General features: G+C 42.1%; 1 long non-coding RNA gene across 1 annotated transcript; it reads right to left on the bottom strand.

Annotated features, from left to right (window-relative positions):
• Positions 1-50,988: 50,988 nt before the first annotated feature.
• On the bottom strand, positions 50,989-55,272 carry LOC118705770. Its single transcript, XR_004983806.2, has 2 exons — positions 55,029-55,272; positions 50,989-52,148 (listed from the first exon to the last, which is right to left on the bottom strand). It is a non-coding gene; the product is annotated as an uncharacterized LOC118705770 (long non-coding RNA).
• Between the last annotated feature and the right edge of the window lie 16,817 nt (positions 55,273-72,089).

The following is a 72,089-nucleotide window of genomic DNA, read 5'->3' as shown; positions in this document are numbered from 1 at the left end:
CCTGGGATAAAACTTATGCTTTAAAGCCACTTTTAGAGCATGATTGGAGTAGAAGAGGCCATATCCAGGTACTGATTGGTTTGGGGAGGAGGAGGCAGGCCAAAGAAGAAGAGTCCAGCATGTCCTAGGAGAAGGGGCAAAAGACAGAAACTATGCCATTCCAACTATGACCCTGAACCCTTGGAAGAAGAGGTCCTCCATAGGCTCCCAGCAGCACAGGCATCAGCCTCCTCAGCCTCTTGGTTGTCCCACCTCTGCTCCCTCTCCAGATTCTAGCACTACTATTGATACATTGCCGACAAGAGTTTCCAGAGGCCCTCACAACAAAACTATAATCATTTTACACCTAGGATATAGGGCCTGACTCCTAGGAGGCAAAAAAGAATGGATGAGAGGTACAAAATACAAGATGCCCAGTGGGGCTCATTCCTACATGGGCAATTCAAGTCCTCGGCCTGCATCCAAGAAGATTACTATAAAGATGGGAGGGATCCAGTTTGCAGCACTGACTGTCCCCATATGCCTCTGGGGTGAAAGATTAGCTTTGAAAGGGGCTAACATTGCCTAATGAAGAAGATAGTTACAGGTAACACACAATGGGGATGAAAATGTGGAACGGAAACTCAAAAAGGACTTTTGAATGTTATATTGAAAAGAAGTGAGAAAGCATAGGTCAAAAACCAGGAACAAGCAAGTTCTAGAACCTAAATAATTTCCTCATGTTTGCTTCCTCTTCTAGGTTCTTTTTATTATCTTTCTTAGAAGGACAATTTCTAGGAAACCCTTATAACAGCCAGGCCGGTCTGGCTCAACAGTTGAACATCGGTCCCCAGTTCCATTCCTGGTCAGTGTACATGCCTGTTGCAGGTTTGATCCCCAGTAGGAGGTGTGCAGGAGGCAGCCAATCAATGTATCTCTCTCATCACTAATATTTCTATCTCTCCCTTCCCCTCTCTCTAAAATCAATAAAAACACATTTTTAAAAAACTTAAAGCAAAAATGCCAAATGTTGTCCTGGCTGGTGTGGCTTACTTGGTTGAGAACCATCCCATGCATCAAAATATCATGGGTTCAATTCCCAGTCAGAGTACATACCAAATTTGCCAGTTTGATACCAGGTCAAGGTGTGTGCAGGAGGCAACCAATCAGTGTTTTTCTCTCTCCCTCTTCCTCTTCCCTCCTCTCTTTAAAAGTCAATTTTTAAAATGTCAACATGTTTGCTTTGAGGGCAATAGTTAATCACAAGGTGGTTCAGCCTGAGAGAGGAGGACAGCAGGAAGGAACTGGTGAGTAGGGCAATTTCAGAGAGGGCAGATGGTTATCACAAGGAGGAAGGAGCAGCCACTTACGGTGTTACATGTCCCAGAACCTTAGTCATTTAAAGCTTTTATTGTTATCTTGTTATGCATTTTTATTAGTTTACTAGAGGCCCGGGGCATGACATTTATGCACTGGAGGGGGGCTCCCTTGGGGGATGTCTGCCTGCTGGCTTAGGCCCAGGCAGACATCCCCTGAGGGGTCCTTAGTGCTGCCACAGAGGCTAAAGAGGCTCCTGCCATTGCTGCTGTGCTCGCCAGCTGTAAGCCCGGCTTCTGGCTGAATGGTGCTCCCCCTGAGGGAGCACACTGACCATCAGGAAGCAGGTCCTACATTGAGCGTCTGCCCCCTGGATGGTCAGTGTGCATCATAGTGACTGGTCATTCCACCATTCAGTTGATTTGCATATTAGGGTTTTATTATGTAGGATAACTTACTTTTTCCCATAAAACATTTAAGTAGTTTATGTATATATAAGAACATATGCAATAAAATCAAAAGTCTAGAGCTGGAAAATATACATTTTTAAAAGAGGCCATGACTAGGAGAAAATTAGAAGACATGTTCACAGAAGGTCCTATTCAGTTACTTAGGGACAGACTGAGATCTATCTCTGAGTTTCCAGGCACCTGAACAGGGAAAAATAAAATCAGATCATTCCATGAGAAGACAAACAATTCCTGAGATAAAGTTCTTGTGATTCTTATCTCCAAAAGGTCATTCTCTTCATAGAGTTGTGAAAGAGTGACATGTAAGCAATAGCTGCCAAGAAAAAAGTCCACAAAGCTTCTCTTATAGAGACTAAGAGGATGACTCCAAAGCAAGTCTCATTTTTATTAGTTTACTAGAGGCCCATTGCATGACATTTATGGGTGGTGTTTCTGTGGGACTCCTCTCTGCCTCACCTAAGCAGAGGGCAGCAGAACCAGATTTGGAACTCAGGTAATATCAACTCCTGTTTGCTTTTCACCCCCTTTCACCTACCTATTTCCTACTCCTCTACTTCAATATAAATTTAAACTTTACTTCCTGAAAAAGACCTTCTCTGAATTAAGCTGTGCGAGGCTCATGGATTTTTTCCTACTTTTAACTCATCAATTCTTTGTTTTCATTTATTTGATGTCTATCCTCACCAAAAGACTAAAAATCATGGGAGCAGGGACCATCTGGCCATCCCAGTAGATGCTGAAAAAGCATTTGACAAAATTCAGCAGCCATTCTTGATAAAAATCTCTCAGCGAACTAGGACTAGAAGTGAACTTCCTCAACCTGACAAAGGGCATCTAAGAAACATTTACAGCTAATGATGAAAGACTAAATGCTTCCCCAAAGATCAGGAACAGGGCAAGAATACCCATTCATATCATTCAGCATTGTAGCAGAGGTTCTAGCCAGGGGAATAATGCAAGACAAAAGAAATAAATTGTATATAGATTAGGAAAAAAATAACTACCTTTATTCTCAGATGATGTAATCATCTATATTGAAAGCCCTAACAGCCCTGGCTGTTGTGGTTTGGTTGGCTGAGTGTTGCAGCCGATCCATGGTTCTCTCTCATCCATTTTCCCTCTCTTCCCTCCCCCTTCCTCTCTCTCTGTAAAATCAATAAAAACACATTTTTTAAAAAACAAAGAAATTGATTGCTTTTCCTATATCTGTTAGTAAATATAGCAAAGAAGGAAGATTCAAGTTTAATATATAAAAGTTAAGTGTATTTCTATATAATAGTAATGAAAATGACCAACTGAAAATAAAATTCATAAACAATAAAGTAAGAACATAAAAAAAAGTATAAGATACTTATGGATACATTTAACAAAAATACACAAGATATGTGCACTGGATACTTAAAACCATTTCTGTGAAAAATATTAAAAGGGATCTAAATAAAGAGAGAGCCACTTCACGTTCATGGATTGTTAAGACATCAATTCTTCCCAAACTAATCTATCAATCAAAGCAATCCCAAGTAAAATTCCAGAAGACTTTTTTTTAGAAATTAACAAGCTAGTTTTAAAATTTATATAGAGAGCTTTAGAGGAGAATCCAAGATGGCTGCTCGGGTAGGCAACTAGCTGCAGCCGCACACAACAATTTCAACAAAATACAACTAAAATATAAAATGGACATTACCCAGAACTACAGGAAAGTCAACTGACTGGAAATTCTACAACAAGAAGCAAGGAGAAAACCAGAAGGAAGCGTGGAGGAGCTGTAAAAGCCCAAGGTACGGAGACACGCAGCGCGCGCAGAGAGGACAGAGCAGGAGAGGAGGGAGGCCGAGTGCCTGGCTGGCGGTCCCAAGTGGGAAGGAGAGAAAAGCTCCAACTGTGCTGGGCCCAGCTCCAACTGCTCTGAACCCCAATTCTAGGCCAGACCCTGGGGACCCAGGCTCATCCATAGGGAGTCGGGCTGTAAGGCGGGACTTCGGGGAAGCGGCGAAAGGAGGTCCCGGAGGCGCACACACTGCGCGCAGAGAAGGGCCGGCCGGCTGTGCCATGGGATTGCCCTGACGGGAAGGAGACAAGGGCTCCAGACTGCTCTGAACGCCACCTCCAATCCCACTACCAACTGAACTGAACCCCAATACCGGACTCATTGGGGGAGAGCATAGACAGTTTGGCAGCAGGCGAAAATTGAGGGCACCTTTCTCTCAGAGGCGCTTGCAACAAGTACTGAAGGACCCTGAGTCTCAGGAGTCGCATAGGGCAGGGCTGATGGAAGCCAAGGCTGTAGGCTCCACCCTGAAACCCTGCCCCATCAGGAAAGCTGCCTGCGAAAATGCCTAAACCAAATAGATCACAAACAAAAGAAATGGAGGACAAAAAGCGACTGGATATAGAGTTCAAAACCACACTTATAAGGTTGTTCAAGAATCTCCTAGAAAAGGCCGATAAAATAAACAAGACCTATGAGGATATGAAAAGGGATCAACTAGAAATAATAAGGGATCAACAAGAAATAAAGAATACATTGTCTGAATTAAAAAATATTAGACAGAGTCCTAAAAACAGAATGGAAGATCGCAAGAATCAAGTCAAAGATTTGGAACATAAAGAGCCAGAAGACACTCCTCCGCAGACGCAAGAAGGCCAGAGAATCCAGAAAGTTGAAGATAATGTAAGAAACCTCTGGGACAACTTCAAGCGAACCAACATCAGAATTATGGGGGTCCCAGAAGATGAGAGAGAGCAAGATATCGAAAACATACTGAAAGAAATAGTGACAGAAAACTTTCCCCACCTGGTGGAAGAATTAGACTTACAAGTCCAGGAAGCGCACAGAACTCCAAACAAAAGGAATCCAGAGGACCACACCAAGACAAATCATAATTAAGATTCCAAGAGCAAAAGACAAAGAGAGAATATTAAAAGAAGCAAGAGCAAAGAAGGTAGTTACCTATAAAGGAGCACCTATACAATTGTCAGCTGTTCTCTCAACAGAAACCATGCAGGCCAGACGGGAATGGCAAGAAATATTCAAGGTGATGAATAGCAAGAACCTACAACCAAAAATAATCTACCCAGCAAAGCTATCATTCAGAATCGAAGGCCAGATAAAGAGCTTCACTAATAAAAAAAAAAGCTAAAGGAATTCATCACCACCAAACCAGAATTATATCAATTGCTGAAAGGGGTTCTTTTAGAAGAGAAAGTAAATAAAGATAAAAACTATGAACAACAAATATGTAACTATCAACAAGTGAATCTAAAAACCAAGGAAACTAAAAAAAAAAATCTGAGGAACAATATTAACTGTTGAATATAATAGAATCAGAGGTATGGAAGGGGAGTGAACTGTTTATTCTTGGGGAAAAGGGGAGAGGGGGATGTGGGAAGAGACTGAACATAAACTGTGCACCTATGGATGAGGACAATGGGGGGTGGGGAAAGAGCAGAGGGTGGGGTGAGAAGGGGGGGAAAGGAACATTTGTAATAATATGAACAATAAAAATTTATTTTAAAAAAATAAAATAAAATAAAATAAAACAGCTTTAAAGCAACAGAAAAGTTGCCAGACTCGTACAAAGATCTCCTCCATGTCCTCCAGAGGAGACTCTATTCCAGTTTCCACATTGTCCCAGTGACATCATGTAGGGCAAAGGTTCCAGCTCAGGACCGAACCCCGTACCTTGTGGTCTTGCTCCTCTGGTCAATTTCCATCTGAGTCAGCCCCTCAGTCTCTCCTTGACTTTCAGGATTTCACATTTTGAAGAGCATAGGCCAGTCATTTTGTAGCCTGTCCCCTAATTTGGATTTGTCCAATGCTTCCTCATGATCAAACATGGGTAATGCACATCATACATGCTGTGCTAATATAATATTGTACATCAACAGTAATCGAACAATTAAAAAGACAAAATAAAAAAATTCCACAAAAAAAAAATTTATATAGAAATGCAAAGGACATAGCATTGCCAAACTACTTTGAAAAAGAACAAAATTGTACAAGTTATACCACCTGATTTCAAGACTTACTCTAAAGTTACTGTAATCAAGATGGTGTGATAGTGCAGAAGGATAAGCATATAGATCAGGAGTTGGCAAACTTTTTCTGTGAAGGGCCAAATAGTAAATTTTTTTGGCTTTGTTGTCTGTTTCAACTCTGCCTTTATGAAATAGCCATAGACAATAGTTACAGGGATGAATAGGCTTGACTGAGTTCCAATGAAACTTTATTTACAAAACAAAGGTTGTAAGCTGGATTTGACCCTCAGGTCATAGTTTGTGACTCCTGATATAGACCAATGGAATAGAAGAGAGAATCCATAAATAGAACCACATATATAGTGTGTATATATATATATATATATATATATATATATATTCATATGTAGTACAGTGGTGCCTCGCATAAAGAACGCCTCGCACAGCGAACGCTGCACACAACGAACTTCATTTCATGATTCATACAACGAACTTCGTTTCACACAACGAAGTCGCCCGAGCTTCCACGCTTTGCCTGAGCTTCCATGACTGCTTCGCCCGAGCTTCCACGATCGCTGCCGATGTATTGCATCCTTCCGCGCAGGCACTGCAGGCAGTCGTTAGTCACTGCGCTTAACTTAAGCACGTATCGCGGCAATCGTTCTTCATTACGAATTAAATCACGCACGTATCACGGCAGTCGTCCTTTTAAGTTAAACTCAATATTTTTTTTATATCATGATGTATCTAAATAAAAATAATAACAAAAAATTTATCTTTTTTATGTCATCTTAGCATATTTTATGCTACAGAACGAATTATTTTTTTTAACATGTATTATTATGGGAAAACGCGTTTCACATAACGAACTTTTCGCATAACAAACTTGCTCCTGGAACAAATTAAGTTCGTTGTGTGAGGCACCACTGTATATATATATATAGTCTGTTGACTTTCAACAAAAGTACCAATATAATTAAACGAAGAAAGGATATCCTGACAATAAATGGTATTAGAACAATCGGACAATCATATGAGAAAAAAGGAACCTGGACATTTTACTTTATACCATATTAAAAAAAACCTGAAAATCCTATCTAATAAAGAGGGAATATGCTAATTAACCATCACTCCATCACAAATATGGCTGCACCCATAGCTGAGGCCAAGTTCTCATAAGGAGCCTTAATGAGCAATCAGCAGAGACCTGAGGCTACACTCTCCCCCACCCCCAGGGGGCTTGACAGGGGACCTCAAGGTGTGCTTCCTGTCCTGGTGCTGAGCTAGACCTCAGGCTGCTCCCCCTGCCCCAGCGCCAGGCTGGGGGCCCTCAGGCCGCACCCCCCACCCGATGGGACTTGATAGAGGACTTCAGGCAATGCCCCCACCCAGCAGGGTTTGACAGGGGACCTCAAGCCATGTCCCCCACACAGTGGGCCTTGAAAGGGGACCTCAGGGTGCACCCCCAGTGCTGGGTCGGGGGAACTCAGGCTGCACTCCCCACCCAAAGGGGCTTGACAGGGGACCTGAGGCTGATACCTCCACCCCTGGTGCTGGGCTGGGGGACCTGAGGCTGCAACCCCCACCTGGCGGGGCTTGACAGGGTACCTCTGGCCATGTCCTCCACCTGGCAGGGCTTGATGGGGGACCTCAAGGCACACCCTCTGCCCCAGTCTGGGCTGGGGAGGGCCTCAGGCAATCCCTTTCCCGTGTTGGCACCAAGCCAGGGGACCTGAGGCTACGCCCCCTGCCCTCAGGGCTTGACAAAGGTGGGACTGGCCTGGTCTGGATCTAGCCCAATGGGCAGGGAGGAGGGGCAGCAGGGTCTGGGTGTCATGCAATTTTGAGGTTCAGATGAGTGGGCAGGGACTTGACTCTGGGTCCCATGGTGAGGCCTAAACTCTGACAGGAGGAAAGTTTTCATATACATTTCACTAATTTTCTTTCATCTCTGACACTTCTATTATAGAGAAAGGGCAAATAGCAATATTAAATTATTTCCCGTAATTAATCCCCTTTTAATATGCACAAATTTCAAACATCTAAAATAAAATATAAGATAAAATCTTTGGGTTAGGCAGATGACACCAAAACATTACACATTTTTAAAAATGAAGTTTACCAACTTGAAAAGAATGCCATGCTGAATATGCAATAATCTGTGACCGACAGGCTCAAACTTGCTCCTGGCAGACAAGGTGGCCGTAGAGGCTAATGCTTTTTCTGTATTTCAGTTTCTCAAAATGAAAGCTGAGGAACACGCCTGAGTGAAATCTTTACACAGGCCCTCACATAAGCGAAGTGAAATAGAAGAGAACCCGTCTGGGCAAAGTACAGAGATTTACCTGATTTGCATGGCCAGGAACCAGAGTTGGAAATCCCATAAAGCACAAAACTTCTATAGCGCCCCTTTCAATATCTCTGCTTCTCTCTGAAATTATCTAACCACTTCTCACACATCCTCACCTCATCTGATCATGCCAGGTCATAGTTCGCTGGTCAGCCTATGGATTTATTTCGTCTTGATCCAAAAGACCGTGTGAGGAAAAGGCTTACTATTTAGGCAGAACCCATAAAATGTTTCAATTACAGAAATACAGATAAATGTAAGATCTGATCAGTACAGAGCTGCCATTGTTTCTCCTAGTCAGGTAATTATGCTTCTTCTTTTTTTTTTTTTAATATATTTTATTGATTTTGTACAGAGAGGAAGGGAGAGAGATAGAGAGTTAGAAACATCGATGAGAGAGAGTCATCAATCAGCTGCCTCTTGCACACCCCCTACTGGGGATATGCCCGCAACCAAGGTACATGCCCTTGACCAGAATCGAACCCGGGACCCTTCAGTCCCCAAGCCGACACTCTTGAGCCAAACCGGTTTCGGCTAATTATGCTTCTTTCACAAAGGAGTATTTTAGGGGGGAATGGAAGGTCCTGTGGCATCAACAGAGCATGTTCTAAGCTCCTAAAATTATACTAAATTCAATACTTAGATAATATGACTGTGACGGTTAGTTTTACGCATCAGTTTGACTGGGCCATGGGTTGCCCAGTGAAGACATTCGGTTAAACATTATTCTGAGTGTGCCTGGGAAAGCAGTGTGAGGTTAACATTTGAATGGATGGACTGAGTAAAGCAGCTGGCCCTCCCGAGTGCGTGGGCCCCTTCCAACCCATTGAGACCTGAATAGGATAAAAGGCTGAGTGAGAAAGAATTCATTCTCTGCCCAACTGTCTTTGAGCTGGGACATGGTCTCCTCCTGCCTTCAGACTGAGGCTGGAACTTAGACCCTCAGGTCTCCTGCTTCTCAGACTCCCAGGGTCTCCAGGGTGCAAAGCGTGGGACTTCTCAGCCTCCTTATTTGTGTGAACCAGTTCCTTACAATCAACATATACACACACTTGAATCCTGTTGGTTTGATTCTGCTTCTTGGCAGAACCCTGACTAATACAATGTCTCAAAGGCACAAAAATCAATTCAACACAAACAAGTCCACGTGAAAATTTCATTCCAGACTTTGTGGTTCTCCATACAGAGAGCTATGAAACTCAGTTCTGCTGAGATGGCTTACGCCCTCCTCTTCCATAAGAAGGAGAGCGAGAAACTAATGCTAAGTGATTCCCACATTCTTCCCATTTCTCTCGCCGGTCACCAGTCCATGCCTCAACTCCCCACGTCAAAAAACCCTCGTAACAGTTCACCCTCCCCAGACCAAAGAGAAGCTCCTGAGCCGCATGTAAACTACAGTCTCATTTTCTTCCTCTTTCGTCTGTGCAATTACCTACTTCACTTCATTTTCTTTGTCTCTTTCTCATTGGGTAAAGACAACTTTGCATTTGGGTAAACTAGTCTTTTGGGTCTAATAATAAAGGAAGACGTTTCTCTTCGACATTTATGATCATAATGGAAATTCCCAAATGTGCCCTGAATCGCTGATATTTACGTCTTGTTACAAACAAGCTCAGATCTTTTCTCCCATTAAGCACCTACGATAATCCCCTCCCAGCCCAAAGGATTCCTGTGGATTTTCAATATAAAACGTTGCCGGGAGGAGTGCCTGCCAATGTTGAAAGCAAATAGTTGGCTTGCGAACTTGCTTGCTTAGAGTAAGTGGGTGGTGTGTGTTATTCCCAAGAAACTCCTCTGCGTTACACCCAGCTGCTACAAGTTGTGCATTTTCACACGTTTTTCCAAAATGTCCCTTCTCATCATTCTGGACTCACAGCAGGATTTCCGTCGATGGCACTGCTCTTCAAATCTGAACGTACCTCCTGGGGTTCTTCCTAGTGGATCACTTTTCCTAATGGGAACTATAGATGGTTTTTCTTTCCAGCTACGTTTTGATAACAAACGTAGCGTCAGTGAGACCGTGGAAATGCAAAGGCCTGATAAACAACTTCATTCGGACAATCAGACCTGGCTCTACCCATATTGGAGGGGCAGGAAAGACCCCATTCTCATCCTGTGAGAATGAAACAAAAGCTCTGAGGCCATGTGTAGTCTTTAAAGCAGTCAGATCATTTTCTTTCCATTCCCTACTTCCCCCGCCCCCACCTTTTTTTTTTAATGTCTGCTCATATCTACTTCAACTGTGGACTTGTTCTATTATGAAGGCTTCTTTTATATTTACATGTAAATATATATGCTTGTTATCCTGTATTTTGGAAATGGAAGTGCTTTTGTGTACATTGAGAATCAGCTAAGAGTAAGACGTGGCTCTCACCAGACTAATGTGGTCTAGTGGATTTTGTGCCCTCACAGAAGTGGGAAACCATAAATCCTGTCACTCTTAAGCTGATTTTCTGGCATGGTCTAGACAACTAATGACATTTGGTATGTTGTAGCCCACATGAGCACTTTAGGGATCACCTCCAGCTTTGAACCCATTATAAAATTAAGGTTTATCTAATGTGTCAGCTGCTTTCAATAGCTATTTATTACCCACTGTTTGCATTAGCTACTAGTTCCTAAATATGATCCAGACGTGGTTGGTGGTAATTAACAAAAGCTGCTAGCCATTCTGTATTTCTCACACAATTCTTAATTCCAAGGCAGTCTCTTTCCAGTCAGGGAAAGCACGGACAGTTCCTAGAGATCACCTAGCCCAGTGGTCCCATTTCACAGAGGTGCTATGGGGGCCGAAAGGAAGCTTGATTTTGAAAAATTAAGAAAAGATAGTATGTTAAACATTTATGCAGAGCCTTACCATTTTCTTTCATCTGATCCTCATAAAAATCCCATGAAGTAGGTAAGACAGGTGCTATGATTGTCCGGTGTTAGAGCAAAGGCCAAGCTACTATAGCAGAGACTAACAACACAGAGGCTTAAAGACCCAAGAAATGTATTTTCATTCACATAACAGCATTGAGGTTGGTGGTATGGTTCTGCTCCACATGGTCATTCAGGAATTCTGGGTCTTTCCACTGTGCAGCTCTGCCATTCCCTCAGGCTTTTCTATGATCAATGCTGGGTGGCCAAAGACCCATCCCTGACAGAAAGGGAAAGATGGCACAGATGCAGTACACCCACTACTTTAAGATGTAGGCCAAGAGTGGCATACATCCCTTTCCCTCATATTCCTTTGGAAACAACATGGTCACACAGCCGCCTTGACTGCTTGGATGCCAGGAAATGTGGGACAATGCACCACAAAGAAGGGAAGAATGGATTTTAGTGGATAACTACCCATTGCCACTATACCATTCTCATTGTACAGATAAGGCCTTTGAAACTCAGAGAGGTAGCTCACAACAGACAATTAAGTAAATAAGTAGTTTCCCCTACAAAATATTAAGTAATTTCAAGTGAGCTATAACAACAACAAAAAGCATGGTTAATATATTAGTCAGGATTCTCCAGAGAAACAGACAAATATTATCTGTGTGTGTGTGTGTGTGTGTGTGTGTGTGTGTGTGTTTGTAGATAGAAAGATGATAGGTAGGTGATAGATAAATAGATAGATAATAGAGATATGGAGATGTAGAAAGATAGAGATAGAGATAGAGATATATAGATATCTATAATAATAAAAGTATAATATGCAAATCAACTAAACAGCAGAATGACCAGCCAGACGACCATGCTATGATACACACTGGCACCAGGCCAGCCAAGACAGGTGCAATGCGATTGGTTGGGGGGCCTGCCTTAGCCCCATGATTGCCCCACAGAGGGAGGCCCATGCCATGTGGTGATTGATCACAGAGCCCAGACCAGGTGGGCAGGCCCTTCCTCTGTGGGACAATCAACCCGGAGGCCCCGCGGTCTATCGCCCCACAGAGGGAGGCCCAGGCCACCGGCCAGTGACACTGTGCTGGGTATGCAGGGCTGCAGGTGGGGGCCCAGGCCAGCCAAGTGATCGCGCCCCATGCCTGTCGCCCACAGAAGGGGGTGACCAGTGGAGGGGGAAGAGGGGGTAGCACCGCAGAGATGGCAAGTAGTGGCAGTGGTGGACAGGGTCAGCTGCTGGTAGTCAGGGGAAGGAAAGCCCCTATAGACACTGATTGCCAGCCAGGCCTAGGAACCCTATCCACCGGGTCCTGGATTGTGAGAGGATGCAGGCTGAACTGAGGGACACCCCCCTCCTATGCATGAATTTCGTGCACCGGACCTCTAGTAGAATAACATTAAAGAATTTACTCACATGATTATGGAGTCTGGCACAGTCCAAAATCTTCAGGGGAGGCTGTCAGGCTGGAGACCAGGGAAGAGCAGATGTTGCAGTTCAGCTCCAAAGGCTGGCAGCTGGCAGAATTCCCTCTTGGGATGGGGAGGGGGGAGGTGGTTGTCAGTGTTTGTTCTGTTAAGGCCTTCAACTGATTGGATGAGGCCCACTTACATTACAGAGGACAATCTGCTTTACTCAAATTTAAACCAATTTCAATAAAAATGTCATCCAGAAAACACCCTCAGAAAAACCTTATAAAGGTTCACCAGATATTCCCAGCACCATGGCCCAGCCTGACTGACATATAGTGTTAGTTGTCACATTCAACAACTCCATCACCCCTCAAAAATCTCTTTTAACTCCCGGATTACATGAGATGTACCTGGTAGCTAACGGCAACTCTGCCAGTAACTTTAACATCTCTGGTTATCAGCTTACCCCACAACATCAACAGAGGAAAGAGTACCATTGTTCCCTTCACAGTGAGAACATAGCCAGAAGTAACAATACATGTGAAGATTTAAAAAATTTTGAGTTTATTGCAAGCCACATGCAAGTGGCTCAGGGTTTTTGTTCAATAAAGGAAATCTACCAGTGAAGCCAAAGAATTTGGAAACTTTAAAAAAAAAAATGGATGATGGCAAATGCAGGAATGATATAGGCAACGTGGAGGTAAGTTCAGTAAAATACAACATATGACTGCAGGGAACTAGACAACTCTACAACTTGGTGGCAACAATTCTGTGCCACTAGTGAAAGAGATGGGAGTAGCAAAAGGAAAGAAGGTGGTGGTGAGTGACTGAACACTTATTTGCCATACCTCTGTCATCTTTCCAAATACTCTCTCTAAGAACACTGCATTGCACCAAGCATTATTCTCATAGAATATTTACTGTCTTTGTCCCAGCTGATGTGGTTCAGTTGTTGAGTGTTGACTATGAATCAGATCAGGGTTCGATTCCTAGTCAGGGCACATGCTGGGATTGCAGGCTTGATCTCCAGTGTGGGGCATGCAGGAGGCAGCTAATCAATGATTCTCTCTTCTCATTGGTGTTTCCATCTCTCTCTTCCTCTCTGAAATCAATTAAAATACATTTTAAAAAATAAAAATAAATGTAGTCTTGTGCTGTAGTAGATGCTCTATCCAGCTAAGATATAAATATCAACTAAAGCAGACTCCCAATTAGAGTGCTTGAAAGCATTAGCTACCAGGTGTTTCATGAGCCAAACAAACGGGGAAGATTTCAAAAATCAATGTCAATAATTTGTAGTCATTCCTGAAAAAAAATTACTTCCCATCTGCACGCTGCACAGGGTTCTGGAGAGTGGCACAGAAAGTGGAAAGCTGTGTGCTCTGTTCTGCCAGCGATATGCTGAGCCCTGCACCCCCTCAGATCCTAGGGCTATTTGGCTTGATGTGAATATCTGCACACCTTGGGGTGGGGCCCGCCTCCTAACCTGCATTGGCGCTCTGCACACTCCGTCCCCACAACCTCGGGTTCTCCTTCCATCATCGTTATTTTCTTTATAATCTTAAACTAGTTTACCAACTAAGTCTTCATTGTTTCTATCTGACTGATTATTAGGGTACCTATAGAATGACAGTTTATCCTTTTGGCTAATCCTCTTTTCACATATAAAGGAGAATTTTCCCCCCCAAGATTTACAAGATACAAGCGTGACCGGCATAGCTCAGTGGTTAGAACATCAGCCCACATACCAAAGGGTCTCAGGTTCCATTCTGATCAAGGCTATATACTTGGGTTTCAAGTTTGATCCTCATGTGCTGGAGGTAACCAATCTCTCTCTCTCTCTTTCTCTCTCTCTCTCTCTCGCTCTCTCGCTCTCTCGCTCTCTCGCTCTCCCTCTTCTCCTCCTTGTCCCTCTCTCTCTCCCTCTCTTTCTTTCTCTCTCCCTCTCTCCATCCCTTCCACTCTCTCTAAAAATCAATGGAAAAAATATCCTTGGGTGAGTATTAACAAAAAAATTTAAAAAACAAGATTTATAAGATATAGATTTTATTATTAGCATACCCAAAATAATATAATATCTATTAATCTAAAAATAATGATAGGTGTGTGTGTGTGTGTGTGTGTGTGTGTGTGTGTAAGACTAAGTTATTTGGGTAATTATTACTGATCTTATATTTCTAATATTAATAATGGTGTCAAATAATTTAAACATCAAAAAGAATAAAAAGATATACAGTGAAAAGTCTCCTATTTCCCCAACCTGCTATTAGGTAGTTGTCTATTTTTCTTATTTATTTGTAGAAATAAATATGGTAAGAAGGTTATCCTATTATCTGACACATAAGTTATATTTTTCCAGCTTCTTATGTAGTTTTCATACAAAAATTTTAGTGTAATTTAACCTATCATTTTAAAATAATTTTATTTAATAGTTAGAGAGGTTTTGTCTATTTTGAAGTGTTAAAATAATTTTCTCATGTTTTTTAAATATTGTTATTCTCTATTTTTAACATTTAAATATTTGATCTGTTTAAAGAAGTAGGGAGTATCGATAGATACCCATCTCTTTTCTTCCAAAGACCTCCCCTGTTGTCTCAAACATGGATGACTACATTTCTTCTGTGAGCTTTATTTAAACTATGACAACATAGATCAGGAGCAGAGAATCAAAAACCTGTGGGCAAAAATCTGGTCCACAGCCCGTTTTTTATAAACAAAAAAGCACAGCCACTGCCCTGGCTAGTGGCTCAGCTGGTTGGAGCATCGTCCCATATACCAAAGGTTGCTGATTCTGGTCAGGGCACATTCCTAGGTTGTGGGTTCAATCCCATGATCAGGGTGTGTATAGGAGGCAACTGGTTGATGTTTCTCTCTCACATTGATGTCTCTCCCCCCGTCTCTCTCTCTCTCTCTCTCTCTCTCTCTCTCTCTCTCTCTCTCTCTCTCTCTCTCTCTCTCTGTCTCAACCCCCCTCCCCGCCCCGCTTCTCTCTCTCTCCAAATCAATTTTAACAATATATCCTCAGGTGAGAATTAAAGAAACAAACCAGCTACACCCATTCATTTCTGAAATGCCCATGGCTGCTTTTGCACAGCGGTGGTAGAGTAGTTGCAACAGAGCCCGCATGGCCTGCAAAGCATAAGATATTTAACATTCTGGCTCTTTACAGGAAAAGTGTGCTAACTTCTGATATAAAGAAAAGACAAGGAAAAGAGAAGAAGAAAGAAGAAAAAGAGGAGGAGGAGGAAGAGGAGGATTAAGAAAGAGAGAAGACATTCTGGAAATAAGTTTTTTTAATAAACTTTGCAGAGAAAAAAAATTTTTATTAGGAGGGAAAAAATTGAACTAAAATCGTGGGGTTATTATATATATATATATATAATAAAATATATAACCAAAGTAAAATGCCTCAGTTTCTACCAAGAACACATATATATATATATATATGTGATCTTGGTAGAAACTGAGGCATTTTACTTTGGTTTTATACTGCGGTCCACTTCACAAAGACCCTCAAGTCTGCCTTCCTTTTTTCTATCAAGTGAGGCTCACGTGTTTAATGAAGTGTGAGAGCTGTCAGGGGACCCCTGGAAATGTGGAAAGCTGGGGTGCTTTTTTTAACACATCCCTTTGGAATGTTATGTGCTACAGCCTTTAGAATCTCCTTCCTTATAGGACTGACAAGAAACCCTTCTAAATTGGCTTTTATTATTTTTTTAAATGTGTTCTACAGGACCCAAAGGATTGTTTTCCCCAGAAAGTATACTGTTTCTTCCTTCTAAGTATTGAACAAAGGGAATTTACACTCCAGTGTCTCGGTGGATCACACTAGGAGTTTAATGCTGCAGCTGTTTCCCCTTCTTTTCTCAGACATCAAAGCTTTCTACAAGGTACTCACTAATCTAATTGGGCCCTCTCCAGTCATCCTAAGCACACTTCAGCCTCTCTAAGGTAGTTATGAAGCACCAACTATTAAAAGGCAAAAATTATATTGACTTGCATAAAGAGAAAAAGTACAATAGGGAGCATAGAATAAAGTTATTTATATATATAAAAGGCTAATATGCTAAGTGTCCAATTGTCTGGGTAATGACAGCATGTAGCAACACCCAGCTTCCTCTCCCTAGCAACTAGCTTCCTTGCAGTTTCTTCAGCCCAGGAACGTGACTTGCTTTATAGCCAGATGCAAACATTTACACTTTAACCAAATTGTGAAGTGTTTTTATGTGCCCCATCTCATTTGATCCTCACAGAAGTCCTGGAATAGGTAGACAGGAGACTTGGTAGAATACTATTTTCTTTTCATTAGCAGAGATTTAAAAAATTTAGAAACTCAACTCGACTACTGAAAATTTGAAAAGGGTAGTATGGTTTTTCTTTAAAAAATAGAAAGCTAGGAAGAAAGGGGGAAAGAAGTGATAAAGGCCTTCAAAGATATTATTCTCCTGGCAAAATATAGCCTCACTTTAACAGCTTCCTTTGTGGGTCACTGTCCGTGGTGCTGACAACATCCCTGTAGGTTGAGGCAGGATTGCTTTTCCTATTCCAGGGGCATTAAGGAAGCCCACGCAAAACCTTCCAGGAAATTCCAAAGAGGAGAGAGAAATTAAACAATTGGCAGAAACAAAAGAAGTAAAAAGAACCAGGGCTACTTACACAGGATGAATGTGAGGTTGGATGGAGAAGGAAGAGGGATTGGTATGATTTAATATTGTTTACAAATCATCATAGATACTAAAAGATAACTCTGCCTCTTTTGTGATGAGAGAGGGACATATGCACATTGGTGTCTGCATTTCATTAGTGTATGCATATATCTCCTGTGAAAGTAAAACAAAACAAGAAAAATGAAGGTTATAGAAAGGACCATGGAAAGAGTTATCATGTGGAATTTCTTTTCCTTATTTTTTTTTTTTTATCCTCATCTGAGGATGTGTTTATTGATTTTTGAGAGAGATGGAGAGTAAGAGAGAGAGAAAGGTCAATGTGAGAGAGAAATGTCTACAGGAGGTAAGCACCCAGACGGGAGAGCAAACCTTAGGTATGTGCCCTGACCAAGAATCAAAAGTGCAACCTTTGGTGTTTGGGGCAACTCTCCAACCTACTGAGCCACCTGGCCAGGGCTCGTGTGAAATTTTTTTACTTCCAATTTTAGAAGTAAAATTGATTGTCATCTGCTTCAACTGATTAAACTATAATCCTGCCAAAGACTAGGAATATTCTAGGTAACCTCCTGAGACCCTTACAATATTTGAAGTTGGAACTTCAATGAAAACGTTCATCCTAGTCCTGCTCATTATCTCTGTTTGAGCTTCAGGGCAGCCTGGATTTAAACTAAAGTAACATCACAGGCCATACTGATCATTTTTGTCTTATCTAAAGTAAGTTGCCTTCAAGTGTTGTGAAATGTTAATTTAAAAAAAAACTGTCAGTTTTTCCCCTAGCATAGTAGCATAAAAGTGTAATACAGAATAAATATTCAATAAATTCCATTCATTCTTCATAGCTGCACTGGAATTGAACAATCTTCCATTCACATATTTAAGCCTGAAAAGTATGTATGTCTTGTTGCAAAAAGAAAAAAAAATATTTGGATTTATGTAAAGTTTAAGTATAAAAATATAAAAATTTTTATATTTCTATACTTGATTTGCTTTCAGTTTTAAATGCTGGATTTTCAAATTGGAGGGAATACATAACAATGGGCATTAGGCCAAGAGTCTGGAAGTGCTATAATGCATTTTCCAATATTTTAATGGCCTCACTGGCAATGCAGTTGGCCTTGTGTGCTTAGCTGTGATTACAATCATTGCTACTGTAGGGACGCTCATGATTTGAGCTCTCTGGATTTGGTAGCTCTTATCTATGAGAAGTGAAAACAGCATCGAGATGTCAGGTCACTGGACAGTCTCTAGTTTATCTGTCTCTACAAGGGGTGAGATTTCCCCACAGGTCTCTGGAAAAGTAACCTATTCTCCCCAAAGATTATCTGATTCTGCCTGTGGGTATTGACTCTTCTAACCCATTTTATATTCCAAGTTTAGAGACTAGCTTCAAGTTTTACATCAAATTTCTCTATTCCAAGGCCTTTACTCAGATCCAATCTAAATCCATTTGAAAAGAGAAAACATTTAAGAGAAAGAGTATCATTGATTTTCAACATTTATTTTTCCTTACACACAACTAGCACAATGATCATCCCCCATCACTCTGCCGTTATCCTCTGCCACGGCATGGGTGGCAGGCAGAGAGGTGGGGTCCCGCTGCTCCACCCAGGGAAACGTATCAAATTGGAGCCTTAATAAAGCTCCCCAAGTTTCTATGTCCTCTTGGCTGGAAGCTTCCATGTGCAATTAAGTAAGCTTTACAAAACAACTTTAAAAAATATGAATACATGAATTTGGGATGGGGAGGGGGGCAGAATTCAATGACTATGCTAAATCACAAAATGTAGAAGATTACATTTTTGTAGTTAAAAAATTGCAACTACTTAGAGAATCATTGAAACAAGAATACTCCATGGGACTTTTCTTGAAGTGAACGTATAAATTAAATATAATATAATATTCATTTTCCTTTTTAAAAATAAAGTTTAGCCCTGGCCAAGTGTCTCAGTTGGAGCATCATCCCATACACCAAAAGGTTGTGGTCTAATTCCCATTCAGGACACATACCTATGTTTCAGGTTACATTCCCAGCCAATGCATGTATGGGAGGCAGACAATTGATGATTTTCTCTCACATCGATGTTTCTCTTTCTCTCTCTCTCTCTCTCTCTCTCTCTCTCTCTCTCTCTCTCAAAATCAATGTGGGGGGTGGTGAGGGAAGCATATCCTTGGGTGAGGATTAAAATAATACTAATACTAATAAAGTTTAAATATAGAAACAGTTTAAAGAATAAGAATAAAATGAACATTCTTGTACTCCAAATATACCTCGGAAGCCACCTACTAGTATATGATTCTCCAAAGGTTACCATCTCTGTATTTTATAATAATAATTCTCCCACTGCTCTTAATAGTTTAATCACATAATGTTAAGTTTTCCTGGTTATAAATTTTGTCTCTGGCATTTCCCCCCCCCCCCCCTTAATCTCATGTTCAGGGGATTCATCTCTACAATGGTGTGTGGCCATCGTTCCACTGCTCCTATTGCTGCACAGGATTCCAGTGTAGACTAAACATACATTTCATTCTTTTTCTTCTCATGTGTAGTGGCTGTTTTTAGTTACTTGCTATACCACATCAAATTTATAATCTTCTGCCTATTTATTTAAAAAAACAACACATACCTATTGGGATTTTGGTCAGAATGGCATTGAATCTATAAATCAATTTTGTATGAATTGACATCTTTGCACTATTGGGCATTTTTATCCATGATCATACTATTCCTCCCCCTGTATTTAGGTTTCAATATCTTTTTTTTAAAATATATTTTATTGATTTTGTACAGAGAGGAAGGGAGAGAGATAGAGAGTTAGAAACATCGATGAGAGAGAGTCATCGATCAGCTGCCTCTTGCACACCCCCCACTGGGGATATGCCCGCAACCAAGGTACATGCCCTTGACCGGAATCGAACCCGGGACCCTTCAGTCCCCAAGCCGACGCTCCATCCATTGAGCCAAACTGGTCCCGGCTAGGTTTCAATATCTTTCAGGAAAATTTTATGATCTGGTGCATAAAGCCTTTATTTGTAATTGCTGTGTTAAATGCCTTTTTGTGCTGCGTCCTCTGTGGCTGGCAATAATAACAACTGTAGCGATGATTTGAAGATGACAATAACTAGCATGTACTATACATTCACTCATGCCAGACCCAGGTCCATGTGAACTACCCTTACGCTGTGAACTCTATGGCCCTGCGATGGTAAATAACAGGCCCAACAGTTCACACTAATAACCGGTGAAGTCAGGATTGAAGAAGGGAAGTCTGGCCCCAGGGTACATGCTCTTAACAATAAGCTCTGTCCTTTCATGCATTCTTGTATTCGTTCCCTAAGCCTGCTACGACAAGTCACCACACACTTGGTGGCTTTAAAATAACATGTGTTTATTCGCTCATAACGTGGAAAGCTAGAAATACAAGCTCCAGCGGGGTGTGCTCCCTCGGAGGCTCTAGGGAAGGATTCTTCCTTGCCTCTTCCCGCTTCTGGTGGCCTCCCCAGCATGTGGGGGCTTGTGGCTCCATCGCCCCACTCTTTATATTGCCTTCTCATCTACATATCTCATCTCCACCTACCTTCCTCTTATCATTGGACTGAAAACCTTAACTTAATCACATCTTCTACCGTGTCGTGTATAATAAAAGCGTGGTATGCAAATTGTCCCCTCGACCGAGAGTTTGTCTGGGAGTTGGACCAGGGGACAGGGCTGGCTGAGGGGGAAGGAAGGGAGTACCCAGCCAGCAGCCAGCAGCCACGAGGGACCCTACTGGTGCACGAATTTCATGCATAGGCCTCTAGTAGTAATATAATATTTAATCTTTTACTATATAAGATAATATTACGGGTTCAAGATATAAGGATGTGGACATATCTTTTGGAAACCACCATTCAACTCCTGACAATGCTATAGAAAATCAACTGACTCCTGTATACAGCAACCTGGCTGAATTTTCTGATCCATTCTAATAGATAGGTGGCAATTCTTTTGATCACCAACAACAATGTTTACTGAGTGTTTACTAGGTCAAAGACATGATACTGAGGATCAACAGGATGAGCAAGACATAGCTGTTGCCCTCTCAAAAGCATAGTAACCGAAACCGGTTCGGCTCAGTGGACAGAGCGTTGGCCTATGGACTGAAAGGTCCTGGGTTCAATTCCGGTCAAGGGCATGTACCTTGGATGTGGGCACATTCCCAGTAGGGGGTATGCAGGAGGCAGCTGATAGATGTTTCTCTCTCATCGATGTTTCTAACTCTCTATCCCTCTCTCTTCCTATCTGTAAAAAAAATCAATAATATATATATATATATATATTTTTTTTTTTTTTAAAAAGCATAGTAATTGGAACATGGTTAGTCTATGTGAAAAACAGAACCATTAAACGAAACGGAACAAGGTCATGATTGCCTTTGTGGACTCAGACTTTGTTCAGAATTGCCTTTCTTCTGACCCTGAAATGTGGACATGCTGCATCCTCCCAGACAGGCTATGAGGTCATGATTCCCCACTCTCCTCTTGTTTGTCCCCTTGTTTTGAACCACTTTCCAATGTCCAGTCTCTGGTCTGAGTCATGAGCAATGTGATATTAGAGGTAAATGGAAAAGCAAGAGCGGAGCAGAAGCTTGCAGCAGGACGCTCTGCTGCTCTCTTTATCTGACGGACTTCCTGCTCCTCATGAGCAGAGATGACTGTGGACACTTTAGCTAAATCAGAAAGGGTAATCTATAAACCCACAAATCTGTTCCTGTGTAAACTGATCAGAAACTTTTCCCAGAAGCTGAGTGCCAGACTGGGAATCTGAAGGAACATAAAACAAATAAATAATTCATTATTTTTCTTCTCCAAGAAAACAGATTTTTAGAAAATACAGCATGAAATTTGAATTAAAGAGACATTTTGTGCCTGATTTTCCATTGTTTACAGACAATTTTGAAGGGCCTTAAATTTAGCTAATCCATAGCATGGATGTTTAAATGGTTTACAAATAAAATGTATAACAAAATCTACTTTCGTAAAGAAAGAAATAAAGGTATATTTATGATTGGAAAAGACTGTCATCTGTAAATATCCCCAAGTCCTGTGATTTTAGTTCATTGTTATTGTCTTCTTTTTTAATAACTGCCTTTTCTATAATAAATGTATATTCTGTTCAGTGATCATTTTTAAAATATGATGTTTAGTCTAATTTATTTTTTTAATAAATCTTTATTGTTCATATTATTACAAAAGTTCATTTTTCCCCCTCCACCAGGTTCCCACCCCACCCTCTGCCCTTTCCCCACCCCCCCATTGTCCTCATCCATAGGTGCACAGTTTATGTTCAGTCTCTTCCTATACCCCCTTCTCCCCCTTTCCCCAAGAATCGTCAGTCCACTCCCCTTCTATACCTCTGATTCTATTATATTCACCAGTTAATATTGTTCATAAGATTTTTTTTTAATTCCCTTGGTTTTTAGATTCACATGTTGATAGTTACATATTTGTTGTTCATAGTTTTTATCTTTATTTACTTTCTCTTCTAAAAGAACCCCTTTCAGCAATTGATATAATTCTGGTTTGGTGGTGATGAATTCCTTCAGCTTTTTTTTTATTAGTGAAGCTCTTTATCTGGCCTTCGATTCTGAGTGATAGCTTTGCTGGGTAGATTATTTTTGGCTGTAGGTTCTTGCTATTCATTAACTTGAATATTTCTTGCCATTCCCGTCTGGCCTGCATGGTTTCTGTTGAGAAATCAGCTGACAATCGTATGGGTGCTCCTTTATAGGTAACTACCTGCTTTGCTCTTGCTGCTTTTAATATTCTCTCTTTGTCTTTTGCTCTTGGAATTTTAATTATGATGTGTCTTGGTGTGGTCCTCTGGATTCCTTTTGTTTGGAGTTCTGTGTGCTTCCTGGACTTGTAAGTCTAATTCTTTCACCAGGTGGGGGAAGTTTTCTGTCACTATTTCTTTCAGTATGTTTTCGATACCTTGCTCTCTCTCATCTTCTGGGACCCCCATAATTCTGATGTTGGTTCGCTTGAAGTTATCCCAGAGGTTTCTTAAATCATCTTCAACTTTCTGGATTCTCTTGACTTCTTGCTTCTGTGGAGGAGTATCTTCTGGCTCTTTATGTTCCAAATCTTTGACTTGATTCTTTCGATCTTCCATTTTGTTTTTAGGACTCTGTATAATATTTTTTTAATTCAGACAATGTATTCTTTATTTCTTGTTGATCCCTTATTAGTTCTTGTTGATCCCTTTTCATCTCCTCATAGGTCTTATCAACCTTTTCTAGGAAATTCTTAAAAAACCTTATAAGCGTGGTTTTGAACTCTATATCCAGTCTCTTCTTTTCCTCCATTTCTTTTGTTTGTGATCTAATTCCTTGTCTTGGGATTTTCACAGCTTCCCTGAGTTGGTAGGGTGGCTTTGTGTGCTAAGGTGTCCTATATGGTTCAGTGAGTCAGCCTCCCAGTTACCTGAGGTGGGCAGTCTTGGTGTAGCCCTTTGTGGGATGGGTGGGCAGTCTTGTTGTTAAGCCTTGCTTGTTGTTGGTATCACTGGGAAGCGTTGATCTCCAAGCCAATTGGCTATGAGGATCAGAAGTGTCTCAGCTAGGAGGGTTTCCGTATTCTGCTTGGATGGGCGGAGTCTCGGGGTGGCACAGACAAGCTTTGTTGAATCCCTCACAATTGGTTGTAGGCACGCACACCTCTTTGGTATAGACGCAGACAAGCTTTAGATTCCTGTCTGCCCCTCCCTAGGAGAGTCCTATTGGCAGCGAATGAGGAAGCTAGCCACTGGAAGGGCCTCTATGCTCTGCTTGGATGGGGCGTAGTCTCGGGTGGTGCAGACAAGCTTTATTCAGCCCCTCCCTATGAGGGCCTGGTTTCTGAGTCCCGCAGTAATGGCAGCTGGCTTTACACACCTCCGAGAGATCTCTGCCCACTGCCTGACAGACTGGCCTCTGTCAGCGCAATAGGGTGGTTTTGTTTTCCTCCCGAACAAGAAAGCCAGCTGCGCATTAGCTGTCTGCCATCTCTGCGCGCAGGGAGTAAGCCAGTAGCGAACTCGGCCCGCCCTCTCCACGCTCCACAAGCCAGCTGGCAGCGAACTCTAGGGCCGCTTTTTCGCGCGCACAGTTTTCCGTACCTTCACAGTTCCTGAGGTTCAGCGTGCCTTTTCTCTCCTTCCCAGATGCTAGAGCCTCCCTTCAGCCAGCCGTCCGGCACTTCAGGGTGATGTTTCCCCCGTATTTCAGTTCTAAATTCAAACTTGTTGTGGTAGGCTGCATTCAGGTGTTTGCCCTATGCCGCCATCTTGGTTGTCTCTCTGTTTAGTCTAATTTAAAAATACATTACCATGGGACCATTCTGTGACTGTCATGGCGGTCTACAGAAACCTTGTGACACAATGATGCTAGTCACACCTGTGAGAAGGCAGGAGGGAGACCCAGAATCACCAGGGATTGTCACATAAGGTCAATCTCTGAAATTGAAAATACTAAAATTCTATAAAAACAATATCATATACAGAAATATCACTGGGCAATATATTGTATTATTAGTGGGGAGATTGGACTATCTCCCAAGTTGTTTCTCTAATTATTGGCAGTTATGTTTCCAGAAGACCTGAGCTGACAAAGAATTCAGATAAGGATTAGAGAGACCCCCCCCCAAAAAAAAAAAAAAAAAAAAACCCAATCCCTGCTACTCTCATGCTTTCCTGAGTTTGTGTTATCAGCTCTCTCTTCAACAAGTTTCTTTGCAGGAATCTTCTTTGGCCATTTATCTATGAACCAGATGGACACTTTACCTAAATTAGAAAGCATAATCTATAAACTCACAAATCTGTGCCTGTGTAAACTGATTAACATGCACTGGAGGGCCTGGCTGGTGTTGCTCAGTGGTTGAGCATTGACACAGGACCCAAGAGGTCAATGGTTCAATTCCCAGACAGGGCGCATGCCTGGGTTGCAGACTCTTATCCTCGGTGGGGGACATGTGGTGGGGGAGGGGAATGGCAGCCAATAGATAATGTTTCTCTCATTGATCTTTCTGTCTCTCTATCTCCTCTCCCTTTCTCTCTCTCTAAAAATCAATAAAAACATTTTTAAATGCACTGGAAGGCAACAAGAGGATACCACCACCCACCCTCTGCGTTGGGACCCTGACATGGCACACTTTCTTGGGAACGCCTCATGACAAGGGCAGCATTGCTCTGACTCCACATGAGTGAGAGTGCCTGAAACCAAACTACATGTTGAATTACAGCAAGACATGATTCCTTTACATTTTTATTAAAATAAACATAAATATTTGAATATTTCCTTCTCACTCTCTGAAGAATTACCTGCACTCCACCTCCCAACCCATGCCCCAGCCATCGGAATGGAGTTAAGACCAAAGACATGAAAGAAAAGAAAAAAAATGTAGGGAAACTTGAAGACTGGAGGAAGCTGAAGACTCATTTACATGTGATAATATAGTCACCCACTGATGCAAACCAAACCTAAAATAAATAAGCCACACACATCAGCACACACATAACATAACCCCAACTGTATCAACCACACAAAAATTCATAAACCTCTTCATTTAATCGGGCTTCTTGCACAGAATGACGTCACTGCTATGAATTTTTATTACATGCTGAAATAGAATATTCGGGAGTGAAAAATCACTAGCAGCAAAACGATATCATACAACAGCAGCACAAAATTAAAATCCTGCCAAAATAACTGCATTGGAAACCCTGAACTACTTATCAATCACTAGGAACACGCCCCTTTGCTGACTGAGATTTTCCTGGGCTTTCTGCTTCTCCGTGAGAGGGTGCTGACTGGGAGGCTGATGCAGCTCATCGGAGGGAGCCATTGTCACAGGGTTTGTTCACGTTCCCAGGTCTCATGGCCACACCCAAACAAAGATCCCGGACATACTGAAGAGTTGGTGTTCTGGTTTTAATTTTGGGGGAACTTCTTTCCAATTCATGACCCTGAAAGCGACCCTAAGGAGGTCTTGGAGGCCTGTCCTTGGGGACTCAGGGAATGTCTTGGACTTTTGGAACTACATAGTTTGTTAAACTACTGCCAGTGAGGCCAGAGCACATATGGATTAGGGATACTAGCCCTTCATCTGTCATGGTACCTGAAATGTCACCATTTCACAATCTCCTTTTGGCTCTAGAGACTTGCCTGCTGTTTTGTTCTGTACTGAAACATTGCATCATAATTGCTTTTCATCTGAACTTGGTAAGAGCAAGATCTGGTAGAAAGAACTTCTATGGGACTCTAATGTGAGTTAGACACCCAGGAATGGTAGAGTATGGAGGTAGAAAGACAACCCCTGAAGGGAAACCAGGAGGGTCCTAGCAAACTGTCACACACACAATCCTCTTTCTTCTTCTTTTTTTTTTCTTTTTTTTAATGCTCAGGTCTCCCTCTTCTTCCCTCTGCATGATTTCTAGATTCCTATCTTCAATATCACGAATGCTTTCCTCCACCTGGTTGGCTTTGTTTTCGATGCTCAGTAGTTTACTCAGGTCGGAGAGAGGTGGTGGCAAGGGTAAAGAAGGGTGATGGTTCTTGCAGCATAACTGAAACAACGTAGTCTCCGCAAGCCAAGCGAGACCCCACGGAGAGCCAACAACCTTTGTTACTCATGCTAGCTTGTGGCCTCCTCTCTAATGTGATTGATGGGTTAGTCTCTGTGTTCCTTCTTCTTTCTCACTCCTTCCCTTTGCCCACCTTCTCCTCTCCACCCCTGGGTGTAACCTCAGAGGAAGGGCCTTCCTTGGTTCTGAACATCTGAGGAAGAAATGAATGTGACTGGGAACTGATTGGTCTGGTGTTAAGTCCTCAAGTCTCTAAGGTATCTTCCAGAGACAGAATCTGCCTCCCCCGGGTGTGGCTTTTGGGTGATTTGGTTCAGCATCCAGAGATTTGGAGGAGACTCACTAAAACCAGGAGATGTGTGTGTTACTTAGTAGACTGCTTAAGATGCATCTGTAATTTGTTGGGCTTTGTTTTGAAATTGTGTCAGCACTGAAAGCTGATTGCTAGATGTTTGGGTATTATATTTAGATACTGCTTAACAACGCAAATACTTGGCTCTGCAAATGTGTTTAATTTGTTGGGATACACCTGCTGAGTTCTAAAGATCCTAGACAACAACGTCATGTATGTTATAAGCCAAAATCAACAAAGGAAGCCATAATAAATATATTTTATGAATCTTAAAGTCAAAATTTTATGTGTGTGTGTGTATATATATATATATATATATATATATATATATAATATAGTTGAACAGGAAGCAGAGATCTTAAATTCCAGTTGTTACTTTTCAAAGACTTATTATGATCCCACAAAAAGCAACTTGCTACCATGAAAAGGGCGTTGACTTGGTGTTAGATCAGGCATCAGTTCTTGCTCTCTGACATACTGAACTGTGTGACTATGAGAAAGTTATTTTACTTCTCTCAACCTGTCTGTTTCCTCATCCGTAGAACACATTGGTGAGAGAATTAATCAGATAATGTAATTAAGATTCCTAATGACCTCTTCTAATAGGTACTTACTATGGACTGAATATTTGTCTCCCAAATTCATATGTAGAATCCCTAATCCCTGGTGTGATGGTGTTTGGAGATGAAAGCTTTGGGGAGGTGCTTAGGTCATGAGTTGTTGAGTCTTCATGAATGGCATTAGTCCCCGCAGGAGGTCACAAGAGGATGTAATAACCAGTTGACCACTGAGCTCGACTTGTCCTTGGAATGTTCAGACTACCTACCATTTCCACAGTGGGAGCTGCTCCAAAGGCACAGCCTTGATAAAAGTAAAATATTGTTGGTTCCATATGGATGGATTACATATAGAGAGAGGCCTCTATGCAAACTTTTTTTTAATATATTTTATTGATTTTTTTTTACAGAGAGGAAGAGAGGGATAGAGAGTCAGAAACATCCATGAGAAAGAATCATCGATCAGCTGCCTCCTGCACACCCCCCACTGGGAATGCACCCGCAACCAACGTACATGCCCATGACCGGAATCGAACCCGGGACCTTTCAGTCTGCAGGCCGACGCTCTATCCACTGAGCCAAACCGGTTTCGGCATCATTGTAATATTTAAAGATGAAAAATCACATCACCTCAAGAGATTCTGAAAGAGGCAATTTTTTAAAATTCCAAAAAGGAATTGCCAATTTAAAACACAGGTTTATGAAACATTGATACAAGAATGTTCTAAACATGACAAATTATGTATTTATAATAGTGTGACATTTAATAATAAAATATAAGAAGAATCATTTCCATAAATATAATGAACAAAGCAGGGTGATTTATTATTTAATCTTATGGAAGTACTAGCCAAAATGATTAGAAAAGGAGCAAGAAGGTATAAAATATTGGGAGTAAAGAGAGAGACAACGCCTGAAAAATCTGACAGGCTGAAACACAAAGGTTTTATAACCACTAGAGAGTTTTATATTAGTGGTCAGATTAATGTAATGTTTCTCAATTATGCCTCAATAAAGCTACATTTAAAAAACAAACACGAAACTTTCTTATATGTTGAAAATAACCAGGTAAAAAGAAAATAAAAAAGATACTAGTCACAATAGAAACAGAATGCATGAAACACTTAGAAGTAAGCTAAATAAGTAATATGTAAACTAAATAAGAAAACTATGCCAAAGCCGGTTTGGCTCAGTGGTAGAGCGTTGGTCTACGGACTGAAAGGTCCCGGGTTCATTTCCGGTCAAGGGCATATACATTGGTTGCGAGCACATCCCCGGTAGGGGGTATGCAAGAGGCAGCTGGTCGATATTTCTCTCTCATCGACGTTTCTGGCTCTCTATCTCTCTCCCTTCCTCTCTGTAAAAAATCAATAAAATATATTAAAAAATAATAATAATTTAAAAAAAGAAAGAAAGAAAAGAAAACTAGTGCCTGGCCAGCATGGTTCAGTGGTTGAGCATAGACCTATGTTTTGATTTCCCAAGTTGCCAATGATTTTTCTCATTGTTGATGTCTCTCTTCCTCTCTCTCTCTCTCTCTCTCTCTCTCTCTCTCTCTCTCTCTCTCTCTCTCTCTCTCTCTCTCTTTCTCCCTTTCTCTCTGAACTCAATTTAAAAAAATTTAAAGACAACTATAAACCACCAAGGAACACTGAAGAAATAATAAATAAAGAGAAATGCCTTGCTCACACATATGTACTGCACATCTAATTTTGTTGTCCTTGTTGGCATTGTTTGCCCAACACCCAACCCCAAACCCCTGTTTCTGGAACAGCTACTGAGTCCCTTACCCTGCCCCACTGTGTGTAGGCTTGTTGGGACTGTCACCCAATGTATCCTGCCCTTGCCCTGGCTGAGTAGCTCAGTTAATTAGAGTGTTGTCCTAATAAGCCAAGATTTCAGGTTTAACCCCCAGTCACAGGGCACATACAAGAATCAAACAATGAATTCATAAATAAGTGGAACAACAAACCTCTCACTCTCTCTCTCAAATGGGTAAATTAAAAAAAAAAAATTTTTTTTCCCCAAAGTATCCTGCCCTTTTCCAGCCAAAGGGTAGACAAGCTACTCAAGTGAGGATCATTACATTTTCTTTCAGAATCTGAAATTTGAGCAAGATGCCTCAAAGATGGAGAGCTGGTCCAGCTGAGGAATGTGGTAGACTTGCATTCAGGGGGTCCCAGATCCCTGTGTGTGCTTCTGTTCTTTTTACCCCCAAACCCCATTCTTCAGCTTCCCTTCACATCTGTGAGCCACCCAAATCCTTCTAGATATGCCTTTATCTTTTTCTTAAAATTAGCAAAAGTCTGTTTCTAATTTTATTCAAAGAACAGTAACTTAATCTAATAGAAAGAATGTATTATAAAGATGTCAGTTTTCTCTAAATTAATCTACACATCAATACAATACAAATCAACACTGAATGCCTCAAAGATGGAAATAATAGAAGAGAAACAGAATAGTTTTAAAGTCCATCTTGTAAAGTGGTATTCAACCTTGGCTTGCACATCAGAATCATCCAGGAGCTTTTAAAACTCTCTGTTCCCAGGCTGCACCCACAGCAATTAAACCAGGACCTCTGGGAGGGTGACAGAGTTATCAGAGTCTATTAAAGCTCCCTCAGTGATTATGATGTGCTGCCAAGGTTGAGAATTACTTCTCTAGAAGAATAAACACATAAGACCAGCAAGAAATTTCCAGGGAGGGGAAAGAAAAGCAAGCAGGCTTGTCCCATCAGCCATTGAAATATATTATGAAGCCATAGTGATTAAAACAGTGTTGTGCTAACACAAGAATTGGCAGACCCATCAATGGACAAAGTACATAATCCAAAAAAGAGTCACGCTGTACAATTTAAAATATAATAAACATGGCTTTTAAAATCATTCGGGGAAATATGGTCTACTCCATACTATGGTGACAACTAGCTAACCATTGGGGAGAGAGGGCAGAGAATAAAGCCATTAAAATAAATTCTAGATGAAATAAATGTTAAAATTTAAAAATGAAAACTATAAAATTATATTTCCTTTGACTGTGTAGCATATTTAATCCTTATTTTGGGAAAACCACTCATCTGCATTTTCAATCCATTTGATTGGGGGTTGAAGTAAAAAGATGAAGAGAGACCGGCCCGAGTGGCTCAGTTGGTTGGAGCTACTGAAAGGTTGCCGGTTCGATTCTCGGCCAAGGCACCAATGGAAGGCAACAAGTCAATGTCTCTCTCTTACATCCACGTTTCTCAATATCTCTCTCTCATCACATTGACTGAGGATTAAAAAAATAAAATTAAAATTAATTTTTTAAAAGATGAAAAGATATTAAATCTCAGTAGAAACTAAATATAATAAAAACAATGAGATATCACTTGTTGGCCATCATATTGACAAAATTAACTTTTTAAAAATATATATTTTATTGATTTTTTTACAAAGAGGAAGGGAGAGAGATAGAGAGTTATAAACATCAGTGAGAGAGAAACATTGATCCTCTGCCTCCTGCACACTCCCTACTGAGTATGCGCCCTCAACCAAGATGCATGCCCTTGACAGGAATCAAACCTGGGACCTTTGAGTCCGCAGGCCAATACTCTATTCACCAAACCAGTTAAGGCCAAAATTAACTTTTTATTGGTAATATCCAATTTTGGTTAGCGTGTGAGGATTAGAAACTCTCAGAGCATAAATTTCAGGAAACATTGCAAACATATATTTTTTTTTATTTATTTAAATTCTTTATTGTTTAAAGTATTACATAAGTCTCCTTTTTTCCTCATTGACCTCTTCCTGGCCACTCCCATCCCTCAGCACATGCTCTCATCAAACATATATTCTTTTAATTCAACTTTCTGTAATATAATATAAGCTTATAATCAGCCACAATCACAAAGATGTACCTATAAAAATTTTATTGATCACAACTTTCTTTCCACAATGAAAAACTAAAAAGCCAAATGTCTTTCAAGAAGATAATATATCTGTACATCTGTTGACATTAAAGAGTTCCATGATTGTTCACATTCATTAAAAGAGCTATTATGAGAGAGAGAGAGAACAAGCATTGGCAATGATGTGAAAAAATTGGAACTCTTAGATACTTGGTGAGAGTGTAAAAATGATAAAGCCACTATGGAAAACAATGTGGTTATTCCTCAAAAAATTAAACATAGAATTTCCACATGATCCAGCATGCCCACTTCCCTTTGAGTATAAACTCAAAAAAGTAAAGTAGAACTGCAACAGATATTTGTACACTGTGTTTTTAGCAGCACTATTTACAATGGTCAAAATACAGGAGTGACTCAAGTATCCATTGATGGATCAGCAAAATGTGGTAAATACATACAATGAAATATTATTCAGCCTTTCAAAGGAAGAATATGCTGACACATATACAACATGGATAAGTTTTGAGAACATTATGTTACATGAAATAAGCCAGTCACAAAATAAATAGAAGAAGATTCAAACAAGAGGAAGTATATACTGTGTTCATGAATTGGCAGAATCAACATCATTAAAGTGTCCACACTACCCAAAACAATCTACAGTTTCAAAGCAACCTATTAAAATACTATCAGCCTATTTCACAGATTTAAAACAAAGACCAAAAATTTATGTGGGATCAAAAAAGACCCCAAACAGCAGCAGCAATCTTGAGAAAGAAGAACAAAGTTGAGAGGATCACAATACCATATATCAAACTACACTACAAAGCCATTGTAATCAAAACTTACAAAACAGAGACCCCAGAAATGGGCCCATGTTAATATGGTCACTTAATATTTGACAAAAGAGGCAAGAGCATACAGAAGAGTAAAGACAGTTTCTTCAAAAATTTATGTTGGGAAAATTGGACAGGTACATGCAAAAAAAAAAAAAAAAAATGAAACCAGACCACAAATTTATACCACACAAAAATAAACTTAAAATGGACAAAAGACGTAACTATAAGTCGTGAAACCATAAAAATCCTAGAAGAAAACATGCACAGTAAAATCACAGACATCTCATATAGCAGTATTTTCACTGATATATACATATTTTAGGGCAAGAGAAACAAAGAAAAAATAAACAAATGGAACAACATCAAATAAAAAGCTTCTGCACAGTAAAAGAAACCATCAACAAAACAAAAAGGGAGACCACTGTATGGGAGAACATATTGATCAATGATATATTTGATAAGGAATTAATTTCCAAAATATATAAGGATCTCATACAACTCAACACCAGAAGGCAAACAATCCAAGTGAGAAATAGACAAAGGACCTGAATAGACATACAGATGGCCAAGAGACATTTTTAAAAATGCTCAACATCACTAATAATCTGAGAGTTCAAATTAAAACTTCAATGAGATTTCACCTCACACCTGTCAGAATGGCACCATCAATAAATTATCAAACAACAAGTGCTGGTGAGGATGCAGAGAAAAAGGAAAACTAGTACCCTCTTGGTGGGAATGCAGACTGGTGAAGCCATTATGGAAAACAGTATGGAGTTCTCTCAAAAATTAAAAATGGAACTGCTTTAGGGCCCAGTTATCCCACTCCTGGGAATATCCTAAGAATCCCAAAATACCAATCACAAAGAATATATGCACCTCTATGTTCACAGCAGCATTATTTACAATAGCTAAGATCTGGAAATAGCCCAAGTGTCTATCATTAATGAGTGGATAAAAAAGCTGTGGTATGCCCTAGCTGGTTTGGCTCAGTGGGTAGAGCGTTGGTCTGTGGACTGAAGGGTCGCAGGTTTGATTTCAGTTAAGGGCACATACCCAAGTTTCAAGCTCAATCCCCAGGAGGGGGCATGCAGGAGGTAGTCCATCAATGATTCCCTCTCATCGTTGATGATTCTATCTCTCTCTCCCTCTCCCTTCCTCTCTGAAATCAATAAAAATATATTTTTTTAAGCTGTGGTACATTTTCACAATGGAATATGATGCAGCTGTAAAAAAGGGAATATCTTAACCTTTGAGACAGCATGGATGGATCTGGAGGTTATTATGCTAAGGGAATTAATTCAGTAAGAGAATGACAAGTATCACATGTCTCACTTATATGTGGAATCTGATAAATAAAATAAACTGACAAATAAAATAGGTCCAGAGACATGGAAGCATGGAACAGACTGACAGATCTTAGAGATAAGGGGGAGGTTGTGGGAAGAAGTTATCCAAAGAATTTATGTGCATAATAGAGGCTTGATGCACAAAATTCATTGGCCCCTGACGCTGGGGTGGCCGCCTCAGTCCTCGCAGCCCTGGCTTCATCCGGAAAGTCGTCTGGAAGGATGTCCGGTCTAATTAGCATATTATGCTTATATTATTATAGACATGCATACCCCATGGACACAGACAATAGTTGGGTGAAGGCCTGGGGTAGGGTGGAAGCGGGGTATAGGGAGGCCAAAGGGGAAGAGGGGGTACATGTAATAATCTCAACAATAACTATAAATTTTTTAAATGACTCTAAAAAACAAATTTTGAGAATATGCAGCAAAGTTATTCTCCATAGTTGCTTTTATAATTTGTGATTATCAGTCATTTTTATTTGTAATCATTTTTTAAAGAAGGAAGTATGTTTGTTTGTTTGTTTGTTTGTAAATAAAGAGCAGAGCCCTGGCAGTACCCTCAGTGGTCCCGGACCTGTCTTTTGCTTCAACAGTTTTTGGGCAGAACAGACCCAGGGAAGCCCCTTCTTCCAGCCTCTGATCACTTTCCTGCATCTTATCCAGTCACCACCTTCAGAACCACCTCCCAGACCAGCCAACACACCAGTGTTTTTTCTACTTTAACTCCTTATTGCCGAACAACCATGAGCTCCCAAATTCATCAGCATTATTCCACCGAGGTGGAGGCCGCGGTCAACCCCCTGGCCTGCCTGCACCTGCAGGCCTCCAGCACCTACCTCTCTCTGGGCTTCTATTTCCATGGAGACCACGTGGCTTTGAGGGCGGGGCCACTGCCTCCGAGTTGATGGAGAAGCAGGAGGTACTGAGCGGCTCTTAAAGTTGCAAAACCAGTGCGGTGGCCACATTCTCTCCCAAGGTGAGTGGGCAAACTCAGGACGTCCGGGAAGCCACCAATGCCTTGGAGAGGACCCTGAGCCAGGCCCTTGTGGAGCTGCAGGCCCTGGGTTCTACCCGCACAGGCCCTCAGCTCTGTGGCTTCCTGGAGAACCACTTCCTGAGTGAGGAGGTGAAACTCAGCAAGAAGATAGGTGACACCTGACTAACATCCGCAGGCTGCCAGCTCCCAGGCTGGGCTGAGCCATCTACTCAAAAGGCTCACCCTCAAGCACGACCAGGAGCCTCTGGAGCCCAGAGGCCTTTGAGGGTCCCTCTGCATCCCCCTGGTGTCTGGCTTTTACCTGAGCCTCTCCCCGAAACCACTCGCCATTCATTTCACCATCTGAAGCTCTCTCCCATGCACTGGACCAAATGAAACAATAAAGCTTTTTGCAGCAAAGAAAAAAAAAAAAAAAAAAAAGCAGACCCCTTAAAAGCATCAAAAAGGATCCTTATACAGGATCAATCACAAATGCAATTGTGGGAAATCGTGTGGTGACATTATACCTTCAGTTACAAGTCTCTTCTTTGTGGGATAATTTTCCATATTGGAATTTCGTTTCACATTTTCTCAGCAGCTCCATTTCATTCCCAGAAGCTAGCTGCCCATAAAGAACCTAGTGGCCCAATCATGCATGCCAGGGACCCAAAATCTGAGAGGATTCACTTGGCTAGTCAAGAACCCTTAACTAGAGGCGATCTGGTTTCTTTCTCAGGGCTGGAACAAAACAGTGAAAATATTTCTACTCAAAATAGAAACTGCAATCTAAAAGAAATCTTGTTCCTTTTCTTTTAATGTAAGAACTGAAGCAGAAATATGGAGTGTGACTTTGGGTTGACTTACACTGGGTTTAAGAAAGAAGCTACAACATATAGAAAACAAAATCTTAATTGGCACTAGACCGCATGACCAATACTTCATTTACAAACTATATGTGGTGACATATAGAACAGAATCAGGATAGAAAAGCAGTAAGTCCAACTTCTTGTCAGACTGTCAAAACACTAACCCATCTGAAAGAAGGTAAATATCTTTCCTTAATGTCCATTTAAATATGTGCTGAGGTTTATAGACACAAAAGCGCCATTGTGAACACAGGATATGACTTTATGTAATCTGATCCCAGGAGCTAGCTGACGTTGATAAAGATCCCTATTTGCAAACAAACCAAGCAGAGTTGTTCAAAAGCAACACCAAAGAACAGGGAAATTCTTCCCACTGAAACCAGTTGTGCCTTTCTGCTCTCTGACCGGTTATGCTTCCATTCCAGTACACAGTCACTCTTCTTCGGTCTTCACATCACGTGTTTCTTAGGATAATTTACAGTACTTTTGGTGATTTCAGGCCAAAGATGCATGAAAATGTTGTTGCTTAACTCTGATATTTGGTGAGAGATTTCCTGAATAAATTAAAGGTGCATAAGTCATTTCTGTATCTGAGATTTTAAAATTATTTTCAAATATGACACCAAAGTACTATATCAAGAAAATACTACTATCAAAGGTCTGTCTAGCCCTGGCTGTTGTGGCACAGTTGGTTGAGCTCTGTCCCATGCACCCAAAGGTCTCAGGTCGGTACATACTCGGATTGTGGGTTCGATCCGTGGTCGGGATCTGGGTTGGGATTTATGAGAGGCAACCAATCGATGTTTCTCTCTCTCTCTCTCTCTCTCTCTCTCTCTCTCTCTTCAAAGTCAATAAAAAAATACTTAAAAAAAAAAAAAGTCTGTCTATTCTCATTCCTGTAGGTCATTATAAATTATTCATTTTGGTCATTCCACTGTATAGGAGCATGTATTCAGAATTGAGGAAGCATAGTAATTCTAATAAATGCCAGACCTTACTAAGAAACCTTGGAAGTCCATCTAACAGCAATCTGGAGGAAATGCTAATAAATCAGCCCTCTAAAATAACCAGTTCTTGATATCTAGTATAGCTGAAAATAAGCATAACCCCTTGTCCCAGCAACTCCATTACTAAGTATAAACCCTGAAGAATATATATACAACGAGACATGTACTAGAATGTTCATTGGGACGCTATTTGTAGTAGCATAATTGGGAAAACCCTGAAAGCCCACCAGCAGAAAATTAGATGCACACATTGTGGTGTAATTATAGAATAAAATTCTCATAATTACTTCAATAGTTACTTCATACTAACTAATAATAAATAGTTACTTCATATTAACTTAGCTCTTTAAAACATAATTTCAGTGGATAAAAGCAAATTTCAGAGTATTTCACGTAGTATCACACCATTTATATAAATTTTAAAGTCATATAGTCAAAACAATAAAAATTTAGAAATGAGTTAAGTGTGCATTAAGAAGATATTGGACAAATCAAGACAATATGTTTACACAATAAAAGAGACCATTACTTTTTAAATGATAGCGTAAAGCTCTGTTGATTAACATTGAAAAGGTCAATGATATTTTTCTAAATGAAGAAACAATATATATATATATATATATATATATATATATATATATATATATATATATTATGCTCTGATTTTTGTTTTCAAAAAAAAAATGTCTAGCCGAAACCGGTTTGGCTCAGTGGATAGAGCGTTGGCCTGTGGACTGAAAGGTCCCAGGTTTGATTCCGGTCAAGGGCATGTTGCTGGCACATCTCTAGTAGGGGGTGTGCAGGAGGCAGCTGATCAGTATTTCTCTCTCATAGATGTTTCTAACTCTCTATCCCTCTCCCTTCCTCTCTGTAAAAAAATCAATAATTTTTTTAAAGTGTCTATGCATAAAATATGTTAACTGTTTCTGGGTGATAGAATAATTGGTATGCTTTATTTTCTTCTTATATTTTTCTGAAATTTTTTTGCAATTAATAGTATTACTTTTATAATCAGAAAAATTTTTACTACAAAAAAGAAAGAACCAAGTCACAATGTGGTAGATTTTATTTCCAGAATGGCCGCACCAATATATATCTCATCCCACATGCTTCTTTTACAGTGTGATATTGACGCTGCTCCATGGAGAGGCAGAGCCTCCATTCCCGCCCCTTGACTACGGGCCAGCCTTTTGGCTTGCTTCTAATGAATAGAACACAGTCAAGTAACTGTATTACTTCCAAGGATAGTTCTTAAAAGATGATACAGCTTCTACCTGGTTTGTTCTCTCTCCCCATTCACCCCTGGAACCCAGCCATAACGTCATGAATTAGCCCAGGCCACATAGAGAGGTTTCATGGAGATGTTCTGGCCAACAGCCCAGCTAAGGCCTCAGCTGAGAGCCAACATCAACCACCAGACTTGGGAGTAAACTAGCCTTTAAATGATTCCACATCCAGCCTTGGACTCTTCAGGCCGAGACCCTACACATCTCTGTGCCTTTGTATCTTGGGTATATTTTGGGATAATTTACTCCAAAGTCCTAGAAACTAAAACATACAAACAAGCAACATTACATGTTGTTTAAGGTTATGTACAAATGTGGTAAATCAATTGACAAAAAATAATCATTTTTGCTATCTAATATAGCTGAAAATGAGCATACTCCATGACTCAGAAAATTCATGTCTAGGTATAAATACTAGAAAGTAAATGCACATTGGGCTATATACAAGGATGTTATTGTAACATTGTTTATAGTAGGATAATTAGAAAATTCATCAGCAGGAAATTAGATACATAAATTGTGATGTGATTGTGTCAAAGAATGCTCATAGAAGTTAAATAAATTGCTGTATATACTAACTGAGCATGGATTGAATACATACCAAATTCCTTATAATAATTGCTTCAAGGAGGATGGGAAGAGAATGGGATCAGAGAGAGGACCCCAGGGTCCTCAATGGTATGTGGATTTTTTTAAAGGTCAAAACGTTTTTAAAAATCTTTAATTTAAAATATTTGTTTGAGCCTGCCAGCAAGGCTCTGTGGTTGAGCATCAACCTATGAACCAGGAGGTCCCCATTCGATTCCTAGTCAGGGCACGTGCCTGGGTTGCGGGCTCGATCCCCAGTGTGAGGCATGCAGGAGGCAGCCAATCAATGATTCTCTCTCATCATTGGTATTTCCAACTCTCCCTCCCTGAAATCAATAAAAATAAAATATTTGTTTGAAGCAAATATGACAAAATGCTAACATTTATTCTGATTATGGAAAAACAGGTGATTATAATTGCCCATGGACTTTTCTGTGTTAACTTTCTCCCCACCATGCCAAAAGTAAATCTAATTTTTAAACCACCACATTTGCCCCCTCAGAGAAAACAAAAAGAGAAGGTGATGCTTTATTCTAATGGTATAGTTTGAACGCCAAAAAGTAAAATGACAGAGAAAATGGGTGAAGATCAAATATTCTAAAACCCCAAACTCTATGTTCTATAGAAAAACTACAGAACAATTCATGTCTAGGAATACCTGGTCACTTAGGAAAACATTTGAAATAATTTTTAGACTTGTACTGTAAGTTAAGTAACTTAATGTTAGCCATTCTATTGATCACAATTCCATTAATTATTCTACATGTTGGATAGATAAATAATAGATAGATAGATAGATGTAGATTATAGATACATAGGTAGAGATATAGGCATACTAATAGAATATATAGAGAATATAGAATTCACTTTATATAGAAAGAATATATAGGATTGCATGTTATATGTTTTATATATGTATATGTAGAGAGAATGTCATATATGTATATATATTTCTATAGATAAAAATATTAATGGCTATAGATGAGTGACTGATAATTCTGCTTCACAAATATCCAAGCTAAAATTACTGAATGCTGGAGATGGAAATTGATATACCCTTTCTGGTAGGTAGTGGGGCAATATATTATCAAAAGTATAAAGAATGTGCACACTAAAAAATTTTTTAATTGATAATGTCCAATGTGTGTATTCTTATAGGCTGTTAAGGGAAGTATACATTGATACAACTTCTTTGGATGTCAATTTTGCAATACTTACTAAAATTTTCCATACACATACACTTTGACCTAGTAATTTCACTCTTAGGGAATTGAATGTGTGTACAAAATACCTGTATAAAAACAATGCTGTTCAGCTGGTATGGCTCAGTGGTTGAGCATCAACCTATGAACCAGATCACCATTCGATTCCTGGTCAGGGTACATGCCTGGGTTGCAGGCTCAATACCCAGTAGGGGGCATAGAAGAGGCAGCCGATCAATGATTCTCTCTCATCATTGATATTTCTATCTCTCTCTTCCTCTCCTTCCTCCCTGAAATCAATAAAAAATATATTTTCAAAAAGAAAACCTGGTCTTCAAGGGTCTCCCATTGCAGAGATCACCATCCATTCACTTGTACACCCTGAAAACTAGAAGACAACCTGCACCCTTCAATGTCTGGCATAGTGTAGGTGTTCAATCAATATTTGATCAAAAAATATTTTTTTAGACTCCTTATCCTTCCCCCAAGATATCCAATCCATTACCAAGAATATGTTGATTTTATTTCCCAAATATCTCTTAAATCCATTCACTTTTCTCCTCCACTGTTAGAAGTGGAGTCTATTTATTTCTCATCCAGATTATAAAATAATCTCTGCTCTGGCCACCTTCTAATCAATTCTAAGCGATAGGCAGGCCATCTTTCCAAAACAGAGATCTGATCATGTCACCCACCCTCAACTCTTCATGACTGGGGCTGAGGTGTTAGGCAGAGAGGAAGGAGAAAAGGACTCAACTTTACTCTCCTCCCACTTTCCAGCTCTTCTGCTGGTACCTCCCACTTGCCAAACCCTCCTGGCAGCCAAAGATCATGGGAAACCTGGAGGTTGTCCACTCAGGTCAGCCTCCAGGAACACAGCCAACGGGTGAAGCCAGGTGAAGAGTGAACTTGAAGGGACAAAGTAAAGTGTTAGTGCTAAGGCTGCCATGACAAAACACCACAGGCTGAGAGGCCTAAACAATAGGCATTAATTTTCTCACAGTTCTGGAGGCTAAAAGTCCAAAATCAAGTTATTATCAGGGTTGATTGTTTCTGAGATCTCTCCCCTTGGCTTGTCAATGTCCTCACCTGGTCTTTTCTCTATGAATGTCTGAGTCCTAATCCCTTTGTTGGCTCAGTGGATAGAGCATTGGCCTGTGGACTGAAAGGTCCCAGGTTCAATTCCTGTAGGGGGGCATGTGCCTTGGTTGCGGGCACATCCCCGCTGGGGGATGTGCAGGAGGCAGCTGGTTGATGTTTCTCTCTCATCGACGTTTCTGGCTCTCTATCTCTCTCCCTTCCTCTCTGTAAAAAATCAATAAAATATATATTTTTTTTAAAAATCCCTTCGAATGAGGACACCAGTCATATTGATTTAGGGACTACCCATAGATCGTTATTTTACCTTAATTAACTCCTTAAAGGCCTGTCTCCAAAACAATCACCTCTGAGGAACCAAAAGCTAGGACTTCAACATATGAATAGGGGAGGAGGAGGGAGGGGACAGGGATGAGGTGCACTACTCGGCCCATAACACCATGCACTTAGGATAAAACCCAAACCTTGTCCATGGCTGTGCTGGAGAACTTCACTTTGTCCCTTCAGGTTCACTCTTCACCTCGTCTGCTGTGTTCCTGGAGGCTCACCTGTGTGGACAGCCTCCGGGTTTCCCATGATCTTTGGCTGCCAGGAGGGTTTGGCAAGTGGGAGCTACAGCAGGAGAGCTGGAAGGTGGGAGGAGAGTAAAGTTGAGTCCTTTTCTCCTTTTTCCTCTCTGCCTAGCACCTCAGGTTGACTGTGTCCCTCTACTGAAGCCACATTGCCTATCAGGCAGCCCTCTCCACACCGGGCCAAACTGAATTCCAATAACTGCTCCTCCAAGTTTGCTATAATAGTTAAGGGCTCCCTGCTGGTCCCAGCCCCAAGGTAATGTTTATCCCTCTTAGCCTTTACTAAACTCTGCCCACAGCTTTGTAAATGGGCTCTTCATTCCACTGTCCTGAAATTACCCAATTGAATCTGTCATCTGCTTCCTGCCATGTCCCTCATACCTAAAGTTGAAAAGTCCTTTATGGTCTTGTCCTTGCAAAACTCTCCACCTTTATCTCACACTTCTACTACAATCACTCTAGCCTTCTTTCAATTCTTCAGATGGGTCTGCCAATCTGAAATATTAACAAGCATACATTCCTATTATTGTAAAACTATCTAAAATTACATAAACATGAATGTACCATTTTGTTTTAGGTTTCCAGAGAAACGGGTGCTGAGAGGAGATTTGTGTGCGAGTTTATTAGGGAATGTCCTGGGGATCAACACCCGTGAGGGGATGAGGGAGGCAGGGCTGGGGAGAAGAAGCAGCTGGGCTCTGATGCATTGGAACCCAGCCCCTCACATGGTTCCATGGAGCTGGAGCAGGATGGCCCTTCAGAGCTAACCTGGATTGAGGCAAGCAGGCTCAGTCTTTGGACCTCCACATCAACAGTCACCAGAAGTGAGCTGGCCCTGGGAGAGGCCATAACCAAGGTGGTCCTGGGAAGTGAATCAGTTGTGAGCCATCAGCAATCAACACCCCAGGAAGTGAGGAAATTGAGTCCCTTAGTCCTGAAGGGAGGATCTAGGTAGCATACAACATCCACCAAGAAATCATACTTCTAGGAAATTCTAAAAAGGGAATATGTTCAGAACTTAATACTTCAGGTTTAGTCGTGTGTTTTAAATGCAAGGGCTAGGTAAACCATGCTTATAAAATATTATTTATTTATAATGGGTAAAACATTAGGTACCATATAAATATCTAATAATAGGAAACAATGAAGTCTGTAGCATGTCATACCTATTTAAAAACCACATTGCAGAAAAGAATAATCACATGAGATATTATTAAATAAAAAAGCAGGTTATAAATCAACTTTGTTGAAATATATATGTTGGCATGCACGAGAATACATTAAATGCATGGGGAGGGGGAAAGATGAAAAATATACATCAAAATGCAAATTGTTGTCATTGCTGGTGGTAGGATTATAGATAGCTTGTAATTTCTTTTTTGTACTTCTTCACACACACACACACACACACACACACACACACACACACATTTTTAGCAGTGAACTTTTATAGCTTACATAATCAGAAACAAGAAATTCAGGGATTTAAAAATTATTGTGGTTGTGATGGCACAGAACAGTAATATTCTATTGTTTTGCCTTGGAATTTTTTGCTTAATTAAAATCTACATGTAAACCTTCAGTGTGAAACAGATCCCCGTGGCAGTGCTGTACTTGGATGGGGTGTGGGGAGGGGCTGGGGAGACAGGAAAGGGTGTGGGGCACAGTCTGCGTATAGCTCAGTCTGCCTCTCCTTCACTGTCTCCCCCACCCCCACATGCTCTTGTTGGGCCCCTTCACATCCTGTGTGAAAACCAAAGACCTCTGTGAACTGCATCATTGGTGTGTTTGTCACCTCAGTATGGACATATCACAGTTGCTTATCAGCTCTGAGGGGATCTTTATTTTAACGACATGATGTCAATTTCTGCATGTTTAAGTGCAAAACTTATGCATTTGTTCTTAACAGCAACTGAAGAAGCCAGAGTCACAGGAGATAATTCCAAACTCTCAGATAGGCGAAGTTAGTGCAGTGGCAGAAAGCATGGAGTCACGTGACATGAGCTCATGTATCAGTCAACCAAGGGCGGACCTTGGGCAAGCTACCAAACATCTTTCTGTTTTGGTTTCCTCACCTGTACAAAGGTGATGATAATGCAGGAGCACTGACCATATAGAAATGTTTCAAGTATTAAATAAGCAAATATATGTAAAAGTATTTAGAGTAGTGACTAGTGTTTGCCATTATTTCCAGCTCAATCAAAGTTACAAAAAAAAAATAAATAAATAAATAAATAAAAAAATAAAAAAATAAAAAAATAAAAAAAAAAAAATATATATATATATATATATATATATATATATATATATATATATATATATTCATGGAGAATGTTGTCCATATATTCCTCTAAATATTTAGATTTTTTTTCCTATAAGTATTTCATTTCAGAGCTGCATATTTGGTTAGCATTGTTTTAGCTGCTAGCAAAATTATTCTGCTAAATTACGCTTCACTATGTCTTGATGAAATAACAAATAGGCATAAGAAGTTTGCTGTTGCACTTATTGCAGGGATAGTGCCAATGCCAATGGCATTGACCGAATTCACCTGGAAGCCCCTTCCTTGGGACCCATAAATAAGATTCATCCTCAGAACCCAATACTTCAGGTTTAGTCATGTGTTTTAAGTGCACAGGCAATTTAGCTTCTGTTTCTAATCATGGCCCCTTCCTTCCCATTAGCCACAGCAGCTACTCATGATGCCACGACAGGCATTCTTGAGTTTTCTCCATAAACTCATGGGTTTTTTTCTTAGTCTTATTCATACTCTACCTCAAATTCATATTTCTCTAAGCTGACTCAAAATCTCTCTCTCTTTTTTTTTTTTACTAGAATGAGACAATAAATAAGCAAAAAATAAGTAAATGCAAAACCACATGCATACTGATGAATGTAGGTATGCAGAGGCTACAAAGGGAGACTGTTTCCTGGTTGTATTCATACCGTAGTCTCTACAAGAGTTGTGTCTCTGGTTGTATTTCACAAGCCCCATCAAACAGTTCAAGGTTGTTGCAATCTCCATTAAGATGGACAGCAACTACCAATTAGACTGCCCTCATCTATCAGTAAGAGGATCCCTTTCCAAGACTTCATAAAATGCAGTGGGGTGCAATATCACAACCAAATAGAAGAACAAATGAAGACGATGAATGCCCAGTACCTTGATAATAACAATGAGGTCGCATTAATTTTTGTAAGCTCAGCATGGACTACTGAGCCCAATTTTTCATGAATGGGAGAGCAAGCTCACCAAAATTCACAGAGGGAGAAAATGTAACATTCTTAATCACCATTTTTTAAAATGTGGGTAGAATCTGAGTATTAAAACTGGAAAGTATCTCCAACAAGTCCAATCTTCTTGAAGCCCAGAGACACTCACAAGAGCCATGCAGGGACTGGGACCTGGATCTGCTGATGACAGTGTCTCAGGCACCGGACCCAGCCAACTGTAGCATGAATTCCTGTGCTCTTTTGAGTTGGGTAGACATTCAAAGAAAGGAAGAAAGGACTAGAGGAAAGTGACCTTCCTTGTCTCTAATAACATCCCTGATGTGAGCATATTTGCCAGGCACAAGGATTTGGAGACAAGGGCCAGGACTTTGTTTTCCTCTGCAGCCCCTGCCAGCCAGTTGGTCTCAGAGAGCAGAGCTATGCAAATGTGCACTTTCGCACTTCCGGACCTTTGCTTCTCAACCTGGCTGTATTTTAGAATCTGGGGAGTTTTTAAAAACTACTGAAGAGTGAGCTCCACCGGACCAATTCAATCAGAATTTCTAGGTAGGTAGAGGTGATCCCTTCTAGCCTGCCCCCAGATATCACTATTTTTTTTTTAAATATATTTTATTGATTTTGTACAGATTTTAAGCATTTTTCTGATAAATAAAACAGCCCTGGTTTGTTTAAAACAGAGAGGAAGGGAGAGAGATAGAGAGTTAGAAACATCGATGAGAGAGAGTCATCGATCAGCTGCCTCTTGCACACCCCCACCAGGGATATGCCCGCAACCAATGTACATGCCCTTGACCGGAATCAAACCCGGGACCCTTCAGTCCCCAAGCCGACGCTCTATCCATTGAGCCAAACCAGTCTCGGCAGATATCACTATTATTAAAACGCTCCCCAAGTGATTCTAATATGCAGTCAGCATTGAGAACCATTGCTGTGGGTAGATAAGCAGGCTGCCTATGTGATGGAAACTGAGCAGCCTGAGAGACCAGCCTGTTTAGAAATAGTCCTAACGACCTTCTCATGGTCCTAATACAGTTTCAAACAGTCCAACCACCTCCCATGACCTAATATAGTATCAAAGGTCTTCCCTCTACCTCCCCCAGTCACTTTGGTACTAAGGTGTTGCTGCTGGCTCTTCTACTTACTCAGCATCAATTGAGCACCTACTCTCAATCATCCATTCAGAATTTGGAAATTCCTGACTCAAGGAGCTCACACACAGGTCAACACAATGTTCATATATTAATAGAAACGAATGCTGGTCGATGCTTATCAAGTACTATCAATGTACCCAGACTTTGTTCTAAAACTTTGTGTATTAACTCACTTAATTCTCCCAATAACCTTATGAGATAGGTACCATTACTATCAAGTCCATTTATGGATAAGACTCCTGGGCCACACAAAATTTATATAATTGCCTAAGCTCCTTTAGCTAGTCATAGTTGGGCCAAGAGTCCAACTGAGGCAGCCTGTTTCTAGTATCCAGCTTTGAATCACTCCACTGAATTGGATGACTGGGTGCACTCAAAGCCATGGAAAGATGACAAGACATTGTGGATTCAGAGAATAATGAACAAGCCAGTATGGTTGAAAGTGGGACTAAAAGTTGGTTTGGAGCCAGACTGTGAAGAAAGAGCCTTACAGGGCATGAATGGGGGTTTCTATTTTACTTTCCATAGGCAAAAGGTAGCCAGCTAAACTTTTTTAAACAGATTTTTTAAATATGCTTTTGGTTGATTTTTAGAGAGAGAAAAAGGGAGAGGGAGAAACAGAGAGAAAAACATCAGTGGGCTGCTTCTTCCCTTCTCCCCTCACTGAACACACCTCGACCCACAACCTGGGCATGTGCCCCTAAATAAACCAGCGACCTTTTGGTGCACAGAATCACATTTAACCAACTAAGCCACACTGGCCAGGGCACCAGCCAAACTTTCAAAGTAAGGAACAGCCCTAGCCGGTTTGGCTCAATGGATAGAGTGTCTACCCAAGGACTAAAGAGTTCAATTCCGGTCAAGGACACATACCTCCATTGCAGGCTCCATCCCCAGCCCCACCATTAGTCCTGTGGGAGGCAACCAATCAATGTGTCTCTCTCACATGGGATGTTTCTCTCTCTGTCTCTCTTCTCTCGCTTCCACACCCTCTATAAAGCTCAATGGAAAAATATCCTCAGGTGATGATTAACAAAGAAAAAGTAAATTAAAATAGCCGTAACCGGTTTGGTTCAGTGGATAGAGCGTCAACCTGTGAACTGAAGGGTCCCATGTTACATTCTTGTCAAGGGCATGTACATTGGTTGGGGGAACATCCCCAGTAGGGGGTGTGCAGGAGGCAGCTGGCCGATGTTTCTCTCATCTATGTTCCTAACTCTTTTTCCCTCTCCCTTCCTCTCTGTAAAAAAATCAATAAAATATATTTAAAAACTAAAATAAAATAAGGAAAAAATAATCAGATCTACATTTTAGAAAATAACCTCAGGGTGGGGAGACTAAGGGCTGGAAAGCAGAGTTGGACAGTTGAAGTGCGTCAGTGGAAGGCCTGGGGGGCGGGGGGGGAAGAGAAGCCGAATGCCTAGGCAATTCTGACTTACAATTGACAGGATTTTGCAGCTGATTAGAGATGGGAGAGAAGAGGGAGGCTGCTCCGGGGTTTGTAATGAAAGAGACTTGGCAAGTCGGTGCTCTGAATAGAGAAGCTGGTAATGTGGAGGGAAGGTTATGAGTTCAGTGTTAGACATGTTAGGTTTCCCCGAACCTTAGCACCTGCCAGTTGCTGAGAAGCATGACAGTTAAGCTAAGTCAGACCCTTTGGGCTCACAGTGATAATTCTTAGCAAAATCATAAATATAGAAACTTCCTATTGTCTTACAAATGCATGGGGTTTTTTGGTGTTTTGTTTTTTACATTTAGGTGTAATTTGAAGAGAAACTGAGAAGCAAACTGTGATGGTGATTTGCTTGTTTCAAAAAGTGCCCTCCTTCCAAAATTACCGTGTTTCCCCAAAAATAAGACATCCTCCAAAAATAAGACTTACTTATAGGTTTCCTTCTGAGTGAAATATAAGGCATCCCCCTGAAAATAAGCCCCACCCCCCACCACCCCACCACCCCCGTAGGCTAAACATGAGAGATTTGGTCCACTGATTCTGAAATGGAGTCACAAGAAATTCACCAGGAAATTTAGGAATTGGATTGTTATGATGATATTCCAGAAGATGATGACAGGATTGTCATTGAATAAATGAGTAAATTCTTGATACTGTAGGATTCACAGTTTGTCTGGTTTGTGTTGACAACTACTGTACTACCGTACCGTATTCAGGTAATAAATTTCCTTTATTTTCATTTAACAATAAATGTATACCGTATTCTTCTTCATGGAAAAATAAGACATCCCCTGAAAATAAGACCTAGCGTATCATTGGGAGCAAAAATTAATATAAGACACTCTCTTATTTTCGGGGAAACAGGGTAGAAAAAAAGACTCTCTTTATACTAAGGAAGGAATGCAAAAATAATCAAGCCAACCCCAAATGAGGTCTATGTGAAATGAAAAACTCATATTTTTTTTACCAGTAGACACCTAAATATTTGAGTTCTATTTTAAGGACAGTGGTGGCATTGGGTATGTGGGTTTAAAATATGTTTAGTTCTAAATAGATTTTTCTCATCTTAACTTTATGGCTTAGTGCTTCAACTATCTGTTCATCTATATAAACTGTTTGCTTTTATCTACTAAAGCTAAACTTAGATCAAGGGACACTCATACAGTGGCTACTCATTACTGAATTTAGCCATAAATTATATGTCTAGTGTTTAGGTGTGAATATTTAAAGTATAAGCCCAAAATAGAATTTTAAGCATTTTTCTGATAAATAAAACAGCCCTGGTTTGTTTAAAAAATCATGTTAAAAAAAAATAGTTGAAAAAGTAATTCTGTTTCTTCCTCCATGAGCATTGACAATCACTTTTTAAAAGATACACCCAATTTTTTTATTGCTTTTCTATAAATTTATAGTAGATCAATGGTTGCTGTGATGGTCCGTTTTAGAATTTCAGAGCAAAGCCCTGCCAGCCACAGTAGACAGCAACTCTTCTTTGAGAATCAGGCTCTGGCTTGTCACTGAGTTTTAGTGAAGACTAAATGCTTAACCACAGACCACTTTGCACCCTGAATACCCAACATGAACTGGGTGTGGTCTAACCACCAATCCATAAAGCTGGGTGTACACAGCAGCACTCCACTGTCAAATGAAAGTGGCATTTATGGTACTGGGCCCTGAAGATACAAGTTAAGTTACACGAGGACGTAACCCAAATGACCACGGTTCCTATTCCTGCCATATTACCTTCTCTTTCCCAGCCTGCGTCTATGGCCTCATGGGCAATTCCCTGTGATCAGTTGAGAAAAAAGATAACTTGGGTCTGTATAGCCCTAGCCAGTTTGGCTCAGTGGATAGGGTGTCGGCCTGCAAACTGAAAGGTCCCAGGTTTGATTCCGGTCAGGGCACATACCTGGATTGTGGGATCGATCCCCAATGGGGGACTTGCAGGAGGCAGCTAATCAATGATCTCTCCCATCATGGATGTTTCTATCTCTCGCTCTCTCTTCCTTCCTCTCTGAAATCAATTTTTTTTTTAATTTTTTTTTAAAGATTCAGTACAAAATGCAGGACCACCCCAATGCGGACAGCCACAGCTCTACAACTCCCTTCTGGGACATCCCTGAAGGACAGTGGTGAAGGAAAATACTCCCAGTGAGCAGAACCACAAGCAGTAAACCTGGTTGTTCATTTTCTTGGAAGGAAAAGTGGCCAGATGTATGAGTCTGTCCAATTTGTAGGCTGTGGCCAAGTTTGGCTGGATGCACTTGGAAGAAGCGTAACTGGAAAACTGGTGAGGAGGAGACTGGGGAAGAAGTATATGGATAAACCTCTTTAAATAGGAAAAGAATGTGATAGTATTTGTGTCTCCCATGAGAATGTTTACCAAAAGGTGACCTTAGTGAAGGACTTAAATAATCAAGTGGGTAAGCTAGCCCATTCTGCAGATACCAGTCACCTTTCCCTGGCCATCACTGTCATCACCCAATAGGCTCACAAATGAATGGCAGGGGTGAGGGGGATGAAGGTTATGCAGCGGCTCAGCAACATGGACTTGTACTAGGGCTGACCTGGCCACAGCCACTGCTAAGCACCCAATCTGTTGCATCAGGGACCAACACTGAGTTCTCTATAGAAGACCATACCATGGGGTCATCCACCAGGTGGATGTTGATTACATTAGACCACATTCACCATAGAAAGGACAGCATTTTGTTCTTATTAGAATAGACACTTATTCTGGAAATGGATTTGCCTTCCCTGCATGCAGTGCTTCTGCCAGATTATCATCCATGAACGTAAATACCTCACCCACCATTTCGGTGACCCACACAATACTCTGATCCAAGGATGGGATGTGGCAGTGGGCCGGTGCTCATGTTCCCCACTGGCCTGAGGCACCTAGCTTGATAGAACAGTGGCCTTTTGAGATCCAGCAAGATGGCAATACCCTGAGGGGATAAAGCACAGACCTCCAAGAGACTACATGTGCTCTAAATATGGTGGTTTCTCCCTTAGCCAGGATTCAAGGAATCTAGGTCCAGAAATCAAGGAATAAAGATGGTAGCCGCACCAGTACTCCCTCTCCCTCCTCCCTCATAAGTGATCCACTAGCAAACATTTTACTTCCTATGCCCGAGACCTTATATTCTGCTGGTCTAGAGATCTCAGTTCCAAAGGGAGGAATGCTTCTACCAGGAGACACAGCCATAATCCCATTAAACTGAAGGAGAGACTGCCCCCATCCACTTGGAGCTCAAGTCTCTGAATCAACAAAAGTTAGGGGAGTTAGTGTACCATCTGGGGTGATTGACTACCAAGGGGTAACTGGGCTGCTACTACACAATGGAGGTTAAGGAAGAGGATGTCTGGAATACATATGTTAGGGAGTCTCCTAGTACCATGCCCTATGAAATTTCAATAAAAAACTACATCGAGTTGCTCTTTCAGCCATTTTTTATTTACAGTTTGTGCTCAATGCAAATCAATTTCATAAAATGAGAAGTCACTATGAATCAAAGCATAAATACACAAACACAATATACAATCCAAAATAGATGTACAGCATTCAGGTATGAAACAAAAGGGAATGTTCATTCACACACACACAGTAGCTTAAGATCCGCTGGTTACGGTGTTCCTGGTTACGTTTCTAAAGATGGAAAATAATGGCTTTGGTTATCAAGTCTACTCTTGCCACATTAAATACTGGAACATCTAAGCATTAGTGTGTGACCATGCGAACAAAAGACTAGGGCATGTCTATTTTTAAAGAAGGTTCTGAGCATTGAGGCAATTGTGAAAAGATTTACTTTCCAAAATTAAGCCTGCACATTACAGGCTTTGGATCAGGTTCTAACTATCTAAAAATATTGACCATCAACAGAAAGCGTTCCCAATGTGGCTATTCTGATTCATAGTTAAAAAAAAAATGTACAGGAAGAGTATAAAAGTTTTTCTGAATTTAATGTAAGCTTCCAGTCTTCACTTCCCAAACACCTCATTTACAGTTTTGGCTCCTTCATATATTTGCCTTTTCAATTTCAAGGTTTGTCAATTTTACCTTCAAAACCAATCATTTTTTTAAATTGTAAAAATGTATTCAACCTATGCAGAAATAAAAAGCACTTTGAAATTAGTTGAGGTCAGTGTACTACTCTTCAGAATTAGATTCGCTACATTAATTTGGCGCTCTTATTGAGTATCAGCAAAATTTACCCATTATGTTTGGATTTGGATAAGTTCCAACCCATCATTATCCTGGCACGTATAAATTACCACACAAAAAAGTCAAATGCTATGTCAAATCCAGAGGCTCAGAGGAAAGAGTCCAGCTCTCAAGAGAACAGTGATAGCTTAACAGTGTAAAATTTTATTTTGAGTCATATGGACATTAAATTAGTACTGTGAAACAATACATTGGGGATTTAGAGGAACACCTAGACGTTCCTTCTAGTATACACATAAATAGAACCGTATCTTTTTTTGCATTACCTAACTGTTTTATGGCCATATAACTTTAATGAACCAAATGAAAATGGACTCTGTTCCAGATGTCAATCCTTTATATCTAGATAAAATCTACTGGTTTCCAAGGCAGAATTGTATGTGTCCATACTTCTTAAGCCACATTTAGGGAAATCGCCTCTGAACTAATTTTGGGATGTGTCTCTTCATCTTGCGCGTGAAAGTCCAGCAGGTTTAATGTTGGCAATCATCATCTAGTCATACCCTGCACAGGCTCTTCGGGCCAATCAAATTTGAGATCCTCAACATTTTCCGTTTCAATAAAATCAGGTGTGAATTAGCAGATTCAATGAAGACCTGTTTCTTCCTTGTCACACTGGATATCTAGATGCCATTTGGATTGGGTTTAGAAGAGGGAGGAGTACAGATGTTTCTTGGCCCAAGTCTTTTAACAGTAGAGATGTAGAAGAGCCAGCGAGATCACGAAGACGCTGGCCGTTGACTGCAGAGCACCGCCACTCGCCCTGGTCGTGGCATTTGCCGGACTCTGGGTAGTCGAAGTATTGTGGGAGGGATTACTTACAGGTGGTGAAGGAGTTGTTGAATTTGAATAAATCTAAAAAAATATAAAAAGTTACACTGAGAAACTTCCACTGGTGCGAGGTGCCTCCACATACACTTAATATGCAATTAAGACAGATGTCTTAGGTTGCCCTTTGCCCGTTATTCCCTTACCCACATCACTTAATTTTGAATTCTGCCTCAGCACCACCAACATCATTCTCTCTAGTTTCAAAACAAACCACCTAGAGATGCTAAATGACGGCAACAACCAAACATCAAACAAATATGTTCTCCAAAAACTGTAACTCCCAGGAGCCTTTTTTTTTAATTCTTTGTCAATTAATACAGAAGTTTCTGTGACTTTAATGATTTACTGGCATTGCAAAAGAGGTTTCCTTTCTTTTCCCAGAAAGGGGGAAACTTTAAAGTACACAAATAATTTGGATTTATATTATAATGTGGAGAATTATGGTGCTAGAATGGAGTCACTGTCTACTGGATTGGCTAGATAACATTCCTATTTAATACCCTCTTGGTTTTAACTTCAGTGGATATAGAGTATCTGCTTCCTTGAAATCTTTTTTTTTTTTTTTTTTTTTTTTTTTTTTTTTTTTTTTTTTTTTTTTCAGTTAGAGAGAGGAAGGGAAACATTGGTTGCCTCCTATGTGCCCCAACTGGGGATCGAACCCCGTAACCTTCTGGTGTACCAACCAACTGAGCAACACCAGCCAGGGCAGAAATCTTAAAATTACATATTAAAATGGCCATGATATTGGTTTTAAATGTAAAAATATAATGAACCCTTTCCTTAAGGCAAAATGTTTTCACCCGAAAAAACACCAAGAGGTTTTGGTGCGAAGTTTTCAGCAGCGGCCTCCTGCCGGGTCACTAAGCCCAGTGCTGTGGCCAAGAACGAAGGTTCCCCCGCGTCCCGGCGCCTAAGTGGCATCATTCACCACACTGATTTTCCAAGTCACAGAATGCACAGTCCAGCGGGACACGTGATAATCTCTCCTTTGTCCCGGAACAAAGGCAGATGGGAGATTTCAGCTCTCCCTGCAAGGGAGGGTTTACAAGGGCTTCTAATTACAGGCGGGATGGAGGATGTGGCACCCAGCAGGTCTGGTCCACATGTACGAGGCTGCCTGTGAACCCAAAAATAAAACCGGTCTACATCAGCACCAGCTCCTTTTGTTGTAAAACCCATAAGGTCATGAAGCAAATATTGACCCAAGTGCTGTGCTAACCCTCTACAAAATAAACTAATTTAAAAAAAAAAAAATCCTGATCAAGTCAAATATATTTATTGGGCACCTACTGTGTGCAAGAGTCAGCTTGCCCTACCAGGAAATAGCACCCCCACTAAGAGAAAAGCATTTACTCATATGGAAAATTACTTAAAACAGGGCGCTCTGTTTGGGGGCGAGACCTGGCTTGGGATCTCTGAAAGTAGTAATCTACTTTCATTCATACAGAGTTATTTTGGTGCAGCAGGTGACTTTTTTAAAATAGAGCCCAGTATGTTAATATATTAATAGGAGAATCTAAGTAAGGACCCTCTGCAGCATAAAAAATAAAAAAATAAAAAAAATCCACAGAACAAATTGTAATGTTGACATTAAACAAAAAATTTCCTACCAAACTCGATCGATGTTCTCATCTAGAACCTCCATTGTAAAATTGGGAGAAGGGGGTCTCTTTGGGAAGGACTAGGGGTTGGAAGAGACCGGTGGTTTCTGGCAGCCGCGCCCCTCCCCCACGGAGGAATCGCGAAAGCCTGGGGAGCGCAGCCGGCCCGTCAGACAACAATAGGGTACAGTTACCCGCCTGGCAGGCAGGGCGGGGGCGCTCCCCTCGCAGGCTGCGCTGCCCCGTGAGCCGCGAAGCTGGCCCGTCTGGGCACCGAGGACCCGGAGCACCCAAGTTTTCGGATCAGCTCGGGAGCCGCTCCTCACAAAGCCCCAACTGAAGGCAATGGAGAGCCAGCCCTGCCCTCCAAGCCCGACCTGCCGGAGAGAATGCGCCTTCGCGCCCCTCTCCCCCGGCCCCACACCTCCCCCTGGGTGTCCCGGGCTCAGCCCCCCGCTGGCCTCCAGGGACCCCCTCCTCCTCCTCCTCCCCAGGGCACCGTGATTCCCAGTAACGGCGCGTGGAGGGAGGTCAGATCCCGGGGTGGAGGGTTTGGGGGGAACAAACAAAGCCCGGTGGGGACCTGGGACAAGAGCTAGCCAACCTCCGCCAACGCGGGGCTTGGAGGTGAGCAGAGATGGCCATGGAAGGTGGTACCTGGGGGAGGGCAGGGTCAGGAGAGGGTCCCCGCCCAGGCTCCAGCCCCGACCCACGCGGGACAGGGGCAGGTGAACGGAGCCAGACAGCCGGGGCTTCCTCGGGATCCCCAACCCAGCTGAATGCAAAACGGCCGAGCGCGGCGCCTCCGAAAGGGACCGTCCCCGCTCCCCTCTCCCCTCTCCCCTCTCTTTGTGTGGCGCGCTGGGGCGCGAACCCTCCTAGAAGGAAGCGGGGGATCCAGGGACCACCTCCCGATGGAGGCTGCGGTCTCCGGAGCTCAGGGGGAGGAGGGGAGTGCATCCTCCCTCCCTGCCCCCCGCCAGCGCCTCGGACCCCTGGGTGGGAGCGGGTGGTGGGCACAGGCTGCCCGGAGCGAGGAACGGCGTGGAACCTGGGTGGGGCAGGTCCTCCCGGCCCACGCGCGGACCCGCATTGTTCTCGGGGGCTCGACAGCCCGCCAGGAGCTGGGGAGAGGGCTCCACACTGCCCGCCTCCGGGTCAGTTATGTGCCATTCCCGCTCCGAGTCGCAGTCGGCGGCCCCAGGTGGGGCTCTAGGCCAGCCCCTGGGACTCTCTCCTCCACCCCCACCCCCACCCCCATCCCCACCACCCCGGGCGCAGCCCCCACGCCCCGGGAACGCACCTGCGTGGGCAGGAGCAGCGCCAGAAGCAGCAGCCCCAGTCCGAGCCTGGCTACCATGGCTCTGCCCATGTCCGCTCCGTCGGTGCGCGGCGAGTCTCACTGGATGCCGAGTGGGTGGAGAGCCGCAGGGTCCCGGCGGGCGCAGGCAAAGTGGGGAGCACGGCCCGCGAGCGGGACTTTATATACCGGGATGGCTACAATAGCCGTGACGTGGCGCCGCCCGCCCACCCACCCACCCGCGCTCCCCCCTTCCCTCCTCCTCTTGCCTCCTCCGCCGCCACCGCCTCCCCGCGCGCGTCCGGGCGCCGCCCCGCCCCACCCCGCCGGGCTCCCCGCGCCCCAGCCCCCGGCAGCCGCCCGGGCCGCCCCCCGCCCGGACACCCGCGGGTGGCCCGGCCCCGGCAGGTGGGCGCCCGGGCGCCGCCGGCTCCGGGGAGGGCGCTTTGTGCCTCCCGGAGCGGGCGGCGTGCGGCTGGCACGGGCGCCTGGCGACTCCCACCCGGTACCCGGCGCGAACTCGCCGACCGCGCACGCCGCTCCCCGGGCCCGGCCCAAGTTCCCTTTGTTTCCCCGGCCAGCCATCTTCCCCCGAAAGAGAAGTCTGCGCCTCCCGCGCGGCCCGCAGCCGCGGGTTCTCGCTCGGACTGTGGCGCGCGCGGAAGGGAGTCCCTCCCCTCCCCACTTTGGCTTGGGTGTGCTCAGGTCCTCGCCACAGAGGAAGGGGGGCTGTGCGGGCTTTGAGGGTACCCGGAGCCTGGCGTGCCCTCCCGGGGCTGGTCCGCGGGGCTCGCCGGCAGCGCCCGGGCGCAGAGGAGTTGGTGAGCTCAGCCCCGCGCTACAGCGCCCGCCGCTCGCCGGGCTCCCAGGCTTTGTCTCTGAGCGCCTCACTTTCCCAGCCCCGCGGGCGCGATGGGACCTCCTGGGCCCGCATCTTCCTGGGAGCGGGGGGACCAGGCCGCTAGGCTCGGGTCCCGGCGCTCCTCCCAGCCCGGTCCCCAAGCGGCTTTGCTCCCCCAGGTGCCACCCAGAGAGCAGGCGCCTCTCCGGTGGTCCCCCTGGAATCCGCTGCTCCTCTGGAACTCCCGGCGACGCACTCCTTTGGTCTCCGTTGCAATGCACTTGTTCGTCTTTCCTTTAAAGAGCAAAAGCTTTCCGAAGAAGAAGGCATTTACTTGGCCACAGCTGCCATTAGGCAATCTAATGGACTGCAACAGATATTTCACTTTGTGAAAATTCTCGAGCACACATCAAAAGTAGAAGTAATTGTACTGGTAGAATATTTTTGATGTGATTTTTTTCACTGCCCGGACATAATCCTTTTAGTTTAGGTTTGCCCTAGTGTTTTTGCAATCTTGAAAGCAAACAACCGAGACCAAACCTAATAAGATTGTAAATTTGTTTAAATTTCACTTTTGCAGAACAGGTGTGTGTGTGTGTGTGTGTGTGTGTGTGTGTGTGTGTGAGAGAGAGAGAGAGAGAGAGAGAGAGAGAGAGAGAGAGAGAGAGAGAGAGAGAGAGAGAGAAATTAATTCCGGTAGTTGATCTGTGAGTGAATCGCTCTGTGCACTAATGGTCAGCCACTTTAACTCAGTAACTTTCCACGTTAGTATGTGCTTGGGGAAGCGGGAATGTCTGTCGTGCGTGTGAGCACACTGTATAGAAATAACCCGTTTGTGTTCAGCTTCTCTACTCCTCTTCCAGGGCATGAAGGGACTGTGGCTCAGAAGTGCCTAGTTCCAAGGCAGAGCCCATAGTAGGTTCTTCGGAAGCTGCTTATAAGATGGATCCGTTCATGTTGTCCTACATCTTTTTGTTCTATTCCTCCTCCACCATCCCCTCTCCTCTGTCTGCCTCCTCCTCCTTCCTCCTTATTAGTTTAAGGAGATGGACTAATGGAATGGTAAAGAATACAGACTCTAGACACAGGCTGCCGGGATCCAAATCCTGGATGTGTACTTTTATTTTACTTGAGGCAAAAGGCCTCAGTCTTTTCATCTGTAAAATAGGGATAATAGAACCATTAGGATTATTGTACAGAAATTGTTAGGACAGTGCCTGCCTCATACTAGGAGCTCTCAGGTGGTATTTGCCCCAGCAACTTAAGGTCCCAGGAACCAGCTGTATGATTCATGAAAGAAATCTCAAGCACAAAAGAGTACCCAAAATTGGTAAGACCCATGGGATCTATGCGCTGTGAGCCACCTCTTCACCACCAGCAAATGAGACTGCATAATTTACAAAGCCTAGCAGTCCACCGCGCCTCCTCTCCCACACACACCTCCCCACCCCACCCCTACCCCCTTATCCAAAAAGACTGTTGTCCAGGGTTTGGTAATTCTGTACCCTGAAGGCTTAGCCCTGGTAGTGAAATCCACCCCATTCTATTTCCTATAAGTCAAGAAACTCAGGAAAGCTGCCTAAAACTTTCCCTTGAAATATATATATATATACATACATATATATAATTCCTTCTTTCTGTTTATTCTCCTCTTCTGTTAGTTTTCCAGTTGTTTGTTTGCTTTGCCTTTTGCCAACAATAGCTCATGCTACTACAATATTAAATAGCAAAATGGATATGAAATATCGATAGAATATTAATCCAATAATAGATATTCCTTTTGTGCTTTACAGCAGTAGTGGTAGTTGAGATAATCAAATATTTTATTTAAATTCTATTCTACAATATGGCACTATTCTTATTTATATTCATAATACTCTTTCCCCTTATTCTATGCCATCCTAGATTTGGCTGGCATTTAATATTTTAACTTACTCTGCTTTTTGAGCTAAGTTTTGTTCTGCATTCAAAAATTCCAGCCAACTCCAATCTTGAGATGGCAGTGAAGGTGATGTGAATTAGCGTTTCTGACTGAATTCTAGGTTCAAGTCCCAGGGCTGGAGCAGGAGTTGCAATCTGACTCTCTGTGGGGATGTGCTGCCCCCTGCTGGCTATAGGAACCCATCCACTCTCACTGTTAAAAATAAGTCCTTTGTGCTGACTGTATTTGAAGCCTTATAAAGCTAATAAACCACAATGAGCTTCTTTGAGAATAGTTCCTTTGTTTCCGCTAAGAGTCTCCCAAATAAATTCTCTCGGATTTTAAGCTTTATCCAAGTAAGAAAACAAATGTAAAGTACAGGAACTGTGACTATTTTCAAATGCAACTATTGTCATATGTGAGAAAGCAGGCCCTCCACTCCAGGCTGATGGGATTATGGAAAGAATTTGACTTCTATCAATGTTAACAATACATTAGACCTAACGTTTCTAATTTTAGGAATTTAGCCTACAGACATACTACAGAAATCAAAAGATTGTGTATGTAAGGGTTTGTCACAGCACTGTTTTACTAACAGTTAAGGGTTGGAAACCACCAAATTAGTCCAAGGTAGAGGCCCCGTTAAAGAAATTTCATGAAATATTTTAAATCATTAAAAATACCATGCCCTTCCCACTAGGTGGCTCAGTTGGAGCATCCTTCCGCATACCAAAAGGTTAGGGGGTTTGATTCCCAGTCAGGGCATGTACCTTGGTTTCTGTTTGATTACAGGTTGGGGTGGGAAGGGGAAGCAACAGATTCTCATATTGATGTTTCTCTTTCTACCTTACTCTGTCTAAAGTCAAATATATCCTCGCCCAAACCGGTTTGGCTCAATGGATAGAGCATCGGCCTGCGGACTCCAGGGTCCCGGGTTCGATTCCAGTCAAGGGCATGTACCTGAGTTGCGGGCACGTCCCCAGTAGGGGTGTGCAAGAGGCAGCTGATCGATGTTACTCTCTCATCGATGTTTCTGGCTTTCTATCCCTCTCCCTTCCTCTCTGTAAAAAATCAATAAAATATATTTTTTTAAACACAAATGAAAGTTAACTTAAAAAAATTATATATATATATAAAAGAAAAAATCCCCAAGATAAATTCTTAAGTGACAGGAAGTAAGGCGGGAACAGTCTATACAGTATGGTATTCCCTGTAGTTAAAAAGAAACAACCTAGGCATAAAAATAATATTTCCAAAGGGATCCATAAGAAATGGATAGCTTGCCCTAGCTGGTTTGGCTCAGTGGATAGAGCGTCAGCCTGTGGACTGAAAGGTCCCAGGTTCGATTCCAGCCAAAGGCACATGCCTGGGTTGTGGGCTCAATCCCCAGTAGGGGGGCGTGCAGGAGGCAGCTGATTAATGACTCTCTCTCCTCATTGATGTTTCTATCTCTCTCACCCTTCCTCTCTAAAATCAGCAAAATATATATGTATTAAAAAAAAGAAAAGGAATGGATAGCAGTGCTTGCCATTGAGGAGGCGAATTGGCTGCCCAAGGGCACCCTAGTAAGACCCACTTTTCATTGCATACTGGTTTGTACTTTTTGAATTTTGTACCATTATTTATTCACAAATAGCTAGATAAAATCATTCAGGGGTCCTCAAACTTTTTAAAGTGGGGGCCAGATCACGGTCCCTCAGAGAGCTGGAGGGCCGGACTATATGAACTACTAATTCCTACTGTAACACCTCGGCTGCGCTCACTGCCCAAAAAACCTGGCGGGCCGGATCAGACTCCTCTGCGGGCCGCATGTGGCCCGCGGGCCGTAGTTTGAAGACGCCTAGATTCATAAATCAGGGCATTCTGTGGCCTTCCTTCCCTGACTCCCACAAAGCAGGTGTGTGTAAAGCCAACTCTCCAGCCCCGATGGCCTCAAAATCGCCCTCCCCTCCTCAAGAGCACCCCCCACCTTCCTTTATTCACAGGTTCTTGAACAGAATTTATAGTTTTGCCTCAATGCATCCATCCTATGACAACTGTGAAAACAATTCTCTTGAGCCCAGATGGCACATACACAAAAAAGCTTACAGAAAAACTGAAAAACTGAGCTTTAGAAGAAATAATGAGATATCACTTGGCAAAGCATCAGCTTCCTCAGTTGGTTTCCCTGCGGCACCTCGAGATAGGAAGGCTGGGGGGTGGGGGGGAGCTCGGGGTAGGGCAGTTTGCCTCACAGAAAAGCCAGAGGTGGGTGGGCTTACTCCCTTTAAGGGGTCTTTTTAAGGTCCTCCTCCACTCCTGGGCAGAAGGTGGATTCGGGACCTAACGGGAGTCCTTAAATTCCCGTGTAGCCGGGACCGGTTTGGCTCAATGGATAGAGCGTCGGCTTGGGGACTGAAGGGTCCCGGGTTCGATTCCAGTCAAGGGCATGTACCTTGGTTGCGGGCATATCCCCAGTAGGGGGTGTGCAAGAGGCAGCTGATCGATGACTCTCTCTCATCGATGTTTCTAACTCTCTATCTCTCTCCCTTCCTCTCTGTACAAAAATCAATAAAATATATTTTAAAAAAATAAAATAAAATAAAATAAATAAATAAATAAATAAATTCCCGTGTAAATGAAATCCCGCTTCCACCTCACAGAAGAAACGTGCAAAGCTGTAGAGAATTTTTGCGAGTTTATTTGCGCCAAACTGATAACTATTGGTGGGAAGCAAAATCTAAAGGCATTGAGAAAATGCTCTGGAGAATGGCAGTTTTATAGCTTATTTTATATACTACAACCAAAGGAGGAGAGTAGGGGAAGGGGAATAGGGTTACATAAAATCCATTGGTGATAGATTAGGGAGGAGGGAGAAAGCAAAGAGGGGGAAATCTTCGGGATTGGATAAAAAATTAAAATGGAGAGGCGTGTACTCTTACATTCATGGGTACAGCGTAGTTAACAGTTAACATTGCCCTAGCTGGTTTGGCTCAGTGGATAGAGCGTTGGCCTGTGGACTGAAAGGTCCCAGTTTCGATTCTGGTCAAGGGCATGTACCTTGGTTGCGGGCACATCCCCAGTAGGGGGTGTGCAAGAGGCAGCTGATCGATAATTCTCTCTCATTGATGTTTCTAACTCTCTATCCCTCTCTCTTCCTCTCTGTAAAAAAATCAATAAAATATATTTTTAAAAATTAACATTTACAGCATGTAGAGATGGAATGGGGGGGGGCACAAGAGAACGAGGGGTTCTGTGGTCTCCTGCTCTCATGTGGTGTGATATGGTGAGGGGTCCAAACAAAGGAAGGACTGACATTCCAAGGGCATGTTACCTTAGATGCAAAAAGATAGATAGGCTTCCTTAAGGTCAAGATGAACCTTTGTTAAGAAAGCTACAGGCCTAGGATGTGACTCACAACCATGCCTCATTTTCAGTTAGGACGTTTTCCTTCCAGACCACCCTGTGTGGTTGACTGAATGTGTCAGGCCCACCACGCAGGCCTCCCCTGAGCTTGGCAGGTTTCATATGTGGCCCCTTTCTTATCCACAACCCTGAGTGATTCTTCACTTGGAAATAATGAAATTGGAAAAGTGGGAAGGTGTGTGTATTTTTCGTACCAGTCTGATTCTGAGTCTTATTTCCATGTGCCTCTGTTTTCCCAGATCTTTCACTTTATGGTAGGCTTAAAGCAGGAGGGTTCCTTATGCTATTAGAGATTAGTAAAAATGTATATATATATTTAAATTTTGTTTATCTGTTTTGAAGATTTAGAAACAAATGTACATAAAGTTTTTATTTTGCTTTTTTCACTCAATAGAAAATAGAAAAAAATTTAATCACAAAATTTGAGGTCACATTACAGTTGAATAAACTGTAATAAGTGGGATTATAACAGTGAAATTGCTAGGTATCTGACTCCACCTTGTTCAAGACTGCTTTGTTCCCATGACCTCCAGGCTAATAGCTTCTGCTTAGGATTGCATATAGACATGCTAGTCAGAGGAATTCTACTTGCAGCTTGAGGAGATAAGGGAAGTATGTATCCTTTGTCAAAAATTTACAGGAACCCCATGACCAAACTCACATCAACTAGCACCAGATGTCTGCTTTGGTCGCTCACCTCCTGCCCCACCCCCAATCCCCTTTTCTTGACATAAAAGAAACCTAACTCTGTACTTTCTTACCATGAATTTGAGGTCTCACTAGGAGGGCTCCCATCTTTTTGGTTGGCACCTTCTTGATCAGTAAACCTTTTCTTCCTCCAAACTCTGATGTTTTGAGTTTTGACCTTTCTTTTTCTTTTTCCTTTGTTTTTTTTTTTTTTTAATCTCTCTCTCTCTCTCCTTCTCCCTTCCTCTCTGAAATCAATAAAAAATACACATTTTTTTAGAAAAGAGAAAGAGCAGAAACCGGTTTAGCTCAGTGGTAGAGCGTCAGTCTGCAGACTGAAAGGTCCCAGGTTCGATTCTGGTCAAGGGCATGTACATTGGTTGCGGGCACATCCCCGGTTGGGGGTGTGCAAGAGGCAGCTGGTCGATGTTTCTCTCTCATCGACATTTCTAGCTCTCTATCTCTCTCCCCTCCTCTCTGTAAAATCAATAAAATATTTTTTTTTTAAAAAGAAGAAAGAAAGGAAAAGAGAAAGAGAGATAAGAGCATCAATAATGAGAGAGAATCATTGATTGGCTGCCTCCTATATGCCCCTCACCAGGGATGGAGCTACAACCCGGGCATGTGCCCTGACCGGGAATCAAACCATGACCTCCTGGTTCATAAGTTGATGCTCAAACTGGCTGGGCGAGTTTTGGCCTTTCTAAGCATCAAGCACAGACTTTGGCCTGATATCAGGGTGATCTGTACAGGTGGCCAGCCAGGATTTCTGCAAAATACAAATCCACCCAGATCCTGGCTTCAGTGAGACACACCTGGGGGCCTTTACCTGCTCCAAGTCTCAATGGGGATGAATCTGGGTTCAGGGGTTGGCAGGACTTCCAGAACAGCAGTGGCAATTCCTGGAGTCTTTCGAAGATGAGAGAACATTGGGACAGAATTCTCCCCTTCCTGCTTTCCAAGAAGAGACATGTGCTGTTTCCCCACCCAGCCTGTCCTCCCTCCACACTCCCCATGCCTCAGGAAACAGGACTTTAGGGCACCCGACTAGAGAAGGGAAGTTGATGAGGATAGGGGTCAATTGTGTTATGGCTGAATTTGTGTTATATCAGGATATGCTTATAGTAGGTTTTACTGTATTTTTTCTTTGTCATTGCATGTTCTTCAAACATATTCTTTCTTGCATGGGTACTGTAGAGGCATTCAAGTAATTCATGACTCCACAATCCTCTCTCTAATGGGACACTTGTTCCTATTATAGATGACCTCATAAATATTCTTATATGCATGTTTTGTTTTCATTTCTGGTTAATTTTTAAAAATATATTTTTATTGATTTCAGAGAGGAAAGGAGAGGGGAAAGAGAGAGAAACATCAATGATAAGAGAGAATCATTGATCAGTTGCCTCCTGCACGTCCCCTACTGGGGATCAAGCCTGCAGCCTGGGCATATGCCCTTGACCAGAATCCAACCCAGAAGCCTTCATTCCACAGGCTGACACTCTAGCCACTGAGCCAAACCAGCTAGAGCATTTCTGGCTATTTTTTTATGATACTTTCCTGAAAATTGAAGTTTGGCTCTAGAAACAAACTGCCACACTGTCCTCTAGAAATGCATACTCACAAGAACACTGTGTGAGGCTGCCTAACCAACAAACCTTTACCGAGTGTGAGAATTATCATGTAAAATATTTTTAAAACGTTATCAGAGGAAAATGTCTCATTTTTATTTGCATTTTTACAATCAATGAGATCCAACTTTTTTCCCCCTGCCTGTTTATTAGATAAAAGGCTTTCTCCTTTTATGAATTGTTCCCCATAAATTACTCTTATCCACAGAAGTGACCCAGGGCAAAGAGATACTAGACTCAGATGTCACTTGATTAGATCAAATAGCTGCTCCTCAAAAGGACTCAGAAGCAAGTCAGTGCAGACAGTCAGGCTTCTAAGTAGTATTTTCCACGATAAGAAGAACATTATTTCTAGCCCAGCCAGAGTGGCTCAGTGGTTGAGAGTTGACCTATGAATCAGGAGGTCACAGTTTGATACTGTTCAGGGCACATGTCTACGTTGTGGTCACGTGTTGGATCCCCGGTGGAGGGAGTGCAGGAGGCAGCCAATCAATGATTCTCTCTCATCATTGATATTTCTATCTCTCCCTGTCCCTTCCTCTCTGAAGCCATTAAAAATACATTTTAAAAGATACACCTCAAGACAGACCAGCCATATTTCAAGTGCTCCATAGCCACTAACTCTAGTGGATAGCGCTATTCTGGAACAACTAACTTTGGAGACCTGGGATTATAGAGCACCCAACATGGGCGTAGTACGCAATCATGTTTCTCTCTACAAACACACCACCAATCATGTGTCTGTATAGAGAATTCAAGCTCAAAAGAACTGGAAGCATAAAAGTATAGAAAGTTAACAACATTTTGTTATTTTCATTAGGTAAAGAGCTTATTACTATCATTTAAAATTATACTTTAAATGTCAGTTAAAACCTGAATCCTCAAAGCAAATAGAGGCTGGAAAGTGGGTTTTGCACCGGTTTTTACTTCATGCTTGCCCTGGCCTATGGGGCAAGTGCTATAGGCTGAGAGAGAATTAAACAAAGGCAATTTACAGAAGGGTCAGGTGACCATAATGTCAGAGGGCTCCCAGGAAGATATCTTGGTAAGTAATCTTATACTTTCCTCCATGACTCCCAGCAGGACTGCTCTAGCCAGTCAACACAATGAACCGATCCTTTCCTTGCATGACATTTTACCAGAAACAGAAGGCTCAGAGGACAGATGAAGATGGGGGTCTTTTGCAAGCAATTCTCCAGTTTCCCGCCTGACTGCTATGTGAGGGACCACTGTATACAGAGGACCTGATCCCCGTTAAATTAATTAAATAAGCAGGCGGTTAGACTGAGGTGGTTCTAATGCCTTGGCAGCTTTCATCAAACCAGAACCTACGCCTGCCAATGACTCAGGGATATGAAATTAAAACGTCGGCCAACCACAAACAGCCAACGAGGCTTTTCCAAGTACGACAGGTGTTGAAGCGACAGCCAATCAAGTAGCGTCCTTTGCTTTGCTTCTGCATCTGTTCTATAAAAGTCTTAGCCCGCCTCCCGTCGTGGACCGCTCCTAACAGCTTCCGGTTTGGAGTTGCCCAATTGGAACAGGTGTTTTGCTCAAATAATCTCTTCACAACTTTAATATGCCTCAGGTTATCCGAGCACGTGCTGGCATTCTGAAGAGGAATGGCTGTTTCTTTACTCAACATGGCATCCATCCCACATGCAAGACAATGGGCTCACTCCAGCTCCTCCCAGCTCTTCCTGTGCTATGCCGCTCTCAGTTCAAACACTATAATTATCTGTGCAAATGTGAACTGGTTTGGGTTCACATGACATGTTCGTGCATCTGTTCTCGTGCTGTCTCTGTCACCTCTCTGACAACAGCCCCAAGCCTATCCTGACTTCCTGTGGGAATTTCCAGTCCCACCTCCCCACCCACCTCCATTTCCATCAGGAAATGATAGTGCCTGTTGGATTTTATTGGACGAGTAGGTAATAAAAGGTTTCTCTCTGCATATGCCCCTTTCATATTCAGCTCAACACACCGAACTACCGAACAGCAACTCTTCAGCACTCTGCCGTGCAGGGTCAGCCTCAGCAGAAACAGAGGCATTGTGCTGAGGGGACGCTGAGGAGCATGAAAAGAATGCAGCGGCACTGTCCATGTCAGGGCTGTTTGCACACAGGGAGTGACCTTCTCAGTGTGCTGATCACATATGAAAGCATGAAGTAATCAGTTACTTTCTCCTTCTGTAGCCTAAGACACCAGTGGCTCTGAGCCTGGAAGTACTTCCTACAGAGAACCTTCGGTAGCCTCTCCCCCATCTCACACCAAGGCTATAGGTGTTCAAAAACAAAACTCCACTGAGTACACTGAAAAGATCGTATTGGTTTTATTTAATGATTCATGGATTGGGCAGCATCCTGTCTGACATGTAGACCTATATCAATGATCTGAAGACCTATCTAAATGAAAATCTTTTAGATAAAAACTATGAACAACAAATACATAACTATCAAGTGAATCTAAAAACCAAAAACAAATTTTTTTTTTAAATCTGATGAACAATATAAACTGTTGAATATAACAGAATCAGAGGTATGGAAGGGGAGTGAACTGACGATTCTCAGGGAAAAGGGGAGAGAGGGGTGTGGGAAGAGGCTGAACATAAACTGTACACCTATGGATGAGGACAAAGAGGGGTGGGGAAAGGGCAGAGGGTGGGGTGGGAACCTGGTGGAGGGGAGCAATGGAGGTGGGGAAAAAAGAGGAACATCTGTAATAATATGAACAATAAAGATTTATTTAAAAAAAAGAAAAGAAAAGAAAATCTTTTATAGGCAAAAGGAGGTGGGGAAAGGAAGTTTCTAACAAAGAATGGATTGTTTTAGACAAAGTTACTTTGCTGTGAGGGACCAAAAGGGTCTCTTGGGTGGATTACCTCATAAATGCTGACCAGGTAATTAAAGATTGGCTGGTTGCCCTAGCTGGTTTGGTTCAGAGGATAGAGCGTCAGCCTGCAGACTGAAGGGTTCCAGTTTTGATTCAAGACAAGGGCATGTGCAGGCTCCATCCCCAGTGTGGGGCGTGCATGAGGCAGACGATCGGTGATTGCCTCTCATCATTGGTGTTTCTATCTCTACCTCTCCCTTCCTCTCTGAAATCAATATATATATATATATATATTGGTTTGATGATGTGGGCTTAGCACAAGTGACTCCATTTTGAACCTGTTGGTGTGTTTTTGTTTTTTATTTTTTTAAACAAGGGACATCCAAATGATGCCAAAATTAAATTTAAAAATTACTTAGTCATGGTTCCTCCTGTGACCATAACTAGTAATAAAAAAAAATCTCCTAAATCTTTATCAGTGACTCACAGTAGGATAAAATATAAAATTCATAAAATGTATATTAAAACCAGGGTAGAGAAATGATAGTGCCTAATTTGATTTTATTGTATGAGTAGGTAATGGGAAGAATAGTGTATTTATTAAAATGTCCTTGCTCATTAAATTCTTGTGGAAGAAAGAGTAACATTATTTTTTAAATTGTGTAATTCAAAGAGTATTGTGATCACTGATACTATCATTTCCCGGACTGGTTCACCTTTTGCCAAAGAATTCTAAGAGGGTAAAATTTCATTTATCACCTGGATCTATGGTAATATATTGGTAAGAAATAAAATTCCAGGCCCAGAGTGTTATAGACCAAATGAGTCTCTCCCAAAATTCATATTGTAGAGCAGGAAAAATATTTGTTCTAAGTTTCTGCGTGAGGCCCCTATAACAAAAGACAAATTAACAAGAGAAAATCAAAAAGAAGTTTTTTATAGTGTGGATACTTCATATATACATGGGAGATACCCAGGGGGAAATCAGTAACTTTCAATGAGGTGGCTTAGGATTCAGGTTTAAATACCATCTTCAACTAAATTAGGAAGGAAGGAAGGAAGGAAGGAAGGAAGGAAGGAAGGAAGGAAGGAAGGAAGGAAGGAAGGAAGGAAGGGAGGGAGGGAGGGAGGGAGGGAAAGGAAGCAAGTGGAAAGGGCAGTATGGGTGGGTGCCTTCTCCATTGATAAGTGTCTCGAGATTTAGAGTCAACCTTCTCTTCCTCTTACAGTACAGAGAGGGAGACCCCGTACAAATGGAGATTTTTTTTTCTATAAGTGTACATTTCCCCTACAAAAGGCTGAGGTCTCTGTTTCAAAGCTCCTTCTGTGTCTGCTGTTTTCCAAAATAATCCTTATGCCAAAGAGGCATAGTTTGGGGTGGCATATTCTGCCATCCTGACTGTGTTGAAGCCTGACCCCATTGCGGAGGTGGGGCCTGTGGGAGGTGTTTAGGTGATTAGGGATTAGTTTCCTTATTAAGGGGGCCCTGCGGAGTTCTCTCACCCCTTATACCACTGTGAGGACACAGTGAAAAGAGGGCCGTCCAAGAACCAGAACATGGAATCTGCTGGCACTTTGATCTAGGATTTCCCAAATTCCAAAGCCTTAAGAAGTACATCTGTTGCCCTAACTAACCAGTTTGGCTCAGTGGACAGAGCATCGGCCTACGGACTGAAGGGTCCCAGGTTCGATTCCAGTCAAGGGCACGTGCCGTGGTTGCGGGCACATTCCCCGGTAGGAAGTGTGCAGGAGGCAGCTGATCAATGTTTCTCTCTCATCGATGTTTCTCTCTGTCTCTCTCCCTTCCTCTCTATAAAAAATCAAAAAAAAATATTTTAAAAAATAAATAAAATACATATATTAGCCCTAACTGATTTGGCTCAGTTGATAGAGTGTGGGACTGAAAGGTCCCAGGTTCAATTCTGGTCATGAGCATGTACCTTGGTTGCAGGCCCATCCCCAGTAGGGGGCGTGCAAGAGGCAGCCAATCAATGATTCTCTCTCATCATTGATGTTTCTATCTCTCCCTTTCCTTTCCTTTCTAAAAATCAATAAAATATATTTTTAAATACATATATTAAATAATCTTACTTTTTATATTGTTTACATTTATTTTAATTAAGAAACTACTCAAATAATATTTGAATATAGTTATACTTTCCTTTTTTAAAAAAAATACGTTTTTATTGATGATAGAGAGAAAGGGAGAGGGAAAGAGATAAACATCAATCAGTTGCCTCCTGCATGCTCCCTACTGGGGATCAAGCCTGCAACCAGAGCATGTGCGTGGACCAGAATCAAACCAGTGACCTCTTGGTTCATGGGTAGATGTTCAACCAGTGAGCCACACCAGCTGGGCTATACTTTCCTTGTTTTTTTGTATACTCTCTTTTTTTAATCTTTTAGGTCATTGCTAAATATCTGCCTCACCTCCAAATCAATAGCCAATCAACAGAACACTCAGATATATGCAATAATAACCAGATTTAGTCATATTTACCAACTTTCTGTCACATGAAAACCAGCACTTTAAACATGTTTTACTTTTTGTCATTATGAAGGTATATTTATCAATGTAGGAGGACAAAGCACACTTCATTTAACAATTGTTCACTTGATTTATAGCTCTTAAATACTTAGAATGCACCTTTATTTGTATGCTCACCCTGCATGTCAGGGACCTAGAATGAATTAGGCGCCTGTTATTAATCCATCAGAATTAAGAGCAATATCTTGCCTGGCACATTCACTCACAACTGGAATCCCCGTGGTCGTTCAGAAAGAAGAGACGCCCTTTTAAAAACGAAGCTGTTCCTGAAAACTGCCCATTTATTATGCTGTCTTATGATTGTACGTTGTGGGCAGTAATGGATGGGCCAGAGACATCCTTTGTTAAGTCACATGCAGAAAGGTCATCTATCACAAAGGAAAGAGAAAAACTCAGCAGGAGAAAGAAAGCAAATAAATTGAAGTAGACATCTTAACTGTGGTTGAAAAGACCATATCAATGAGCCCATAATAGATAAGAGGACAAAATTTTGTCAGACTTAACAGCCAGGGAAATGAGGAAAGAAATCAGCCACTTCTGGAGACGCAGACACAAGCTGGTGAGGAGCCTGTCAGAAGCAGTGGCTTGTTAAGAGAAAAGAGGGGCGAATGCATAGGAAAAGGGCAGGAGTCAGGGTTTGTTGAACACCCACCAAGCGCCAGCCCCAGTGACAAACACAAACGTATCTTGACACCTTCAACTGCCTAACACACACAAGTTTTTTGTTGTTTTTTTTTTTAATATATTTTATTTATTTTTTACAGAGAGGAAGGGAGAGGGATAGAGAGTTAGAAACATCGATGAGAGAGAAGTATCGATCAGCTGCCTCTTGCACACCCCCTGCTGGGGATGTTCCCCGAAACCAAGGTATATACCCTTGACCAGAATCGAACCTGGGACCTTTCAGTCTGTAGGCCGATGCTCTATCCACTGAGCCAAACCGGTGTTGGCCACACACAAGTTTTTAATAGGATTTCACATATTAAAGCTGTATGAGGGAGACTACTCAACCCCTGATGCATATAGGGCAAAATTCAAACTGGTTAATAAGGCACCCACCACTGGTCCCAGTCTCCCCTCCGAACACATTGCATTTCCTTTGTCCCCAGCACAGCAGCCATTCCATACTCTGACTTGGTGGGTCAGGAGCAGGGCCCCAGTTTGTGAATTGCTAGGTCCCCAAGTGATGCTAATGCAGAGAATGAGCCTGGTATCACACTCTGAGAGGGAATGCTCAAAGTCATTGCTTGCTTTAGCCCTCAGCTCCTTTTCTTGCAGTTCCTTACAGGGTTTGAGTCAGTTCTTCAGAATGAAAACAAGTGTAAGAAAGTGTGTGTTTATAGAGAGGGGGCTTAGTTATCTGTTTCCCCGCTGTCCTCCCCCTGAAGATCAGCACTGCAGACAGGATGGCGTGGTGGCTACTGCGGTTAGCATGGCCCAGTAGGAATGTCTGGACGATCTTTCAATTGATTCCAGTCGCCTGGCCAGCACCCCTGGCTGGTGAGCATGCTGGCCCAGAGCACACCAGGGCAGCTTTTTCCTCAGAGGTTCACGGCCTGCCCCCTTCCACAGGTCACTCAGTTTGCCCCCTATAAGTTGTCCAGGCCATTCTACTAGATAATTATCGTTTCTTGTCAAGAAGAAAATCTGTAAATATGTAAGGACTTTTGACAAAGGTCAGTTTTGGTCATTTACAAGAGAAAAGTGTTTCTTTTCATGGAGAGGCTGTAGATAAGGGTGACTGGATTATATACCCGTGGTCGGCAAATTGCAGCTTTTGAGCCACATGCGGCTCTTTGGCCCTTTGAGTGTGGCTCTTCCACAAAATACCATGGCTTGCGAGTCTATTTTGAAGAAGTGGCGTTAGAAGAAGTTTAAGGTTAAACAATTTGGCTCTTGCCGAAACCGGTTTGGCTCAGTGGATAGAGCGTTGGCCTGAGAACTGAGGTGTCCCATGTTTGATTCCAGTCAAAGGCATGTTCCTTGGTTGCGGGCTCATCCCCAGTGGGAGGTGTGTGGGAGGCAGCCGATTGATGTTTCTCTCTCATCGATGTTTCTAACTCTATCTCTCTCCCTTCCTCTCTGTAAAAAATAAATAAAATATATATTTTAAAAAGAGTGTTAGAGAGAGACCCTACCAGTCAGCAAAGATCCAGAACTCATCATTTCTATTTTCTTTAAGCTAACGTTTACATATTATTACATGTCATGTGTTATGTACTGTTCTACTGGTAAGTACTTTATACATATCAACTCATTTAATACCCATTATCCTTTCAAATAGAGATATTATCAGCCCTATTTTACAGTTAAGGAGACTGGGACATAAGAGATTGAATGACATGGGCAAAGCCACACTGCTACTGAGTAGTAGAACCAAGATTCAAACCCAAGATATCTGGCTCAGAATTTATGCTCATCATCATTCTATATAATTTTGGTGCTTTCTGTGCCTCACGGCCCCAGCTCCTCTCACTAAGTGGACAGGAAAATTTGTGTTGATCAGTCAGCCAGTGCTGATGACATAGCCAACTTTTTAACCTCTTGCCTGAATTTCTTCCTAGTAAGCATTTATCCTGCCATGAAGAACACATTGAAGATACTACGCGGTGGGGGGAGGAAAACAGGAATAAAACATGGTTTTCACCCTCTGGGAGCTGACAATCCGGACGTGGGTATTAGAGAGGTAAACAGCCAGCTGTCATTTACAGCTTATCTTATGTCAGTGACAGTTTTGTCTGCCGGATGAGATTTGTAAGATGCCTTTCTACTTTGACAGTATCCTTGATGAAGTCATGGAGAATAGCTTTTATTTATCTGTGCCAGGCACTGTAATAAGCAACGAAGCATGTTACACAGGTAGAGGGTTGCCAGATAAAATAGAAGCCGCTCAGTTAAATTTCAGTGCATGTGTCCATCACAATAGTTGGACGTCCTTAACTAAAAAAGCACTTGTTCATCTGTAATTCAAATTCATTTAGGCATGCTGTACTTTTAACTGCCAAATCTTGCAGCCCTGAACACCAGTTGTCCTTACTGCTCACAATTCTTTGAGGTAGACACTATTATTACCTCCATTTCACAGAACTGAGTCATAGTCAAATTAAGTAACGTGTCCAGAGTCATACATCTACCTGTTAACACACACTTAGAAACCAAATGCTTAGACCGCTTTATTCCCACAAATGGTAATTTTGTG

The sequence above is a fragment of the Pipistrellus kuhlii genome, unplaced genomic scaffold (genome assembly GCF_014108245.1).
Source record: "Pipistrellus kuhlii isolate mPipKuh1 unplaced genomic scaffold, mPipKuh1.p scaffold_m20_p_5, whole genome shotgun sequence".
NCBI classification, from domain to species: Eukaryota; Metazoa; Chordata; class Mammalia; order Chiroptera; family Vespertilionidae; genus Pipistrellus; species Pipistrellus kuhlii.
Note: the sequence above shows the minus strand (reverse complement) of the source record. Positions and strands in the feature narration are given on the sequence as shown.